General features: G+C 46.1%; 1 protein-coding gene across 3 annotated transcripts; it reads right to left on the bottom strand.

Annotated features, from left to right (window-relative positions):
* Positions 1–40,189: 40,189 nt before the first annotated feature.
* LOC115127443 (beta-enolase-like) lies at positions 40,190–55,811 on the bottom strand. Of its 3 annotated transcripts, none has more exons than XM_065022042.1 (11): positions 55,705–55,811; positions 47,923–48,012; positions 47,625–47,720; positions 46,837–46,965; positions 46,271–46,404; positions 45,681–45,903; positions 45,338–45,535; positions 45,144–45,271; positions 42,803–42,927; positions 42,035–42,202; positions 40,190–40,491 (listed from the first exon to the last, which is right to left on the bottom strand). In XM_065022042.1, the coding sequence occupies exons 2-11, from the start codon at positions 48,005–48,007 to the stop codon at positions 40,422–40,424; spliced, it is 1,356 nt and encodes a 451-aa protein (XP_064878114.1). In that variant the 5' UTR covers positions 48,008–48,012; positions 55,705–55,811; the 3' UTR covers positions 40,190–40,421. The 3 variants fall into 3 exon arrangements, with proteins under 3 accessions (XP_064878114.1, XP_064878116.1, XP_064878115.1); XM_065022044.1 differs by having other exon boundaries at positions 45,144–45,220; XM_065022043.1 differs by having other exon boundaries at positions 47,923–48,008; positions 55,705–55,786.
* Between the last annotated feature and the right edge of the window lie 16,278 nt (positions 55,812–72,089).

The raw sequence follows: 72,089 nt of genomic DNA, 5'->3' as shown, positions 1-72,089 counted from the left end.
CTCTCTACAGTAACAGGAGATAGACTAGTGTCCTGGTACATCAAGCTGTTTCTCTACAGTAACAGGAGATAGGCTCCTGCCCTATGGGCCATTCTGGCCGGTACAACACTCCCTTATTTACTCTTCTGACCAGAGTGGCAGCATGTTTTAGACAGAGCACCAGAGGTCAGTTCGTAGTCTGTCTCCGCCCTCTCCTTTCTCTTCTGTCCATCCTGGGTTCTGACCCTAATAAAGACAGAGCTCACTACAAAACCTCTCAGTAGGAAAACCATCTATAAACACCCCCAAGCCCTAGTGACCCCTGACCTTCTTGGTTCCGCCCCTTGTAAAGTGTTCCCTGGGAAACTCTGTCGTCTGCGGAATTATTTCCTCCTGAGGGGGAGTGGCCACAGGGTTACACACACACTGTTGTCACCATGGTGATAGGATAGGTGAGACCCCTAACGTAGAGAGAGAGAGAGAGAGAACAGGGAGATGGATAGAGCGAGACTGTGTTTTGGTTTGTAGGGGTTAAGGAGCGTGTATCTCTGCAGTAAACAGTTTAAAACAGTCCTTTCTACCTCCTGCCTTGTTTCAATACGCTCTACTAGACTATAACCCACGAGCTCAGAGGCTGTGTGCTTGTTTCAATACGCTCTACTAGACTATAACCCACGAGCTCAGAGGCTGTGTGCTTGTTTCAATACGCTCTACTAGACTATAACCCACGAGCTCAGAGGCTGTGTGCTTGGACAACGTGTGTGTCTGTGTGTGTGTGTTGCTTGCGTCGGTGTTGACGTCAGAGGACCTTACTGAATGGGGGAGACTGTGGGGATGGAGAGGAGGGTGTGTGTGTGTGTGTGTGTAGTTTTGTCTAAGAGACACAAAGACGATCTGGGGGGTAATAAACATTTCACCCCTCGTTAGCCCCACCTGGTGATGGATGAGCCGTCTCACTGTCTGGATCATTACCCTGCTACTCTGACGCACACTGCATAATGCACCCCCTGGGAGAACACACCCCCTGGGAGAACACACACACCCCCTGGGAGAACACACCCTGTCCCTGGGAGAACACACCCTGGGAGAACACACACTGCATACTGCACCCCCTGGGAGAACACACACTGCATACTGCACCCCCTGGGAGAACACACACCCTGGGAGAACACACACCCTGGGAGAACACACCCTGTCCCTGGGAGAACACACCCTGTCCCTGGGAGAACACACACCCTGTCCCTGGGAGAACACACCCCCTGGGAGAACACACACCCTGGGAGAACACACCCCATGGGAGAACACACACCCTGGGAGAACACACACCCTGCCCCTGGGAGAACACACCCTGTCCCTGGGAGAACACACCCTGTCCCTGGGAGAACACACACCCTGGGAGAACACACCCCCTGGGAGAACACACCCCCTGGGAGAACACACCCCCTGGGAGAACACACACACTGGGAGAACACACACCCTGGGAGAACACACACCCTGGGAGAACACACACCCTGGGAGAACACACACCCTGGGAAAACACACCCTGTCCCTGGGAGAACACACCCTCCCCCTGGGAGAACACACCCCCTGGGAGAACACACCTGTCCCTGGGAGAACACACCCTGTCCCTGGGAGAACACACCCTGTCCCTGGGAGAACACACCCTGTCCCTGGGAGAACACACACCCTGGGAGAACACACCCCCTGGGAGAACACACACCCTGGGAGAACAAACACCCTGCCCCTGGGAGAACACACCCTGTCCCTGGGAGAACACACACCCTGGGAGAACACACCCCCTGGGAGAACACACCCCCTGGGAGAACACACACCCTGCCCCTGGGAGAACACACACCCTGTCCCTGGGAGAACACACACTCTGGGAGAACACACCCTGCCCCTGGGAGAACACACCCCCTGGGAGAACACACACCCTGGGAGAACACACACCCTGTCCCTGGGAGAACACACACCCTGTCCCTGGGAGAACACACACCCTGTCCCTGGGAGAACACACACCCTGTCCCTGGGAGAACACACACCCTATCCCTGGGAGAACACACACCCTGTCCCTGGGAGAACACACACCCTGTCCCTGGGAGACACACTGGGAGAACACCCTGTCCCTGGGAGACACACTGTCCCTGGGACCCTGTCCCTGGGAGAACACACACCCTGTCCCTGGGAGAACACACACCCTGTCCCTGGGAGAACACACACCCTGTCCCTGGGAGAACACACACCCTGTCCCTGGGAGAACACACACCCTGGGGGAACACACCCTGTCCCTGGGAGAACACACACCCTGTCCCTGGGAGAACACACCCCCTGTCCCTGGGAGAACACACACCCTGGGAGAACACACCCTGTCCCTGGGAGAACACACCCTGTCCCTGGGAGAACACACACCCTGTCCCTGGGAGAACACACACCCTGTCCCTGGGAGAACACACCCCTGTCCCTGGGAGAACACACCCCTGTCCCTGGGAGAACACACCCTGTCCCTGGGAGAACACACCCTGTCCCTGGGAGAACACACCCTGTCCCTGGGAGAACACACCCTGTCCCTGGGAGAACACACACCCTGGGAGAACACACACCCTGGGAGAACACACACCCTGGGAGAACACACACCCTGCCCCTGGGAGAACACACCCTGTCCCTGGGAGAACACACCCCCTGGGAGAACACACACCCTGGGAGAACACACACCCTGGGAGAACACACACCCTGCCCCTGGGAGAACACACACCCTGTCCCTGGGAGAACACACACCCTGGGAGAACACACACCCTGGGAGAACACACACCCTGTCCCTGGGAGAGCACACCCCCTGGGAGAACACACACCCTGACCCTGGGAGAACACACACCCTGGGAGAACACACCCCCTGGGAGAACACACACCCTGGGAGAACACACACCCTGGGAGAACACACACCCTGGGAGAACACACCCCCTGGGAGAACACACACCCTGGGAGAACACACCCCCTGGGAGAACACACACCCTGGGAGAACACACTGTCCCTGGGAGAACACACCCTGTCCCTGGGAAAACGCACCCTGTCCCTGGGAAAACGCACCCTGTCCCTGGGAAAACGCACCCTGTCCCTGGGAGAACACACCCTGGGAGTCCCTGGGAAAACACACTCCCTGGGAGAACACACCCTGGGAGAACACACCCTGTCCCCTGCACCCTGTCCCTGGGAGAACACACCCTGTCCCTGGGAGCACCCTGTCCCTGGGAGAACACACCCCTGGGAGAACACACTGGGAGAACACCCTGGGAGAACACACACCCTGGAAGAACACACACCCTGGGAGAACACACTCCCTGGGAGAACACACACCCTGGGAGAACACACCCCCTGGGAGAACACACACCCTGTCCCTGGGAAAACACACACCCTGGGAGAACACACCCCCTGGGAGAACACACACCCTGGGAGAACACACACTCTGGGAGAACACACACTCTGGGAGAACACACACTCTGGGAGAACACACACCCTGGGAGAACACACACCCTGGGAGAACACACACCCTGTCCCTGGGAGAACACACCCTGTCCCTGGGAAAACGCACCCTGTCCCTGGGAAAACGCACCCTGTCCCTGGGAAAACGCACCCTGTCCCTGGGAAAACGCACCCTGTCCCTGGGAGAACACACCCCCTGGGAGAACACACCCCCTGGGAGAACACACACCCTGGAAGAACACACACCCTGGGAGAACACACCCCCTGGGAGAACACACACCCTGGGAGAACACACCCCCTGGGAGAACACACACCCTGTCCCTGGGAAAACACACACCCTGGGAGAACACACCCCCTGGGAGAACACACACCCTGGGAGAACACACACTCTGGGAGAACACACACCCTGGGAGAACACACACCCTGGGAGAACACACACCCTGTCCCTGGGAGAACACACCCTGTCCCTGGGAAAACACACCCTGTCCCTGGGAAAACACACCCTGTCCCTGGGAAAACGCACCCTGTCCCTGGGAAAACGCACCCTGTCCCTGGGAAAACGCACCCTGTCCCTGGGAAAACACACCCCCTGGGAGAACACACCCCCTGGGAGAACACACCCCCTGGGAGAACACACACCCTGGGAGAACACACACCCTGGGAGAACACACCCCCTGGGAGAACACACCCCCTGGGAGAACACACACCCTGTCAACTACTGACTGACATACACACACACATAGATTGGAGTCATGTTGACTCCAGGGATGCTGGTCCATGTTGACTCCAGGGATGCTGGTCCATGTTGACTCCAGGGATGCTGGTCCATGTTGACTCCAGGGATGCTGGTCCATGTTGACTCCAGGGATGCTGGTCCATGTTGACTCCAGGGATGCTGGTCCATGTTGACTCCAAGGATGCTGGTCCATGTTGACTCCAGGGATGCTGGCCCATGTTGACTCCAGGGATGCTGGCCCATGTTGACTCCAGGGATGCTGGCCCATGTTGACTCCAGGGATGCTGGCCCATGTTGACTCCAGGGATGCTGGCCCATGTTGACTCCAGGGATGCTGGCCCATGTTGACTCCAGGGATGCTGGCCCATGTTGACTCCAGGGATGCTGGCCCATGTTGACTCCAGGGATGCTGGCCCATGTTGACTCCAATGCTTCCCACAGTTGTGTCAAGTTGTCTGGATGTCCTTTGGGTGGTGGACCATTCTTGATTCACACGGGAAACTGTTTAACATGAACAACCCAGCAGCGTTGCAATTCTTGACACATACCGGTGTGCCTGGCACCTAAACCATACCCCGTTCAAAGGCACGTAAATATTTTGTCTTGCCCATTCACCCTCTGAATGGCACACACACACACAATCCATGTCTCAAATTTCTCAAAGCTTAAAAATCCTTCTTTAACCTGACTCCCCCCCTTCTACTTGCACTGTCAGATTGAATTCATCCATCTTCTTACGACCCCCCCCTACAGCCGCCCAATACACACCCTCCCTCCGTGGCTTCATGGAGAAAGAGGATGTTTCTGGTTTTCAGGGGACACAGCGTTATCAATCTAACTTCCGTTTCCCCATGTTACGCCTGATATGTTAAGCGGGTGTAAAGATGTCTCGGAACGTTGAGCATCGCTAGGCAACAGGTGTAGTCAAACCCAAACGCTCTGTTTCATTGTCACTGATTGACGTCAGAGGGTGTGATCCTGTGTGTGTAGGGATGGACTCTGACTGATTGACTTATTAGGTCCAGGGCGTGGTTTAACAGTATGGGGGAGTGTTCAACAGTGAAAGATGATCTATCATTGGTGGGTTTGGGATGACCATACAAAATCTATCCCCCTATACTAGACACCACTAGTTCTATCCCCCTATACACCACTAGTTCAGTCCCCCTATACCAGACACCACTAGTTCTATCCCCCTATACTAGACACCACTAGTTCAGTCCCCCTATACTAGACACCACTAGTTCTATCCCCCTATACTAGACACCACTAGTTCTATCCCCATATACTAGACACCACTAGTTCAGTCCCCCTATACCAGACACCACTAGTTCAGTCCCCCTATACCAGACACCACTAGTTCAGTCCCCCTATACCAGACACCACTAGTTCTATCCCCCTATACACCACTAGTTCTATCCCCCTATACACCACTAGTTCTATCCCCCTATACACCACTAGTTCTATCCCCCTATACACCACTAGTTATATCCCCCTATACACCACTAGTTATATCCCCCTATACCAGACACCACTAGTTCTGTCCCCCTATACCAGACACCACTAGTTCTATCCCCCTATACCAGACACCACTAGTTCTATCCCCCTATACCAGACACCACTAGTTCTATCCCCCTATACCAGACACCACTAGTTCTATCCCCCTATACACCACTAGTTCTATCCCCCTATACCAGACACCACTAGTTCAGTCCCCCTATACCAGACACCACTAGTTCAGTCCCCCTATACCAGACACCACTAGTTCAGTCCCCCTATACCAGACACCACTAGTTCAGTCCCCCTATACCAGACACCACTAGTTCAGTCCCCCTATACCAGACACCACTAGTTCAGTCCCCCTATACCAGACACCACTAGTTCTATCCCCCTATACACCACTAGTTCAGTCCCCCTATACCAGACACCACTAGTTCTATCCCCTATACTATACACCACTAGTTCTATCCCCCTATACCAGACACCACTAGTTCTATCCCCCTATACACCACTAGTTCTATCCCCCTATACCAGACACCACTAGTTCTATCCCCCTATACTATACACCACTAGTTCTATCCCCCTATACCAGACACCACTAGTTATATCCCCTATACCAGACACCACTAGTTCTATCCCCTATACCAGACACCACTAGTTCTATCCCCTATACCAGACACCACTAGTTCAATCCCCTATACTATACACCACTAGTTCAGTCCCCCTATACCCCTATACCAGACACCACTAGTTCTATCCCCCTATACCAGACACCACTAGTTCTATCCCCTATACCAGACACCACTAGTTCAGTCCCCTATACCAGACACCACTAGTTCTATCCCCTATACACCACTAGTTCAGTCCCCTATACCAGACACCACTAGTTCAGTCCCCCTATACCAGACACCACTAGTTTAGTCCCCTATACCAGACACCACTAGTTCAGTCCCCCTATACCAGACACCACTAGTTCTATCCCCTATACCAGACACCACTAGTTCAGTCCCCCTATACCAGACACCACTAGTTCTATCCCCCTATACCAGACACCACTAGTTCTATCCCCTATACCAGACACCACTAGTTCTATCCCCTATACCAGACACCACTAGTTCTAGTCCCCTATACCAGACACCACTAGTTCTATCCCCTATACTATACACCACTAGTTCTATCCCCTATACCAGACACCACTAGTTCTATCCCCCTATACCAGACACCACTAGTTCTAGTTCTATCCCCCTATACCAGACACCACTAGTTCTATCCCCCTATACCAGACACCACTAGTTCTATCCCCTATACCAGACACCACTAGTTCAGTCCCCCCAGACACCACTAGTTCTATCCCCCTATACAGACACCACTAGTTCAGTCCCCTATACCAGACACCACTAGTTCTAGTCCCCCTATACCAGACACCACTAGTTCTATCCCCTATACCAGACACCACTAGTTCAGTCCCCTATACCAGACACCACTAGTTATCCCCCCATACACCACTAGTTCTATCCCCCTATACACCACTAGTTCTATCCCCCTATACACCACTAGTTCTGTCCCCCTATACACCACTAGTTCAGTCCCCCTATACCAGACACCACTAGTTCAGTCCCCTATACCAGACACCACTAGTTCAGTCCCTATACCAGACACCACTAGTTCAGTCCCCTATACCAGACACCACTAGTTCAGTCCCCCTATACCAGACACCACTAGTATACCAGACACCACTAGTTCATCCCCTATACCAGACACCACTAGTTCTATCCCCTATACACCACTAGTTCTAGTCCCCTACCAGACACCACTAGTTCAGTCCCCTATACCAGACACCACTAGTTCAGTCCCCCTATACTAGACACCACTAGTTCTATCCCCTATACCAGACACCACTAGTTCAGTCCCCCTATACCAGACACCACTAGTTCAGTCCCCTATACCAGACACCACTAGTTCAGTCCCCTATACCAGACACCACTAGTTCTGTCCCCCTATACCAGACACCACTAGTTCAGTCCCCCTATACACCACTAGTTATATCCCCCCCTATACACCACTAGTTCATACACCACTAGTTCAGTCCCCTATACCAGACACCACTAGTTCAGTCCCCTATACCAGACACCACTAGTTCAGTCCCCCTATACACCACTAGTTCAGTCCCCCCCCTATACCAGACACCACTAGTTCAGTCCCCTATACCAGACACCACTAGTTCTATACACCACTAGTTCTGTCCCCCTATACCAGACACCACTAGTTCAGTCCCCCTATACCAGACACCACTAGTTCTATCCCCTATACACACCACTAGTTCTATCCCCCTATACCAGACACCACTAGTTCTATCCCCTATACCAGACACCACTAGTATACACCACTAGTTCTATCCCCTATACACCACTAGTTATATCCCCTATACACCACTAGTACCAGACACCACTAGTTCAGTCCCCCTATACCAGACACCACTAGTTCTATCCCCTATACCAGACACCACTAGTTCTATCCCCTAGTTATACCAGACACCACTAGTTCTATCCCCCTATACACCACTAGTTCTATCCCCCTATACCAGACACCACTAGTTCTATCCCCTATACTATACACCACTAGTTCTATCCCCCTATACCAGACACCACTAGTTCTATCCCCTATACCAGACACCACTAGTTCTATCCCCCTATACCAGACACCACTAGTTCTATCCCCTATACCAGACACCACTAGTTCTATCCCCTATACCAGACACCACTAGTTCTATCCCCTATACCAGACACCACTAGTTCTATCCCCTATACCAGACACCACTAGTTCTATCCCCCTATATAGACACCACTAGTTCTATCCCCTATACCAGACACCACTAGTTCTATCCCCCCCATACACCACTAGTTCAGTCCCCCTATACCAGACACCACTAGTTCAGTCCCCCCTATACCAGACACCACTAGTTCAGTCCCCTATACCAGACACCACTAGTTCAGTCCCCCTATACCAGACACCACTAGTTCTATCCCCCTATACACCACTAGTTCTAGTCCCCCTATACCAGACACCACTAGTTCTATCCCCTATACCAGACACCACTAGTTCTATCCCCTATACCAGACACCACTAGTTCTATCCCCCTATACACCACTAGTTCTATCCCCCTATACCAGACACCACTAGTTCTATCCCCTATACACCACTAGTTCTACATACCAGACACCACTAGTTCTATCCCCCTATACCAGACACCACTAGTTCTATCCCCTATACCAGACACCACTAGTTCTATCAGACCCACTAGTTATCCCCCCAGACACCACTAGTTCTAGTCCCCCTATACCAGACACCACTAGTTCTATCCCCCTATACCAGACACCACTAGTTCTATCCCCCTATACCAGACACCACTAGTTCAGTCCCCTATACCAGACACCACTAGTTCTATCCCCTATACACCACTAGTTCAGTCCCCTATACCAGACACCACTAGTTCATCCCCTATACCAGACACCACTAGTTCTATCCCCCTATACACCACTAGTTCTACACCACTAGTTCTATCCCCCTATACACCACTAGTTCTATCCCCTATACACCACTAGTTCAGTCCCCTATACCAGACACCACTAGTTCAGTCCCCTATACCAGACACCACTAGTTCAGTCCCCCTATACCAGACACCACTAGTTCAGTCCCCTATACCAGACACCACTAGTTCAGTCCCCCTATACCAGACACCACTAGTTCTATCCCCTATACCAGACACCACTAGTTCAGTCCCCCCTATACCAGACACCACTAGTTCTATCCCCCTATACACCACTCTATACACCACTAGTTCAGTCCCCCTATACCAGACACCACTAGTTCAGTCCCCTATACCAGACACCACTAGTTCTATCCCCCTATACCAGACACCACTAGTTCTAGTCCCCCTATACCAGACACCACTAGTTTCAGTACCAGACCCACTATATCCCCCAGACACCACTAGTTAGTCCCCTATACACCACTAGTTCTATCCCCTATACCAGACACCACTAGTTCAGTACACCACTAGTTATATCCCCTATACACCACTAGTTCTATCCCCCTATACACCACTAGTTCAGTCCCCCTATACCAGACACCACTAGTTCAGTCCCCCTATTCCAGACACCACTAGTTCAGTCCCCCTATACACCACTAGTTCAGTCCCCCTATACCAGACACCACTAGTTCAGTCCCACTATACCAGACACCACTAGTTCTATCCCCCTATACACCACTAGTTCTGTCCCCCTATACCAGACACCACTAGTTCAGTCCCCCTATACCAGACACCACTAGTTCTATCCCCCTATACACCACTAGTTCTATCCCCCTATACACCACTAGTTATATCCCCCTATACCAGACACCACTAGTTCTATCCCCCTATACACCACTAGTTCTATCCCCCTATACACCACTAGTTATATCCCCCTATACACCACTAGTTATATCCCCCTATACACCACTAGTTCAGTCCCCTATACCAGACACCACTAGTTCTATCCCCCTATACCAGACACCACTAGTTCAGTCCCCTATACCAGACACCACTAGTTCTATCCCCTATACCAGACACCACTAGTTCAGTCCCCCTATACCAGACACCACTAGTTCAGACACCACTAGTTCTATCCCCCTATACCAGACACCACAGTCCCCTATACCAGACACCACTAGTTCAGTCCCCCTATACCAGACACCACTAGTTCATCCCCCTATACCAGACACCACTAGTTCTATCCCCCTATACCAGACACCACTAGTTCTATCCCCCTATACACCACTAGTTCTATCCCCCTATACCAGACACCACTAGTTCTATCCCCCTATACCAGACACCACTAGTTATATCCCCCTATACACCACTAGTTCTATCCCCCTATACACCACTAGTTCTATCCCCCTATACCAGACACCACTAGTTTATCCCCCTACCAGACACCACTAGTTCTATCCCCCTATACACCACACCACTAGTTCTATCCCCTATACACCACTAGTTCAGTCCCCTATACCAGACACCACTAGTTCTATCCCCTATACACCACTAGTTCAGTCCCCCTATACCAGACACCACTAGTTCAGTCCCCCTATACCAGACACCACTAGTTCTATCCCCCCCCCAGACACCACTAGTTCTATCCCCTATACCAGACACCACTAGTTTCCCCCTATAGACACCACTAGTTCTATCCCCAGACACCACTAGTTCTATCCCCCTATACCAGACACCACTAGTTCTATCCCCCTACCATACACCACTAGTTCTATCCCCCTACCAGACACCACTAGTTCTATCCCCCCCATACCAGACACCACTAGTTCTATCCCCTATACCAGACACCACTAGTTCAGTCCCCTATACCAGACACCACTAGTTCTATCCCCCTATACCAGACACCACTAGTTCATCCCCTATACCAGACACCACTAGTTCAGTCCCCTATACCAGACACCACATATCCCCTATACCAGACACCACTAGTTCAGTCCCCTATACCAGACACCACTAGTTCAGTCCCCCTATACCAGACACCACTAGTTCTATCCCCTAGTTCTATCCCCTATACACCACTAGACACCACTAGTTCTATCCCCCTATACCCAGACACCACTAGTTCTATCCCCCTATACACCACTAGTTATATCCCCCTATACACCACTAGTTCAGTCCCCCTATACACCACTAGTTCTATCCCCCTATACCAGACACCACTAGTTCTATCCCCCTATACCAGACACCACTAGTTCAGTCCCCCTATACCAGACACCACTAGTTCAGTCCCCCTATACCAGACACCACTAGTTCAGTCCCCCCCTTACACCACTAGTTCAGTCCCCCTATACCAGACACCACTAGTTCAGTCCCCCTATACCAGACACCACTAGTTCTATCCCCCTATACTAGACACCACTAGTTCTGTCCCCCTATACCAGACACCACTAGTTCAGTCCCCCTATACCAGACACCACTAGTTCTATCCCCTATACACCACTAGTTCTATCCCCTATACCAGACACCACTAGTTATATCCCCTATACCAGACACACTAGTTCTATCCCCTATACACCACTAGACACCACTAGTTCTATCCCCCTATACACCACTAGACACCACTAGTTCTATCCCCTATACCAGACACCACTAGTTAGTCCCCCTATACCAGACACCACTAGTTCAGTCTATACCAGACACCACTAGTTCAGTCCCCTATACACAGACACCACTAGTTCAGTCCCCTATACCAGACACCACTAGTTCAGTCCCCTATACCAGACACCACTAGTTCTATCCCCTATACCAGACACCACTAGTTCTATCCCCCTATACACCACATCCCCTATACCACTAGTTCAGTCCCCCTATACCAGACACCACTAGTTCTATCCCCTATACAGACCACTAGTTTCTATCCCCTATACACCACTAGTTCTATCCCCTATACCAGACACCACTAGTTCTATCCCCTATACTAGACACCACTAGTTCTATCCCCCTATACACCACTAGTTATATCCCCCTATACACCACTAGTTATATCCCCCTATACACCACTAGTTCAGTCCACCTATACACCACTAGTTCTATCCCCCTATACCAGACACCACTAGTTCTATCCCCCTATACCAGACACCACTAGTTCTATCCCCCTATACCAGACACCACTAGTTCAGTCCCCTATACCAGACACCACTAGTTCAGTCCCCTATACCAGACACCACTAGTTCTATAGTCCCCTATACCAGACACCACTAGTTCTATCCCCTATACCAGACACCACTAGTTCTATCCCCCTATACCAGACACCACTAGTTCTAGTCCCCACTATATCCCCATACACCACTAGTTCTATCCCCTATACACCACTAGTTCTATCCCCTATACCAGACACCACTAGTTCTATCCCCTATACACCACTAGTTATATCCCCTATACACCACTAGTTCTATCCCCTATACACCACTAGTTCAGTCCCCTATACCAGACACCACTAGTTCTCCCCTATACCCAGACACCACTACCAGACACCACTAGTTCATCCCCCTATACCAGACACCACTAGTTCAGTCCCCCTATACCAGACACCACTAGTTCAGTCCCCCTATACCAGACACCACTAGTTCAGTCCCCCTATACCAGACACCACTAGTTCTATCCCCCTATACCAGACACCACTAGTTCTATCCCCTATACCAGACACCACTAGTTCTATCCCCTATACCAGACACCACTAGTTATCCCCCTATACACCACTAGTTCTATCCCCTATACCAGACACCACTAGTTTTCTATACACCCCTATACCATACACCACTAGTTATATCCCCCTAGACACCACTAGTTATATCCCCCTATACCAGACACCACTAGTTCTGTCCCCCTATACCAGACACCACTAGTTATATCCCCCTATACCAGACACCACTAGTTCAGTCCCCTATACCAGACACCACTAGTTCAGTCCCCCTATACCAGACACCACTAGTTATATCCCCCTATACCAGACACCACTAGTTCAGTCCCCCTATACCAGACACCACTAGTTCAGTCCCCCCTAGACACCACTAGACACCACTAGTTCTATCCCCCTATACCAGACACCACTAGTTCTATCCCCCCTATACCCACTATATCCCCCAGACACCACTAGTTCTATCCCCCTATACACCACTAGTTCTATCCCCCTATACCAGACACCACTAGTTCTATCCCCCTATACCAGACACCACTAGTTCTAGTCCCCCCCAGACACCACTAGTTATATCCCCTATACCAGACACCACTAGTTCAGTCCCCTATACCAGACACCACTAGTTCAGTCCCCCTATACCAGACACCACTAGTTCTATCCCCCAGACACCACTAGTTCTATCCCCCTATACCAGACACCACTAGTTCTATCCCCCTATACACCACTAGTTCTATCCCCCTATACACCACTAGTTATATCCCCTATACCAGACCCACTAGTTACACCACTAGTTCTATCCCCCTATACACCACTAGTTCTATCCCCTATACACCACTAGTTCTATCCCCCTATACCAGACACCACTAGTTCTAGTCCCCTATACCAGACACCACTAGTTCTATCCCCTATACCAGACACCACTAGTTCTATCCCCTATACCAGACACCACTAGTTCTATCCCCTATACCAGACACCACTAGTTCTATCCCCTATACCAGACACCACTAGTTCTATCCCCTATACCAGACACCACTAGTTCTATCCCCCTATACACCACTAGTTCTATCCCCCTATACACCACTAGTTCTATCCCCCTATACCAGACACCACTAGTTCAGTCCCCCTATACCAGACACCACTAGTTCAGTCCCCCTATACCAGACACCACTAGTTACCAGACACCACTAGTTCCCCCTATACCAGACACCACTAGTTCTATCCCCCTATACACCACTAGTTCTATCCCCTATACCAGACACCACTAGTTCAGTCCCCCTATACCAGACACCACTAGTTCTGTCCCCCTATACACCACTAGTTCTATCCCCCTATACCAGACACCACTAGTTCAGTCCCCCTATACCAGACACCACTAGTTCTATCCCCCTATACCAGACACCACTAGTTCTATCCCCCTATACCAGACACCACTAGTTCTGTCCCCCTATACCAGACACCACTAGTTCTATCCCCCTATACCAGACACCACTAGTTCAGTCCCCCTATACCAGACACCACTAGTTCAGTCCCCCTATACCAGACACCACTAGTTCAGTCCCCTATACCAGACACACTAGTTCACTATACCAGACACCACTAGTTCTATCCCCCTATACCAGACACCACTAGTTCTATCCCCCTATACCACAGACACCACTAGTTCAGTCCCCTATACCAGACACCACTAGTTCACATACCAGACACCACTAGTTCTGTCCCCCTATACACCACTAGTTCTATCCCCTATACCAGACACCACTAGTTCTATCCCCCTATACACCACTAGTTCATCCCCTATACCAGACACCACTAGTTCTATCCCCCTATACCAGACACCACTAGTTCTATCCCCTTATACCAGACACCACTAGTTCAGTCCCCCTATACACCACTAGTTCTATCCCCTATACCAGACACCACTAGTTCTAGTCCCCTATACCAGACACCACTAGTTCTATCCCCTATACCAGACACTAGTTCAGTCCCCTATACCAGACACCACTAGTTCTATCCCCTATACCAGACACCACTAGTTCTATCCCCTATACCAGACACCACTAGTTCTATCCCCTATACACCACTAGTTCTATCCCCCAGACACCACTAGTTCTATCCCCTATCAGTCCCCTATACCAGACACCACTAGTTCTATCCCCTATACCAGACACCACTAGTTCAGTCCCCCTATACCAGACACCACTAGTTCTATCCCCCTATACCAGACACCACTAGTTCTATCCCCCTATACCAGACACCACTAGTTCAGTCCCCTATACCAGACACCACTAGTTCTATCCCCTATACCAGACACCACTAGTTCTATCCCCTAGACACCACTAGTTCTATCCCCTATACCCAGACACCACTAGTTATATCCCCCTATACCAGACACCACTAGTTCTATCCCCTATACCAGACACCACTAGTTCTATCCCCCTATACACCACTAGTTCTACACACCACTAGTTCTATCCCCTATACACCACTAGTTCAGTCCCCTATACACCACTAGTTCTATCCCCTATACCACTAGTTCAGTCCCCCTATACCAGACACCACTAGTTCAGTCCCCCCTATACCAGACACCACTAGTTCTATCCCCATACCACTAGACACCACTAGTTCAGTCCCCTATACCAGACACCCCCTATACCAGACACCACTAGTTCAGTCCCCTATACCAGACACCACTAGTTCTATCCCCCCCTATACACCACTAGTTCAGTCCCCCTATACCAGACACCACTAGTTCTAGTCCCCCTATACCAGACACCACTAGTTCTATCCCCCTATACACCACTAGTTCTATCCCCCTATACACCACTAGTTCTATCCCCCTATACCAGACACCACTAGTTCTATCCCCTATACACCACTAGACACCACTAGTATCTATACACCACTAGTTATATCCCCCTATACACCACTAGTTAGTTCTATACCAGACACCACTAGTTCTATCCCCTATACCAGACACCACTAGTTCTAGTCCCCTATACCAGACACCACTAGTTCAGTCCCCTATACCAGACACCACTAGTTCTATCCCCTATACCAGACACCACTAGTTCAGTCCCCTATACCAGACACCACTAGTTCTATCCCCTATACCAGACACCACTAGTTCTATCCCCTATACCAGACACCACTAGTTCTATCCCCTATACCAGACACCACTAGTTCATCCCCCTATACCAGACACCACTAGTTCTATCCCCCTATACACCACTAGTTATATCCCCTATACCAGACACCACTAGTTCAGTCCCCCTATACACCACTAGTTCTATCCCCTATACACCACTAGTTCATACACCACTAGTTCTATCCCCTATACCAGACACCACTAGTTCTATCCCCTATACCAGACACCACTAGTTCTATCCCCTATACCAGACACCACTAGTTCAGTCCCCTATACCAGACACCACTAGTTCTATCCCCCTATACCAGACACCACTAGTTCTATCCCCTATACCAGACACCACTAGTTCTATCCCCCTATACCAGACACCACTAGTTCTAGTCCCCTATACCAGACACCACTAGTTCTATCCCCCTAGACACCACTAGTTCTATCCCCTATACACCACTAGTTCTATCCCCCCAGACACCACTAGTTCTAGTCCCCCCAGACACCACTAGTTCAGTCCCCCTATACCAGACACCACTAGTTCAGTCCCCTATACCAGACACCACTAGTTCTATCCCCTATACCAGACACCACTAGTTCTATCCCCTATACCAGACACCACTAGTTAGTCCCCCTATACCAGACACCACTAGTTCTATCCCCCCTATCCCCATACACCACTAGTTCTATCCCCTACCAGACACCACTAGTTCTATCCCCTATACACCACTAGTTCTATCCCCCTATACCAGACACCACTAGTTCTATCCCCCTATACCAGACACCACTAGTTCTATCCCCTATACCAGACACCACTAGTTCTATCCCCTATACCAGACACCACTAGTTCTTCCCCCTATACCAGACACCACTAGTTCTATCCCCTATACCAGACACCACTAGTTCAGTCCCCCTATACCAGACACCACTAGTTATATCCCCCTATACCAGACACCACTAGTTCAGTCCCCCTATACCAGACACCACTAGTTCAGTCCCCCTATACCAGACACCACTAGTTCTATCCCCCTATACCAGTTCTATCCCCTATACCAGACACCACTAGTTCAGTCCCCTATACCAGACACCACTAGTTCTATCCCCTATACCAGACACCACTAGTTCTATCCCCTATACACCCCTATACACCACTAGTTCTATCCCCCTATACCACCACCACTAGTTCTATACCCCTATACACCACTAGTTCTATCCCCTATACCAGACACCACTAGTTCTATCCCCCTATACCAGACACCACTAGTTCTATCCCCCTATACCATACACCACTAGTTCTATCCCCTATACCAGACACCACTAGTTCAGTCCCCTATACCAGACACCACTAGTTCAGTCCCCTATACCAGACACCACTAGTTCTATCCCCCTATACACCACTAGTTATATCCCCCTATACCAGACACCACTAGTTCTATCCCCCTATACACCACTAGTTCTATCCCCCTATACCAGACACCACTAGTTCTATCCCCCTATACCAGACACCACTAGTTCTATCCCCTATACCAGACACCACTAGTTCTATCCCCCTATACCAGACACCACTAGTTCTATCCCCCTATACCAGACACCACTAGTTCTATCCCCCTATACCAGACACCACTAGTTCTGTCCCCCTATACACCACTAGTTCTATCCCCCTATACACCACTAGACACCACTAGTTCTATCCCCCCCTATACCAGACACCACTAGTTCAGTCCCCCTATACCAGACACCACTAGTTCAGTCCCCTATACCAGACACCACTAGTTCAGTCCCCCTATACCAGACACCACTAGTTCTATCCCCTATACACCACTAGTTCTATCCCCCTATACCAGACACCACTAGTTCAGTCCCCTATACCAGACACCACTAGTTCTGTCCCCTATACACCACTAGTTCTATCCCCCTATACCAGACACCACTAGTTCAGTCCCCTATACCAGACACCACTAGTTCTAGTCCCCCTATACCAGACACCACTAGTTCTAGTCCCCTATACCAGACACCACTAGTTCTATCCCCCTATACCAGACACCACTAGTTCTATCCCCTATACCAGACACCACTAGTTCTATCCCTATACCAGACACCACTAGTTCATCCCCTATACCAGACACCACTAGTTCAGTCCCCCTATACCAGACACCACTAGTTCTGTCCCCCTATACCAGACACCACTAGTTCAGTCCCCCTATACCAGACACCACTAGTTCTATCCCCCTATACCAGACACCACTAGTTCTATCCCCCTATACACCACTAGTTCTATCCCCCTATACACCACTAGTTCTATCCCCTATACCCCTAGTTCTATCCCCTATACACCACTACACCACTAGTATACCAGACACCACTAGTTCAGTCCCCTATACCAGACACCACTAGTTAGTCCCCTATACCAGACACCACTAGTTCTATCCCCTATACACCACTAGTTCTATCCCCTATACCAGACACCACTAGTTCTATCCCCTATACACCACTAGTTCTATCCCCTATACCAGACACCACTAGTTCAGTCCCCTATACCAGACACCACTAGTTCTATCCCCTATACCAGACACCACTAGTTCTAGTCCCCCTATACCAGACACCACTAGTTCTATCCCCTATACCAGACACCACTAGTTCTATCCCCTATACCAGACACCACTAGTTCTATCCCCTATACCAGACACCACTAGTTCTAGTCCCCTATACCAGACACCACTAGTTCAGTCCCCCTAGACACCACTAGTTCTATCCCCTATACCAGACACCACTAGTTCTAGTCCCCTATACCAGACACCACTAGTTCATCCCCCCCAGACACCACTAGTTCAGTCCCCTATACCAGACACCACTAGTTCTATCCCCTATACCAGACACCACTAGTTCTATCCCCCTATACACCACTAGTTCTATCCCCTATACCAGACACCACTAGTTCTATCCCCCTATACCAGACACCACTAGTTCTATCCCCTATACCAGACACCACTAGTTCTATCCCCTATACCAGACACCACTAGTTCAGTCCCCTATACACCCTACTAGTCATCCCCCTATACACCACTAGTTCTGTCCCCTATACCATACACCACTAGTTCTATCCCCACAGACACCACTAGTTCATCCCCCTATACCAGACACCACTAGTTCACCACTAGTTCAGTCCCCTATACCAGACACCACTAGTTCTATCCCCAGACACCACTAGTTCTATCCCCTATACCAGACACCACTAGTTCTAGTCCCCTATACCAGACACCACTAGTTCAGTCCCCCTATACCAGACACCACTAGTTCTATCCCCTATACCAGACACCACTAGTTCAGTCCCCTATACCAGACACCACTAGTTCTATCCCCTATACCAGACACCACTAGTTCTATCCCCTATACCAGACACCACTAGTTCTATCCCCTATACCAGACACCACTAGTTCTATCCCCTATACCAGACACCACTAGTTCAGTCCCCTATACACCACTAGTTCTATCCCCTATACCAGACACCACTAGTTCAGTCCCCTATACCAGACACCACTAGTTCTGTCCCCTATACCAGACACCACTAGTTCAGTCCCCTATACCAGACACCACTAGTTCTATCCCCTATACCAGACACCACTAGTTCTATCCCCTATACACCCTAGTTCTATCCCCATACACCACTAGTTCTATCCCCCTATACACCACTAGTTCTATCCCCTATACCAGACACCACTAGTTCAGTCCCCTATACCAGACACCACTAGTTCTAGTCCCCCTATACCAGACACCACTAGTTCAGTCCCCCCTATACACCACTAGTTCTATCCCCTATACACCACTAGTTCTATCCCCCAGACACCACTAGTTCTATCCCCTATACCAGACACCACTAGTTCAGTCCCCTATACCAGACACCACTAGTTCTATCCCCCTATACCAGACACCACTAGTTCTATCCCCTATACCAGACACCACTAGTTCTGTCCCCTATACCAGACACCACTAGTTCTGTCCCCTATACACCACTAGTCCCCTATCTAGTTCTATCCCCTATACAGACACCACTAGTTCAGTCCCCTATACCAGACACCACTAGTTCTATCCCCTATACCAGACACCACTAGTTCAGTCCCCTATACCAGACACCACTAGTTCTATCCCCTATACCAGACACCACTAGTTCCACACCACTAGTTCTATCCCCTATACCAGACACCACTAGTTCTAGTCCCCTATACCAGACACCACTAGTTCTGTCCCCTATACCAGACACCACTAGTTCTATCCCCTATACCAGACACCACTAGTTCAGTCCCCTATACCAGACACCACTAGTTCAGTCCCCTATACCAGACACCACTAGTTCTATCCCCTATACCAGACACCACTAGTTCTATCCCCTATACCAGACACCACTAGTTCTATCCCCTATACCAGACACCACTAGTTCTATCCCCTATACCAGACACCACTAGTTCAGTCCCCTATACACCACTAGTTCTATCCCCTATACCAGACACCACTAGTTCAGTCCCCTATACCAGACACCACTAGTTCTATCCCCTATACCAGACACCACTAGTTCTATCCCCCTATACCAGACACCACTAGTTCTATCCCCTATACCAGACACCACTAGTTCTATCCCCTATACCAGACACCACTAGTTCTGTCCCCTATACCAGACACCACTAGTTCTATCCCCTATACCAGACACCACTAGTTCAGTCCCCTATACCAGACACCACTAGTTCTATCCCCTATACCAGACACCACTAGTTCTATCCCCTATACCACCAGACACCACTAGTTCTAGTCCCCTATACCAGACACCACTAGTTTATCCCCCTATACCAGACACCACTAGTTCTAGTCCCCTATACCAGACACCACTAGTTCTATCCCCCTATACACCACTAGTTCTATCCCCTATACACCACTAGTTCAGTCCCCTATACCAGACACCACTAGTTCTAGTCCCCTATACCAGACACCACTAGTTCTGTCCCCTATACACCACTAGTTCTATCCCCTATACCAGACACCACTAGTTCTATCCCCCTATACACCACTAGTTCATACCAGACACCACTAGTTCTAGTCCCCCTATACCAGACACCACTAGTTCTATCCCCCTATACCAGACACCACTAGTTCTATCCCCTACACCACTAGTTCTATCCCCTATACCAGACACCACTAGTTCTGTCCCCCTATACACCACTAGTTCTATCCCCTATACCAGACACCACTAGTTCAGTCCCCCTATACCAGACACCACTAGTTCTATCCCCCTATACCAGACACCACTAGTTCAGTCCCCTATACCAGACACCACTAGTTCTATCCCCTATACCAGACACCACTAGTTCTATCCCCTATACCAGACACCACTAGTTCTATCCCCTATACCAGACACCACTAGTTCAGTCCCCCTATACCAGACACCACTAGTTCTATCCCCCCAGACACCACTAGTTCTATCCCCTATACCAGACACCACTAGTTCAGTCCCCTATACCAGACACCACTAGTTCTGTCCCCTATACCAGACACCACTAGTTCAGTCCCCTATACCAGACACCACTAGTTCTATCCCCTATACCAGACACCACTAGTTCTATCCCCTATACACCACTAGTTCTATCCCCTATACCAGACACCCTATACACCACTAGTTCTATCCCCTATACCAGACACCACTAGTTCTATCCCCTATACCAGACACCACTAGTTCTATCCCCTATACCACTAGACACCACTAGTTCTATACACCACTAGTTCTATCCCCCAGACACCACTAGTTCTATCCCCCTATACACCACTAGTTCTATCCCCCTATACCAGACACCACTAGTTCTATCCCCTATACCAGACACCACTAGTTCTATCCCCCTATACACAGACACCACTAGTTCAGTCCCCTATACCAGACACCACTAGTTCTATCCCCTATACCAGACACCACTAGTTCTATCCCCTATACCAGACACCACTAGTTCTATCCCCTATACCAGACACCACTAGTTCTATCCCCCTATACCAGACACCACTAGTTCTGTCCCCCTATACACCACTAGTTCATCCCCTATACCAGACACCACTAGTTCAGTCCCCCTATACCAGACACCACTAGTTCAGTCCCCTATACCAGACACCACTAGTTCAGTCCCCCTATACCAGACACCACTAGTACCAGACACCACTAGTTCTATCCCCTATACCAGACACCACTAGTTCTATCCCCTATACACCACTAGTTCTAGTCCCCTATACCAGACACCACTAGTTCAGTCCCCTATACCAGACACCACTAGTTCTAGTCCCCTATACCAGACACCACTAGTTCAGTCCCCTATACCAGACACCACTAGTTCTATCCCCCTATACTAGTTCAGACACCACTAGTTCAGTCCCCCTATACCAGACACCACTAGTTCAGTCCCCTATACCAGACACACTACTAGTCCCCTATCCAGACACCACTAGTTCTATCCCCCTATACACCACTAGTTCTATCCCCTATACACCACTAGTTCTATCCCCTATACCAGACACCACTAGTTCAGTCCCCCTATACCAGACACCACTAGTTCTGTCCCCTATACCAGACACCACTAGTTCTATCCCCCTATACCAGACACCACTAGTTCTATCCCCTATACCAGACACCACTAGTTCTATCCCCCTATACCAGACACCACTAGTTCTATCCCCCTATACCAGACACCACTAGTTCTATCCCCTATACCAGACACCACTAGTTCTATCCCCCTATACCAGACACCACTAGTTCTATCCCCTATACACCACTAGTTCTATCCCCCTATACCAGACACCACTAGTTCTATCCCCTATACCAGACCCCTAGTTCTACCAGACACCACTAGTTCTATCCCCTATACCAGACACCACTAGTTCAGTCCCCCTATACCAGACACCACTAGTTCAGTCCCCTATACCAGACACCACTAGTTCAGTCCCCCTATACCAGACACCACTAGTTCTATCCCCTATACCAGACACCACTAGTTCTGTTACCAGACACCACTAGTTCATCCCCTATACCAGACACCACTAGTTCTATCCCCTATACACCACTAGTTCTATCCCCCTATACCAGACACCACTAGTTCAGTCCCCCTATACCAGACACCACTAGTTCTATCCCCCTATACCAGACACCACTAGTTCTATCCCCTATACCAGACACCACTAGTTCTATCCCTATACCAGACACCACTAGTTCTAGTCCCCTATACCAGACACCACTAGTTCTATCCCCTATACACCACTAGTTCAGTCCCCTATACCAGACACCACTAGTTCTAGTCCCCTATACCAGACACCACTAGTTCTAGTCCCCTATACCAGACACCACTAGTTCTAGTCCCCTATACCAGACACCACTAGTTCTATCCCCTATACAGACACCACTAGTTCATCCCCCTATACCAGACACCACTAGTTCTAGTCCCCCTATACCAGACACCACTAGTTCTATCCCCCTAGACACCACTAGTTCAGTCCCCTATACCAGACACCACTAGTTCTATCCCCCTATACCAGACACCACTAGTTCTATCCCCCTATACCAGACACCACTAGTTCTAGTCCCCTATACCAGACACCACTAGTTCAGTCCCCTATACCAGACACCACTAGTTCTAGTCCCCTATACCAGACACCACTAGTTCTATCCCCTATACCAGACACCACTAGTTCAGTCCCCTATACCAGACACCACTAGTTCTATCCCCCTATACCAGACACCACTAGTTCTAGTCCCCTATACCAGACACCACTAGTTCTATCCCCCTATACCAGACACCACTAGTTCTATCCCCCTATACACCACTAGTTCTAGTCCCCTATACCAGACACCACTAGTTACACCACTAGTTCTGTCCCCTATACACCACTAGTTCTATCCCCTATACCAGACACCACTAGTTCTAGTCCCCTATACCAGACACCACTAGTTCTATCCCCTATACACCACTAGTTCTATCCCCCTATACACCACTAGTTCTATCCCCTATACCAGACACCACTAGTTCCCCTATCCCCCAGACACCACTAGTTCTATCCCCCTATACACCAGACACCACTAGTTCTATCCCCCTATACCAGACACCACTAGTTCTATCCCCTATAGTTCTATCCCCACACCACTAGTTCTATCCCCCTATACCAGACACCACTAGTTCTATCCCCCTATACACCACTAGTTCTATCCCCTATACCAGACACCACTAGTTCTATCCCCTATACCAGACACCACTAGTTCAGTCCCCTATACCAGACACCACTAGTTCTATCCCCCCTAGACACCACTAGTTCAGTCCCCCTATACCAGACACCACTAGTTCTAGTCCCCTATACCAGACACCACTAGTTCTATCCCCCTATACCAGACACCACTAGTTCAGTCCCCCTATACCAGACACCACTAGTTCTATCCCCTATACCAGACACCACTAGTTCAGTCCCTATACCAGACCCACTACCAGACACCACTAGTTCTATCCCCCAGTCCCCTATACCAGACACCACTAGTTCAGTCCCCTATACCAGACACCACTAGTTATATCCCCCAGACACCACTAGTTCTATCCCCTATACACCACTAGTTCTATCCCCTATACCAGACACCACTAGTTCTATCCCCTATACCAGACACCACTAGTTCTATCCCCCTATACACCACTAGTTCTATCCCCCTATACAGACCACTAGTTCTATCACCCTATACCAGACACCACTAGTTCTATCCCCCTATACACCACTAGTTCTAGTCCCCTATACCAGACACCACTAGTTCTATCCCCTATACCAGACACCACTAGTTCTAGTCCCCCTATACCAGACACCACTAGTTCTATCCCCTATACCAGACACCACTAGTTCAGTCCCCTATACCAGACACCACTAGTTCTATCCCCTATATCCCCCAGACACCACTAGTTCAGTCCCCCTATACACCACTAGTTCTATCCAGACACCACTAGTTCAGTCCCCTATACCAGACACCACTAGTTCTATCCCCTATACCAGACACCACTAGTTCTATCCCCTATACACCACTAGTTCAGTCCCCCTATACCAGACACCACTAGTTCTATCCCCCTATACCAGACACCACTAGTTCTAGTCCCCTATACCAGACACCACTAGTTCTACACCACTAGTTCTAGTTCTATCCCCTATACCAGACACCACTAGTTCTATCCCCTACCAGACACCACTAGTTCTATCCCCTATACCAGACACCACTAGTTCATCCCCCTATACCAGACACCACTAGTTCTATCCCCCTACACACAGACACCACTAGTTATAGTCCCCCTATACCAGACACCACTAGTTCTATCCCCTATACCAGACACCACTAGTTCTATCCCCTATACCAGACACCACTAGTTCTATCCCCTATACCAGACACCACTAGTTCTATCCCCCTATACTAGACACCACTAGTTCTATCCCCCTATACACCACTAGTTCAGTCCCCCTATACCAGACACCACTAGTTCTATCCCCTATACCAGACACCACTAGTTCAGTCCCCCTATACCAGACACCACTAGTTCAGTCCCCTATACCAGACACCACTAGTTCTATCCCCTATACCAGACACCACTAGTTCTATCCCCTATACCAGACACCACTAGTTCTATCCCCCAGACACCACTAGTTCTATCCCCTATACCAGACACCACTAGTTCAGTCCCCCTATACCAGACACCACTAGTTCTAGTCCCCCTATACCAGACACCACTAGTTCTAGTCCCCTATACCAGACACCACTAGTTCTATCCCCCTATACACCACTAGTTATATCCCCTAGACACCACTAGTTCAGTCCCCTACCAGACACCACTAGTTCTATCCCCTATACCAGACACCACTAGTTCTATCCCCCTATACACCACTAGTTCTATCCCCTATACCAGACACCACTAGTTCTAGTCCCCTATACCAGACACCACTAGTTCTATCCCCCTATACACCACTAGTTCTATCCCCTATACCAGACACCACTAGTTCTATCCCCCTATACCAGACACCACTAGTTCTAGTCCCCCAGACCACTAGTTCAGTCCCCTATACCAGACACCACTAGTTCTAGTCCCCTATACCAGACACCACTAGTTCTAGTCCCCTATACCAGACACCACTAGTTCAGTCCCCTATACCAGACACCACTAGTTCTATCCCCTATACCAGACACCACTAGTTCTATCCTCCCCCTATACCAGACACCACTAGTTCTATCACCACTAGTTCTATCCCCTAGACACCACTAGTTCTATCCCCTATACAGACACCACTAGTTCTATCCCCTATACACCACTAGTTCTATCCCCTATACCAGACACCACTAGTTCTATCCCCCTATACACCACTAGTTCTATCCCCTATACACCACTAGTTCTATCCCCCTATACACCACTAGTTCTATCCCCTACCAGACACCACTAGTTCTATCCCCTTAGTTACACCACTAGTTCAGTCCCCCTACCACACCACTAGTTCAGTCCCCCTATACCAGACACCACTAGTTCTGTCCCCTATACAGACACCACTAGTTCATCCCCTATACCAGACACCACTAGTTCAGTCCCCTATACCAGACACCACTAGTTCAGTCCCCTATACCAGACACCACTAGTTATATCCCCTATACCAGACACCACTAGTTATCCCCCTATACACCACTAGTTATATCCCCTATACCAGACACCACTAGTTCAGTCCCCTATACCAGACACCACTAGTTCTATCCCCTATACCAGACACCACTAGTTCAGTCCCCTATACACCACTAGTTCTAGTCCCCTATACCAGACACCACTAGTTCTATCCCCTATACCAGACACCACTAGTTCAGTCCCCCTATACCAGACACCACTAGTTCTATCCCCTATACCAGACACCACTAGTTCTATCCCCTATACCAGACACCACTAGTTCTATCCCCTATACACCACTAGTTCAGTCCCCCTATACCAGACACCACTAGTTCTATCCCCTATACCAGACACCACTAGTTCTAGTCCCCCTATACCAGACACCACTAGTTCAGTCCCCTATACCAGACACCACTAGTTCTATCCCCTATACCAGACACCACTAGTTCTATCCCCTATACCAGACACCACTAGTTCAGACACCACTAGTTCTATCCCCTATACCAGACACCACTAGTTCTATCCCCCTATACCAGACACCACTAGTTCAGTCCCCTATACCAGACACCACTAGTTCTATCCCCTATACCAGACACCACTAGTTATATCCCCTATACCAGACACCACTAGTTATCCCCTATACCAGACACCACTAGTTCTATCCCCCTATACCAGACACCACTAGTTCTATCTAGTTCTATCCCCTATACCAGACACCACTAGTTTATCCCCCTATACACCACTAGTTCTATCCCCTATACCAGACACCACTAGTTCTATCCCCCTATACACCACTAGTTCATCCCCTATACCAGACACCACTAGTTCTATCCCCTATACCAGACACCACTAGTTAGTTCTAGTTTATATCCCCTATACCAGACACCACTAGTTCAGTCCCCTATACCAGACACCACTAGTATCCCCTATACCAGACACCACTAGTTCAGTCCCCTATACACCACTAGTTCAGACCCCTATACCAGACACCACTAGTTCTAGTCCCCTATACCAGACACCACTAGTTCTATCCCCTATACCAGACACCACTAGTTCAGTCCCCCTATACCAGACACCACTAGTTCTATCCCCTATACCAGACACCACTAGTTCTATCCCCCTATACACCACTAGTTCAGACACCACTAGTTCAGTCCCCCTATACCAGACACCACTAGTTCTATCCCCTATACCAGACACCACTAGTTCAGTCCCCCTATACCAGACACCACTAGTTCTATCCCCTATACCAGACACCACTAGTTCTATCCCCTATACCAGACACCACTAGTTCTATCCCCCTATACCAGACACCACTAGTTCTGTCCCCCTATACCAGACACCACTAGTTCTAGTCCCCTATACCAGACACCACTAGTTCTATCCCCTATACCAGACACCACTAGTTCTATCCCCTATCCCCCTATACACCACTAGTTCTATCCCCCTATACCAGACACCACTAGTTCTATCCCCTATAGACACCACTAGTTCTATCCCCTATACACCACTAGTCCCCTATACACCACTAGTTCTATCCCCCTATACCAGACACCACTAGTTACACCACTAGTTCTATCCCCTATACCAGACACCACTAGTTCTATCCCCCTATACCAGACACCACTAGTTCTATCCCCTATACCAGACACCACTAGTTATACACCCCTATCCCCTACCAGACACCACTAGTTCAGTCCCCTATACCAGACACCACTAGTTATATCCCCTATACCAGACACCACTAGTTCAGCCCCCCCTAGACACCACTAGTTCTAGTCCCCCTATCCCCAGACACCACTAGTTCAGTCCCCTATACCAGACACCACTAGTTCTATCCCCTATACCAGACACCACTAGTTCAGTCCCCTATACCAGACACCACTAGTTCTATCCCCTATACCAGACACCACTAGTTCTATCCCCTATACCAGACACCACTAGTTCTATCCCCCATACACCACTAGTTCAGTCCCCTATACCAGACACCACTAGTTCTATCCCCTATACCAGACACCACTAGTTCAGTCCCCCTATACCAGACACCACTAGTTCAGTCCCCTATACCAGACACCACTAGTTCTATCCCCTATACCAGACACCACTAGTTCTATCCCCTATACAGACACCACTAGTTCTAGTCCCCTATACCAGACACCACTAGTTCTAGTCCCCCTATACCAGACACCACTAGTTCAGTCCCCTATACCAGACACCACTAGTTCTCAGTCCCCTATACCAGACACCACTAGTTCTAGTCCCCTATACCACACACCACTAGTTCTAGTCCCCCTATACCAGACACCACTAGTTCAGTCCCCTATACCAGACACCACTAGTTCATCCCCTATACCAGACACCACTAGTTCTATCCCCTATACCAGACACCACTAGTTCTATCCCCTATACCAGACACCACTAGTTCTATCCCCTATACCAGACACCACTAGTTCAGTCCCCTATACCAGACACCACTAGTTCTATCCCCTATACCAGACACCACTAGTTCTGTCCCCTATACCAGACACCACTAGTTCTATCCCTATACACCACTAGTTCTATCCCCAGACACCACTAGTTCAGTCCCCTATACCAGACACCACTAGTTCTATCCCCTATAGTCCCCAGACACCACTAGTTCAGTCCCCTATACCAGACACCACTAGTTCTATCCCCTATACCAGACACCACTAGTTCTATTAGACACCACTAGTTCTATCCCCTAGACACCACTAGTTCAGTCCCCTATACCAGACACCACTAGTTCTATCCCCTATACAGACACCACTAGTTCTAGTCCCCTATACCAGACACCACTAGTTCAGTCCCCTATACCAGACACCACTAGTTCTATCCCCTATACCAGACACCACTAGTTCTATCCCCTATACTAGACACCACTAGTTCTATCCCCTATACCAGACACCACTAGTTCTATCCCCCTATACCAGACACCACTAGTTCTATCCCCTATACCAGACACCACTAGTTCAGTCCCCTATACCAGACACCACTAGTTCTATCCCCTATACCAGACACCACTAGTTATATCCCCTATACCAGACCCCTAGTTATACCAGACACCACTAGTTCTATCCCCTATACCAGACACCACTAGTTCTATCCCCCCTAGTTATATCCCCCCCCTAGACACCACTAGTTCTGTCCCCCAGACACCACTAGTTCTATCCCCCTATACCAGACACCACTAGTTCTATCCCCCTATACACCACTAGTTCAGTCCCCCTATACCAGACACCACTAGTTATATCCCCCTATACCAGACACCACTAGTTCAGTCCCCCTATACACCACTAGTTATATCCCCCTATACCAGACACCACTAGTTCAGTCCCCCTATACCAGACACCACTAGTTATATCCCCCTATACCAGACACCACTAGTTCAGTCCCCCTATACTAGTTCAGACACCACTAGTTCAGTCCCCTATACCAGACACCACTAGTTCTATCCCCTATACCAGACACCACTAGTTCAGTCCCCTATACCAGACACCACTAGTTCTATCCCCTATACCAGACACCACTAGTTCTATCCCCTATACTAGACACCACTAGTTCTATCCCCTATACCAGACACCACTAGTTCTAGTCCCCCTATACACCACTAGTTCAGTCCCCTATACACCACTAGTTCTATCCCCTATACCAGACACCACTAGTTCTAGTTCCCCTATACCAGACACCACTAGTTCAGTCCCCTATACTAGACACCACTAGTTCTATCCCCTATACCAGACACCACTAGTTCTATCCCCTATACCAGACACCACTAGTTCTAGACACCCCCCTATACCAGACACCACTAGTTCTATCCCCTATACCAGACACCACTAGTTCAGTCCCCCTATACCAGACACCACTAGTTCTATCCCCCTATACCAGACACCACTAGTTCTATCCCCTATCTATACACCACTATATCCCCCAGACACCACTAGTTCAGTCCCCTATACCAGACACCACTAGTTCAGTCCCCTATACCAGACACCACTAGTTCAGTCCCCTATACCAGACACCACTAGTTCTATCCCCCTATACCAGACACCACTAGTTCAGTCCCCCTATACCAGACACCACTAGTTCAGTCCCCTATACCAGACACCACTAGTTCTAGTCCCCTATACCAGACACCACTAGTTCAGTCCCCCTATACCAGACACCACTAGTTCTATCCCCTATACCAGACACCACTAGTTCAGTCCCCCTATACCAGACACCACTAGTTCTAGTCCCCCTATACCAGACACCACTAGTTCTATCCCCTATACCAGACACCACTAGTTCAGTCCCCTATACCAGACACCACTAGTTCTAGTCCCCTATACCAGACACCACTAGTTCTATCCCCTACCACTAGACACCACTAGTTCAGTATCCCCTATACACCACTAGTTCAGTCCCCCTATACCAGACACCACTAGTTCAGTCCCCTATACCAGACACCACTAGTTCAGTCCCCTATACCAGACACCACTAGTTCTAGTCCCCTATACCAGACACCACTAGTTCTATCCCCTATACCAGACACCACTAGTTCTATCCCCTATACACCACTAGTTCTATCCCCTATACCAGACACCACTAGTTCAGTCCCCTATACCAGACACCACTAGTTCAGTCCCCTATACCAGACACCACTAGTTCAGACACCACTATCCCTATACCAGACACCACTAGTTCTATCCCCTATACCAGACACCACTAGTTCTATCCCCTATACTAGACACCACTAGTTCTATCCCCTATACCAGACACCACTAGTTCTATCCCCCTATACCAGACACCACTAGTTCTATCCCCCTATACCAGACACCACTAGTTCAGTCCCCTATACCAGACACCACTAGTTCTATCCCCTATACCAGACACCACTAGTTATACCAGACACCACTAGTTCTATCCCCTATACACCACTAGTTCTATCCCCTATACCAGACACCACTAGTTCTATCCCCTATACCAGACACCACTAGTTCTATCCCCCCTATACACCACTAGTTCATCCCCCTATACCAGACACCACTAGTTCTATCCCCTATACCAGACACCACTAGTTCTATCCCCTATACCAGACACCACTAGTTCTAGTCCCCTATACCAGACACCACTAGTTCTATCCCCCTAGACACCAGACACCACTAGTTCTATCCCCCTATACCTAGACACCACTAGTTCTATCCCCTATACACCACTAGTTCTATCCCCTATACCAGACACCACTAGTTCAGTCCCCCTATACCAGACACCACTAGTTCAGTCCCCTATACCAGACACCACTAGTTCTATCCCCTATACCAGACACCACTAGTTCTATCCCCCTATACACCACTATATCCCCCTATACACCACTAGTTCTATCCCCTATACCAGACACCACTAGTTCTATCCCCTACCAGACACCACTAGTTCTATCCCCTAGACACCACTAGTTCTATCCCCTATACCAGACACCACTAGTTCTATCCCCCTATACCAGACACCACTAGTTCTAGTCCCCTATACCAGACACCACTAGTTCAGTCCCCTATACCAGACACCACTAGTTCTATCCCCTATACCAGACACCACTAGTTCTATCCCTATACCCACTAGTTTATATCCCAGACACCACTAGTTCAGTCCCCTATACCAGACACCACTAGTTCTATCCCCCAGACACCACTAGTTCAGTCCCCCCTAGACACCACTAGTTCTATCCCCTATACCAGACACCACTAGTTCAGTCCCCTATACACCACTAGTTCTATCCCCTATACCAGACACCACTAGTTCTATCCCCTATACCAGACACCACTAGTTCTATCCCCTACCAGACACCACTAGTTCTATCCCCTATATACACCACTAGTTCTATCCCCTATACCAGACACCACTAGTTCTAGTCCCCCTATACCAGACACCACTAGTTCTAGTCCCCCTATACCAGACACCACTAGTTCTAGTCCCCTATACCAGACACCACTAGTTCTATCCCCTATACCAGACACCACTAGTTCTATCCCCTATATCCCAGACACCACTAGTTATATCCCCTATACCAGACACCACTAGTTCTATCCCCCTATACACCACTAGTTATATCCCCACACCACTAGTCCCCTATACACCACTAGTTCTATCCCCTATACCAGACACCACTAGTTCTGTCCCCTATACCAGACACCACTAGTTCTATCCCCTATACCAGACACCACTAGTTCTATCCCCTATACCAGACACCACTAGTTCTATCCCCTATACCAGACACCACTAGTTCTATCCTATCCCAGACACCACTAGTTCTATCCCCTATACACCACTGAGTTCTAGTCCCCTTACCAGACACCACTAGTCCCCTATACCAGACACCACTAGTTCTAGTCCCCTATACCAGACACCACTAGTTCAGTCCCCTATACCAGACACCACTAGTTCAGTCCCCTATACCAGACACCACTAGTTCAGTCCCCCTATACCAGACACCACTAGTTCTATCCCCCTATACCAGACACCACTAGTTCTATCCCCCTATACCAGACACCACTAGTTCTATCCCCCTATACCAGACACCACTAGTTCACTATCCCCCTATACCAGACACCACTAGTTCTATCCCCCTAGACACCACCAGACACCACTAGTTCTAGTCCCCTATACCAGACACCACTAGTTCAGTCCCCTATACCAGACACCACTAGTTCATCCCCTATACCAGACACCACTAGTTCTATCCCCTATACCAGACACCACTAGTTCTATCCCCTATACACCACTAGTTATATCCCCTATACCAGACACCACTAGTTCTATCCCCTATACACCACTAGTTCTATCCCCCTATACACCACTAGTTCTAGTCCCCTATACCAGACACCACTAGTTCTATCCCCTATACCAGACACCACTAGTATCCCCTATACACCACTAGTTCTATCCCCTATACCAGACACCACTAGTTCTATACACCACTAGTTATCCCCCTACACCACTAGTTATATCCCCTATACCAGACACCACTAGTTCTATCCCCTATACACCACTAGTTCTATCCCCCTATACACCACTAGTTCTAGTCCCCCTATACCAGACACCACTAGTTCTAGTCCCCCTATACCAGACACCACTAGTTCTATCCCCTATACCAGACACCACTAGTTCTATCCCCTATACCAGACACCACTAGTTCTATCCCCTATACCAGACACCACTAGTTCTATCCCCCTATACCAGACACCACTAGTTCAGTCCCCTATACCAGACACCACTAGTTCTAGTCCCCTATACCAGACACCACTAGTTCTATCCCCTATACACCACTAGTTCTATCCCCTATACCAGACACCACTAGTTCTATCCCCTATACACACCACTAGTTCAGTCCCCTATACCAGACACCACTAGTTCTATCCCCTATACCAGACACCACTAGTTCAGTCCCCTATACCAGACACCACTAGTTCAGTCCCCTATACCAGACACCACTAGTTCAGTCCCCCTATACCAGACACCCTAGTTATACCAGACACCACTAGTTCTATCCCCCTATACCAGACACCACTAGTTCTATCCCCTATACCAGACACCACTAGTTCTAGTCCCCTACCAGACACCACTAGTTCTATCCCCTAGACACCACTAGTTCTATCCCCCTATACCAGACACCACTAGTTTCTATCCCCTATACCAGACACCACTAGTTCAGTCCCCTATACCAGACACCACTAGTTCTATCCCCTATACCAGACACCACTAGTTCTATCCCCTATACCAGACACCACTAGTTCTATCCCCCTATACCAGACACCACTAGTTCCCCTATACACCACTAGTTATATCCCCTATACACCACTAGTTCAGTCCCCTATACCAGACACCACTAGTTCAGTCCCCCTAGACACCACTAGTTCTATCCCCCTACCATACACCACTAGTTCTATCCCCTATACCAGACACCACTAGTTCTATCCCCTATACCAGACACCACTAGTTCTATCCCCTATACACCACTAGTTATATCCCCCTACCAGACACCACTAGTTCTAGTTCAGTCCCCCTATACACACTAGACACCACTAGTTCAGTCCCCTATACCAGACACCACTAGTTCTATCCCCTATACACCACTAGTTCTATCCCCTATACCAGACACCACTAGTTCTATCCCCCTATACACCACTAGTTCTATCCCCTATACCAGACACCACTAGTTCTATCCCCCTATACACCACTAGTTCTATCCCCCTATACCAGACACCACTAGTTCAGTCCCCTATACCAGACACCACTAGTTCTATCCCCTATACCAGACACCACCACTAGTTCTATCCACCCTATACACCACTAGTTCTATCCCCTACACCACTAGTTATATCCCCCTATACACCACTAGTTCAGTCCCCCTATACCAGACACCACTAGTTCTAGTCCCCCTATACCAGACACCACTAGTTCAGTCCCCCCAGACACCACTAGTTCAGTCCCCCTAGTTCTATCCCCATACACCACTAGTTCTATCCCCTATACCAGACACCACTAGTTCTATCCCCTATACCAGACACCACTAGTTCTATCCCCTATACCAGACACCACTAGTTCTATCCCCTATACACCACTAGTTCTATCCCCTATACCAGACACCACTAGTTCAGTCCCCCTATACCAGACACCACTAGTTCTAGTCCCCTATACCAGACACCACTAGTTCAGTTATACCAGACACCACTAGTTCTATCCCCTATACACCACTAGTTATATCCCCTACCAGACACCACTAGTTCAGTCCCCCTACCAGACACCACTAGTTCTATCCCCCTATACCAGACACCACTAGTTCAGTCCCCTATACACCACTAGTTCTATCCCCTATACCAGACACCACTAGTTCTATCCCCTAGTTATCCCCATACACCACTAGTTCAGTCCCCCTATACCAGACACCACTAGTTCTATCCCCTATACAGACCACTAGTTCTATCCCCTATACCAGACACCACTAGTTCAGTCCCCCTATACCAGACACCACTAGTTCTATCCCCTATACCAGACACCACTAGTTCTATCCCCCTATACACCACTAGTTCTATCCCCTATACACCACTAGTTCTATCCCCTATACACCACTACACCACTAGACACCACTAGTTCTATCCCCTATACCACTAGTTCTATCCCCTATACACCACTAGTTCTATCCCCTATACACCACTAGTTCTATCCCCTATACACCACTAGTACCAGACACCACTAGTTCTATCCCCTATACACCACTAGTTCTATCCCCTATACACCACTAGTTCAGTCCCCTATACACCACTAGTTCTATCCCCTATACCAGACACCACTAGTTCTATCCCCCCTATACACCACTAGTTCTATCCCCCTAGACACCACTAGTTCTATCCCCTATACACCACTAGTTCTATCCCCTATACCAGACACCACTAGTTCTGTCCCCTATACACCACCCCCTATACACCACTAGTTCTATCCCCTATACCAGACACCACTAGTTCTATCCCCTATACCAGACACCACTAGTTCTATCCCCCTACCAGACACCACTAGTTCTATCCCCTATACCAGACACCACTAGTTCAGTCCCCTATACCAGACACCACTAGTTCTAGTCCCCTATACCAGACACCACTAGTTCAGTCCCCTATACCAGACACCACTAGTTCAGTCCCCTATACCAGACACCACTAGTTCTAGTCCCCTATACCAGACACCACTAGTTCTATCCCCCTATACCAGACACCACTAGTTCTATCCCCCTATACACCACTAGTTCAGTCCCCCTATACCAGACACCACTAGTTCTAGTCCCTACCAGACCCTATACCAGACACCACTAGTTCATCCCCTATACCAGACACCACTAGTTCTATCCCCTATACACCACTAGTTATCCCCCTATACACCACTAGACACCACTAGTTCAGTCCCCCTATACCAGACACCACTAGTTCAGTCCCCTATACCAGACACCACTAGTTATATCCCCTATACCATACACCACTAGTTATCCCCTATACCAGACACCACTAGTTCAGTCCCCCTATACCAGACACCACTAGTTCAGTCCCCTATACCAGACACCACTAGTTCTATCCCCTATACCAGACACCACTAGTTCTATCCCCCTATACCAGACACCACTAGTTCTATCCCCCTACCAGACACCACTAGTTCTATCCCCCTATACACCACTATATCCCCCTATACACCACTAGTTCAGTCCCCCTATACCAGACACCACTAGTTCTATCCCCTATACCAGACACCACTAGTTCTAGTCCCCTATACCAGACACCACTAGTTCTATCCCCTATACCAGACACCACTAGTTCTATCCCCTATACCCCACTATACCAGACACCACTAGTTTATCCCCTATACCAGACCCTAGTTCAGTCCCCCTATACCAGACACCACTAGTTCAGTCCCCCTATACCAGACACCACTAGTTCAGTCCCCTATACCAGACACCACTAGTTCTATCCCCCTATACACCACTAGTTCTATCCCCTATACACCACTAGTTCTATCCCCCTATACAGACACCACTAGTTCTATCCCCTATACCAGACACCACTAGTTCTATCCCCTATACCAGACACCACTAGTTCTATCCCCTATACACCACTAGTTCTATCCCCTATACCAGACACCACTAGTTCTATCCCCCTATACCAGACACCACTAGTTCTATCCCCTATACACCACTAGTTCTATCCCCCTATACACCACTAGTTCTATCCCCTATACCAGACACCACTAGTTCTATCCCCTATACCAGACACCACTAGTTCTATCCCCTATACCAGACACCACTAGTTCTATCCCCTATACCAGACACCACTAGTTCAGTCCCCCTATACCAGACACCACTAGTTCTATCCCCTATACAGACCACTAGTTCTATCCCCTATACCAGACACCACTAGTTCAGTCCCCTATACCAGACACCACTAGTTCTGTCCCCTATACCAGACACCACTAGTTCAGTCCCCTATACCAGACACCACTAGTTCTGTCCCCTATACCAGACACCACTAGTTCAGTCCCCTATACCAGACACCACTAGTTCAGTCCCCTATACCAGACACCACTAGTTCTATCCCCTATACACCACTAGTTCTATCCCCTATACACCACTAGTTCTATCCCCCTAGTTACTACACCACTAGTTCAGTCCCCCTATACACCACTAGTTACCAGACACCACTAGTTCTATCCCCTATACCAGACACCACTAGTTATATCCCTATACCATACACCACTAGTTCAGTCCCCTATACCAGACACCACTAGTTCTATCCCCTATACTATACACCACTAGTTCAGTCCCCTATACCAGACACCACTAGTTCTATCCCCTATACACCACTAGTTAGTCCCCCTATACTAGTTCTATATACCACTAGTTATATCCCCTATACCAGACACCACTAGTTCTATCCCCTATACTATACACCACTAGTTCTAGTCCCCTATACCAGACACCACTAGTTCTATCCCCTATACACCACTAGTTATCCCCTATACCAGACACCACTAGTTCTATCCCCCTATACCAGACACCACTAGTTCTATCCCCTATACCAGACACCACTAGTTCTGTCCCCTATACCAGACACCACTAGTTCAGTCCCCTATACCAGACACCACTAGTTCTGTCCCCTATACCAGACACCACTAGTTCTATCCCCTATACACCACTAGTTATATCCCCTATACACCACTAGTTATATCCCCTATACACCACTAGTTCTATCCCCCTATACCAGACACCACTAGTTCTGTCCCCCTATACCAGACACCACTAGTTCTATCCCCTATACACCACTAGTTCTGTCCCCTATACACCACTAGTTCTATCCCCCTATACCAGACACCACTAGTTCTATCCCCTATACCAGACACCACTAGTTCTATCCCCTTACCAGACACCACTAGTTCTATCCCCTATACTAGACACCACTAGTTCTATCCCCCTATACTAGACACCACTAGTTCTATCCCCTATACACCACTAGTTATATCCCCTAGACACCACTAGTTCTATCCCCCTAGACACCACTAGTTCTATCCCCCTATACACCACTAGTTATATCCCCTATACACCACTAGTTCTATCCCCCTATACTAGACACCACTAGTTCTATCCCCTATACACCACTAGTTATATCCCCTATACACCACTAGTTCTATCCCCTATACCAGACACCACTAGTTCTATCCCCTATACACCACTAGTTCAGTCCCCTATACCAGACACCACTAGTTCTATCCCCTATACCAGACACCACTAGTTCAGTCCCCTATACCAGACACCACTAGTTCAGTCCCCTATACCAGACACCACTAGTTCTGTCCCCTATACACCACTAGTTCAGTCCACCACTATACTAGACACCACTAGTTCAGTCCCCTATACACCACTAGTTATATCCCCACCAGACACCACTAGTTATATCCCCCTATACTATACACCACTAGTTCAGTCCCCTATACCAGACACCACTAGTTCTATCCCCTATACACCACTAGTTCTGTCCCCTATAGACACCACTAGTTCCCCTATACCAGACACCACTAGTTATATCCCCTATACCAGACACCACTAGTTCTATCCCCTATACCAGACACCACTAGTTCTATCCCCCTATACAGACACCACTAGTTCTATCCCCTATACCACTAGACACCACTAGTTCAGTCCCCTATACCAGACACCACTAGTTCAGTCCCCTATACCAGACACCACTAGTTCAGTCCCCTATACCAGACACCACTAGTTCTGTCCCCCTATACACCACTAGTTCAGTCCCCCTATACCAGACACCACTAGTTCAGTCCCCCTATACCAGACACCACTAGTTCTATCCCCTATACCAGACACCACTAGTTCAGTCCCCTATACCAGACACCACTAGTTCAGTCCCCCTATACCAGACACCACTAGTTCAGTCCCCCTATACTATACACCACTAGTTCAGTCCCCCTATACTATACACCACTAGTTCTGTCCCCCTATACCAGACACCACTAGGTCTGTCCCCTATACCAGACACCACTAGTCTGTCCCCTATACCAGACACCACTAGTCCCCCTATACCAGACACCACTAGTTCTGTCCCCCTATACCAGACACCACTAGTTCTGTCCCCCTATACCAGACACCACTAGTTCTGTCCCCCTATACCAGACACCACTAGTTCTGTCCCTCTGGTCTAAATAGATCACTACATTTGTTTTATTAAAAAAAATATATATTTAACCCGGTAATTTGACTGAGAAAACATTCTCATTTACCGCAACGACCTGGGGAATTGTTACGGGGAGAGGAGGGGGGGTGGGAGATATAAGATCCAATTGGAACCATTTACACACAGTAGTCAGTGATGTGGATCAGAGCAGCAGTACACATTCAATAAAGACAGGTGAGCACCACTTTAAATTTGGTTTTGTTTTATTTCTCACGTTACGTCAAAACAGTCACTCGTAACAGGGGGGGGGGGGGGGGTGGAAGGGCCGAAGATAAAAAAACATAAAAAGTGGAATTTTTTTCTTCTTCTGACCCCTGACCCCAAGAGGAGGGTAGACAGTCAGTGGTGGTAGAGGGATTAAAGGAGGAGGGTTTAGTTGATTTTGGGGTGACGGTAGAGGGATTAAAGGAGGAGGGTTTAGTTGATTTTGGGGTGACGGTAGTCCTTGCCGGCGAACTTGGCCTTGTTTCCAAGCTCCTCTTCAATCCTGAAGGACATAAGTCAGGGGTTAGAGGTCAGGATCCTTCATCTTTGCAACAGAAAATCTTGTCCAGCAGTTTGAATTGAACACATCTGGTATGTATATACACACACACACACACACACACACACACACAGTGGGGCAAAAAAGTATTTAGTCAGTCCACAAATTGTGCAAGTTCTCCCACTTAAAAAGATGAGGCCTGTAATTTTCATCATAGGTACACTTCAACAATGACAGACAAAATGAGAAAAAAAAATCCAGAAAATCACATTGTAGGATTTTTAATGAATTTATTTGCAAATTATGGTGGAAAATAAGTATTTGGTCAATAACAAAAGTTTATCTCAATACTTTGTTATATACCCTTTGTTGGCAATGACAGAGGTCAAAGGTTTTCTGTAAGTCTTCACAAGGTTTTCACACACTGTCGCTGGTATTTTGGCCCATTCCTCCATGCAGATCTCCTCTAGAGCAGTGATGTTTTGGGGCTGTTGCTGGGCAACACGGACTTTCAACTCCCTCCAAAGATTTTCTATGGGGTTGAGATCTGGAGACTAGCTAGGCCACTCCAGGACCTTGAAATGCTTCTTACGAAGCCACTCCTTCGTTGCCCGGGCAGTGTGTTTGGGATCATTGTCATGCTGAAAGACCCAGTCACGTTTCATCTTCAATGCCCTTGCTGATGGTAGGCTTTGTCACTTTGGTCCCAGCTCTCTGCAGGTCATTCACTAGGTCCCCCTGTGTGGTTCTGTGATTTTTGCTCACCGTTCTTGTGATCATTTTGACCCCACGGGGTGAGATCTTGCGTGGAGCCCCAGATTGAGGGAGATTATCAGTGGTCTTGTATGTCTTCCATTTCCTAATAATTGCTCCCACAGTTGATTTCTTCAAACCAAGCTGCTTACCTATTGCAGATTCAGTCTTCCCAGCCTGGTGCAGGTCTACAATTTTGTTTCTGGTATCCTTTGACAGCTCTTTGGTCTTGGCCATAGTGGAGTTTGGAGTGTGACTGTTTGAGGTTGTGGACAGGTGTCTTTTATACTGATAACAAGTTCAAACAGGTGCCATTAATACAGGTAACAAGTGGAGGACAGAGGAGCCTCTTAAAGTTACAGGTCTGTGAGAGCCAGAAATCTTGCTTGTTTGTAGGTGACCACATACTTATTTTCCACCATAATTTGCAAATAAATTCATTAAAAATCCTACAATGTGATTTTCTGGATTTTTGTTTCTCATTTTGTCTGTCATAGTTGAAGTGTACCTATGATGAAAATTACAGGCCTCATCTTTTTAAGTGGGATAACTTGCACGATAGGTGGCTGACTAAATACTTTTTTGCCCCACTGTATATATCTATATATGGTATACACTACAGTAGTAACTTAGTATAAAGTCAGTCAGGGTGCAGTAGCTGGTGTTTTCCTGTAGGGGTCAGTCTACCATAACATTACATATATTAACTGAGTCGGTGTGCAGTAGCTGGTGTTTTCCTGTAGGGCGTCAGTGTATTAAGGCTATAGTATTACCTAGGGTTAGTGTAACTAACCTCATCAGCTGGTTGTATTTGGCCAGACGTTCTGATCTACAGGGGGCCCCAGTCTTGATCTGTCCAGTGCAGAGTCCGACCACCAGGTCAGCGATGAATGTATCCTCTGTCTCTCCGGAGCGATGAGACACCATCACACCCCATCCGTTAGACTGGGCCAGCTTACACCTGTAAGAGTAATACAAAATCATTATTTAAACTTCTAAAGTACTTTTCATAACGGAAAGAAATCTCAAAGCAAAAAATGAACTAATACTATATAATGAGAAGCCTAGTCACTACTACACCCATTTCACATAAGAGATGGTCAATTTGTCCCTGTAATATAGTGCCTGTGGTGCAGCTCCAGCAGGGGGCCCTGTAATATAGTGCCTGTGGTGCAGCTCCAGCAGGGGGCCCTGTAATATAGTGCCTGTGGTGCAGCTCCAGCAGGGGGCCCTGTAATATAGTGCCTGTGGTGCAGCTCCAGCAGGGGGCCCTGTAATATAGTGCCTGTGGTGCAGCTCCAGCAGGGGGCCCTGTAATATAGTGCCCGTAACACAGCTCCAGCAGGGGAACCTGTAATATAGTGCCTGTAGCGCAGCTCCAGCAGAGGGCCCTGTAATATAGTGCCTGTAGCGCAGCTCCAGCAGAGGGCCCTGTAATATAGTGCCCGTAACACAGCTCCAGCAGGGGAACCTGTAATATAGTGCCTGTTGCGCAGCTCCAGCAGGGGGCCCTGTAATATAGTCCCTGTAGGGCAGCTCTGCGAGGGGGCCCTATACTTACGCCTTGATGGACTCTGTGACGGAGCCGATCTGGTTGACCTTGAGGAGCAGGCAGTTACAGGCCTTCTTCTCCACAGCCTGCTGGATACGCTTGGGGTTGGTCACGGTCAGATCATCTCCCACCACCTGGAGAATAACATACAGATTTTTTTACACCTTTATTTAACCAGGTGGCCAGTTGAGAACACCTTTATTTAACCAGGTAGGCCAGTTGAGAACACCTTTATTTAACCAGGTAGGCCAGTTGAGAACACCTTTATTTAACCAGGTAGGCCAGTTGAGAACACCTTTATTTAACCAGGTAGGCTAGTTGAGAACACCTTTATTTAACCAGGTAGGAGTTGAGAACACCTTTATTTAACCAGGCTAGAGAACACCTTTATTTAACCAGGTAGGCTAGTTGAGAACACCTTTATTTAACCAGGTAGGCTAGTTGAGAACACCTTTATTTAACCAGGTAGGCCAGTTGAGAACACCTTTATTTAACCAGGTAGGCTAGTTGAGAACACCTTTATTTAACCAGGTAGGCTAGTTGAGAACACCTTTATTTAACCAGGTGGCCAGTTGAGAACACCTTTATTTAACCAGGTAGGCTAGTTGAGAACACCTTTATTTAACCATGTAGGCTAGTTGAGAACACCTTTATTTAACCAGGTAGGCCAGTTGAGAACACCTTTATTTAACCAGGTAGGCCAGTTGAGAACAAGTTCTCATTTACAACTGCGACCTGGTCAAGATAAAGCAAAGCAGTGAGACACAAACAACACAGAGTTACACATAAACAAACATACAGTCAATAATACAATAGGAAAGTCTATATACAGTGTCTACATATGAGGTAAAATAGGGAGGTAAGGCAATAAATAGGCCATAGTGGTGAAGTAATTACAATGTAGCAATTAAACACTGGAGTGACAGATGTGCAAGTAGAGCTACTGGGGTGCAAAAGAGCAAAAAAACAATATGGGGATGAGGTAGTTGGGTGGGCTATTTACAGATGGGCTATATACAGGTATGTACTTGCTTAAACTAATATAATTTCTACTGACTCCTTGTGGATGTGTAACTCGCTAAAAAAACGCATTATTCTAAATAATAACGAATGCCGAAGTTATTTTTGAACCGAACATTATCTAGCATCCCTCCTCCAGACCCAACAACATTATCTAGCATCCCTCCTCCAGACCCAACAACATTATCTAGCATCCCTCCTCCAGACCCAACAACATTATCTAGCATCCCTCCTCCAGACCCAACAACATTATCTAGCATCCCTCCTCCAGACCCAACATTATCTAGCATCCCTCCTCCAGACCCAACAACATTATCTAGCATCCCTCCTCCAGACCCAACAACATTATCTAGCATCCCTCCTCCAGACCCAACAACATTATCTAGCATCCCTCCTCCAGACCCAACAACATTATCTAGCATCCCTCCTCCAGACCCAACAACATTATCTAGCATCCCTCCTCCAGACCCAACAACATTATCTAGCATCCCTCCTCCAGACCCAACAACATTATCTAGCATCCCTCCTCCAGACCCAACAACATTATCTAGCATCCCTCCTCCAGACCCAACAACATTATCTAGCATCCCTCCTCCAGACCCAACAACATTACTTAGCATCCCTCCTCAGGGTAGCCTAGTGGTTAGAGTGTTGGACTAGTAACCGGAAGGTTGCAAGTTCAAATCCCCGAGCTGACAAGGTACAAATCTGTCGTTCTGCCCCTGAACAGGCAGTTAACCCACTGATCCTAGGCTGTCATTGAAAATAAGAATTTGTTCTTAACTGACTTGCCTCGTTAAATAAAGGTAAAATAAAAAGTGAGCCATGTCAGGCAGTAAATGAGGCTGAATGAACTGTTTTGCTGCCAGACAAGGCTCCGCTGATATCCCTGTGTAGCAGTGGTAAGGTGTTGGGACAGCTTTACGTAGGCCCTAACAGTTTGTGGGCACCGTCTCACCGCTATAGTGGAATTATTGTGTTGTGTAGTGGCTTTGCTGCCATGCATCAAAAATAAATAAAATAAGCTTTACTCACCAAGATTTTCATGCGAAAATTGCCACTTCGGCCAGCTATCTAATCTTGTAGTAAGCATGGTTGAATTACCGACCGGGGTGGGGCCCATTGATCAGTTAATATATTAGAAACTGCAAACATTTGCCTGAACCCTAAGCCAAAATGTGTAGAACTGAAGGAAATGATGATGATGTAAAAGATAATTTTTTTCTCTCCGCCCCATTGCAATTTTGTATTGGCTGTCACCAGGGGTTACGTTAAAATGTTAGACCCCTATAGATATAGGAGGAGCTGAAGACAAACAAACTGGACCCACCTGGATGTCAACGGCGGCGGTGAACTTTGACCATGCAGCCCAATCATCCTGATCGAAGGGATCCTCAATGGACTGGACTGGAGGAAGAGGAGAGAAGTTAGAGGGGAAGGGATCCTCAATGGACTGGACTGGAGAGGAGGATGAGGAGTTAGATGGGAAGGGTGTATATACAGTGTGTGCGTTTCTCTACGTACCGGGATATCCCTTGATGAAGCTCTTGTACAGATCTCCCAGCTGATCCCCGGTGATGTACCTGGAAGGGTCGTCAGGTGACTTGAAGTCTAGGTCATACTTTCCTGCCTTGTAGAACTCAGAGGCGGCCACGTCCATGCCGATGATGATCTTGTCTGGGTAGCCGGCCTTCTCAATGGCTGACTTCAGGAGCTCCAGAGCTGGAGGGAGAAGAAAGAGTTAAAGTATCACACACCTCCGCCAGGGGGACCTTTAGAATAGTCCCTGTGGTGCAGCTCCACAAGGGGGTCCTATAGTAATAGTCCCTGTGGCGCAGCTCCTACAGGGTGCCCTATAAACTCTTACCCTCGTTGTTCTCCAGGATGTTGGGTGCGAAGCCGCCCTCATCTCCCACGTTGGTGGCATCCTTTCCGTACTTGGCCTTGATCACGTTCTTCAGGTTGTGGTAAACCTCAGCTCCGATCCTCATGGCCTCGTGGAAGTTGGCCGCTCCGATGGGCAGGATCATGAACTCCTGCATGGCCAGCTTGTTACCAGCATGGCTACCACCGTTGATTACGTTGAAGGCCTGGAGTTAGGGCAGGCAAGAACACATAATTTCTTTAGGAAATGTCATTTCTAATTTGATGTTAGGCATTTTATTTATTTTTCATTTCAAAGCTGACAATATACTGTACATCAAGTATAAAGGTAGTTGTAAATATGAAGGTATATGTACTCATGGGGCAGGGTGATGTCCTGGTTATATTATATAGGTAGGTATATGATGGGTCAGGGTTAAAGGTTAAACCTGTACTCACGGGGCAGGGGGCAGGGTTAAAGGTTAAACCTGTACTCACGGGGCAGGGTTAAAGGTTAAACCTGTACTCACGGGGCAGGGTTAAAGGTTAAACCTGTACTCACGGGGCAGGGTTAAAGGTTAAACCTGTACTCACGGGGCAGGGCAGGATGACGTCCTTGTGTCCAGCCAGGTCAGCGATGTGTCTGTACAGGGGCACTCCCTTCTCTGCTGCTCCTGCCTTGCAGACCGCCAGAGACACGCCCAGGATGGCATTGGCTCCAAACTTAGCTACAGGAGGGGGAGGCAGGAAGTGGGGGAGGCAGGAAGTGGGGGAGGCAAGAGGGAGGGGAGGCAGGAGGTGGGGGAGGCAGGAGGGGGGGAGGCAGGAGGTGGGGGAGGCAGGAGGTGGGGGAGGCAGGAGGTGGGGGGGGCATGAGGAGGCAGGAGAGGGAGGCAAGAGGGAGGGGGAGGCAGGAAGAGCAGGGGGCAGGAGGGAGGGGGGGCATGAGGAGGCAGGAGGGAGGGGGAGGCAGGAAGAGCAGGGGGCAGGAGGTGGGGGGGGGGGCATGAGGAGGCAGGAGGGTAAGGGGGCAGGTGGAAGGGGGACTGTGTGAATATGCATATTGCTGTGTTAATGGGAGTGGACGTTCGATAGAAGCAGAAGGTGTACATTGGGCTCAAACTTTGAATGTCAAGAAAGACAAAGGAGGAGAGACATACACTTGTTCTCAGTTCCATCCAACTCCAGCATGAATTTGTCAATCTTCTCCTGGTCAACAACACTGAACTTCTTCTCAATCAGTTTGGCAGCGATGTCCTTGTTTACATGATCCACAGCCTTAATGGTACCTTTAGATATAGTAAAGATGATTAGATATTAAAGAGAGAGAACACTGTTAGATCACAGAGAAACCAATCAGTCTACTCCAGGGATATTCAAAACTGACTCTAGACCTGTACCTCTACTCCATAGACCTGTACCTCTACTCCATAGACCTGTACCTCTACTCCATAGACCTGTACCTCACCAGGTGACTGCAATTAACTAGCAGTTAGAAATTAAAATCAAAAGTGGAACTGGACTTATGGTCTAGATTTGAGTATCTCTCATCCAGATCAACAGATCCCAGAGAGGTAGATCAGCCCAGGTCAACAGATCCCAGAGAGGTAGATCAGCCCAGATCAACAGATCCCAGAGAGGTAGATCAGCCCAGGTCAACAGATCCCAGAGAGGTAGATCAGCCCAGGTCAACAGATCCCAGAGAGGTAGATCAGCCCAGATCAACAGATCCCAGAGAGGTAGATCAGCCCAGGTCAACAGATCCCAGAGAGGTAGATCAGCCCAGATCAACAGATCCCAGAGAGGTAGATCAGCCCAGGTCAACAGATCCCAGAGAGGTAGATCAGCCCAGGTCAACAGATCCCAGAGAGGTAGATCAGCCCAGGTCAACAGATCCCAGAGGGGTAGATCAGCCCAGATCAACAGATCCCAGAGAGACATAACTCACCTTTTCCCAGGTAGCGTGACTTGTCTCCATCTCTCAGCTCCAGAGCCTCATGGACACCGGTAGAGGCACCGCTGGGCACGGCTGCCCTGAAACGGCCTGAACACACAGAGAGAGAGAGAGAGAGAGAGGTTAGACTGCTGGGTCTCTCGGAACACACAGAGAGAGAGAGACAGAGAGAGACAGAGGTTAGACTGCCGGGTCTCTCTGAACACACAGAGACAGAGAGAGACAGAGGTTAGACTGCTGGGTCGGTGAACAACATTGTGGTACAGTATGTGTGTATGTAAACACTGTGCACCTTTAGCGGTGTAGAGGTCCACCTCCACAGTGGGGTTTCCTCTGGAGTCGAGGATCTCTCGGGCATGGATCTTAGTGATAGACATCCTGACTAGAGAGGAGCGATAGAAAGAGATGAGAGTGAGAGAAAGATGGGAGGGGACAGGGGGAAGGGGAGAGAAAAAAGGAATAATCAAGTATTATATTGACCTTCAGATTTCCACTGTTGCTCTCAGTCAATCAGAATTCAGGTCAGAGTCTCTCCTAGCAATCTGTACTGTAGTCGGTATGTACACCTCTGTGTGTGACCTGACTTAGCCACTGTGTAGGTATCATGTCTGCATCACAGTGGAATCTGTCCCACTCTCCTCGCTGTGCTTCCTCCTAAGAGCATCACACAGCTAGTATGGTTACCTGGTTACGTAGGTTAGGGTAGTGTGGTTACCTGGTTACGTAGGTTAGGGTAGTATGGTTACGTAGGTTAGGGTAGTATGGTTACGCAGGTTAGGGTAGTATGGTTACGCAGGTTAGGGTAGTGTGGTTACCTGGTTACGTAGGTTAGGGTAGTGTGGTTACGTAGGTTAGGGTAGTATGGTTACGTGGTTACGTAGGTTAGTGTAGTATGGTTACGTAGGTTAGGGTAGTATGGTTACGTAGGTTAGGGTAGTATGGTTACCTGGTTACGTAGGTTAGGGTAGTATGGTTACGTAGGTTAGGGTAGTATGGTTACCTGGTTACGTAGGTTAGGGTAGTATGGTTACCTGGTTACGTAGGTTAGGGTTGTATGGTTACCTGGTTACGTAGGTTAGGGTAGTATGGTTACGTAGGTTAGGGTAGTGTGGTTACGTAGGTTAGGGTAGTATGGTTACCTGGTTACGTAGGTTAGGGTAGTATGGTTACCTGGTTACGTAGGTTAGGTGTAGTATGGTTACGTAGGTTAGGGTAGTATGGTTACCTGGTTACGCAGGTTAGGGTAGTATGGTTACGTAGGTTAGGGTATTATGGTTACCTGGTTACGTAGGTTGGGGTAGTATGGTTACCTGGTTACGTAGGTTAGGGTAGTATGGTTACCTGGTTACGTAGGTTAGGGTAGTATGGTTACGTAGGTTAGGGTAGTATGGTTACGTAGGTTAGGGTATTATGGTTACCTGGTTACGTAGGTTGGGGTAGTATGGTTACCTGGTTACGTAGGTTAGGGTAGTATGGTTACGTAGGTTAGGGTATTGTGGTTACCTGGTTACGTAGGTTGGGGTAGTATGGTTACCTGGTTATGCAGGTTGGGGTAGTATGGTTACCTGGTTACGTAGGTTGGGGTAGTATGGTTACCTGGTTACGTAGGTTGGGGTAGTATGGTTACCTGGTTACGTAGGTTAGGGTAGTATGGTTACGTAGGTTAGGGTATTATGGTTACCTGGTTACGTAGGTTGGGGTAGTATGGTTACCTGGTTATGCAGGTTAGGGTAGTATGGTTACCTGGTTACGCAGGTTAGGGTAGTATGGTTACTTGGTTACGCAGGTTAGGGTAGTATGGTTACCTGGTTACGCAGGTTAGGGTAGTATGGTTACTTGGTTACGCAGGTTAGGGTAGTATGGTTACCTGGTTACGCAGGTTAGGGTAGTATGGTTTCGTAGGTTAGGGTATTATGGTTACCTGGTTACGTAGGTTGGGGTAGTATGGTTACCTGGTTACGTAGGTTGGGGTAGTATGGTTACCTGGTTACGCAGGTTAGGGTAGTATGGTTACCTGGTTATTTGTAATGTGTGAGTGTGTGTGTGTATACGTGTTGAGACAAGTGTGTTGTTAGCAGTGTGTGTGTGTATACGTTCTGAGCTAAGTGTGTTGTTAGCAGTGTGTGTGTGTGTGTGTGTGTGTGTATACACGTGCTGAGACAAGTGTGTTGTTAGCAGTGTGTGTGTGTATACGTTCTGAGCTAAGTGTGTTGTTAGCAGTGTGTGTGTGTATACGTTCTGAGCTAAGTGTGTTGTTAGCAGTGTGTGTGTGTCTGTGTGTGTATACGTTCTGAGCTAAGTGTGTTGTTAGCAGTGTGTGTGTGTGTGTGTATACGTTCTGAGCGAAGTGTGTTGTTAGCAGTGTGTGTGTGTGTGTGTATACGTTCTGAGCTAAGTGTGTTGTTAGCAGTGTGTGTGTGTGTGTGTGTGTATACACGTGCTGAGACAAGTGTGTTGTTAGCAGTGTGTGTGTGTATATGTTCTGAGCTAAGTGTGTTGTTAGCAGTGTGTGTGTGTATACACGTGCTGAGACAAGTGTGTTGTTAGCAGTGTGTGTGTGTATACGTTCTGAGCTAAGTGTGTTGTTAGCAGTGTGTGTGTGTATACGTTCTGAGCTAAGTGTGTTGTTAGCAGTGTGTGTGTGTGTGTGTGTGTGTGTATACGTTCTGAGCTAAGTGTGTTGTTAGCAGTGTGTGTGTGTGTGTATACGTTCTGAGCGAAGTGTGTTGTTAGCAGTGTGTGTGTGTGTGTATACGTTCTGAGCGAAGTGTGTTGTTAGCAGTGTGTGTGTGTGTATACGTTCTGAGCTAAGTGTGTTGTTAGCAGTGTGTGTGTGTGTATACGTTCTGAGCTGAGTGTGTTGTTAGCAGTGTGTGTGTATACGTTCTGAGCTAAGTGTGTTGTTAGCAGTGTGTGTGTATACGTTCTGAGCGAAGTGTGTTGTTAGCAGTGTGTGTGTGTGTGTGTATACGTTCTGAGCTGTGTGTTGTTAGCAGTGTGTGTGTGTGTATACGTTCTGAGCTGAGTGTGTTGTTAGCAGTGTGTGTGTGTGTATACGTTCTGAGCTGAGTGTGTTAGCAGTGTGTGTGTGTGTATACGTTCTGAGCTGAGTGTGTTGTTAGCAGTGTGTGTGTGTATACGTTCTGAGCTAAGTGTGTTAGCAGTGTGTGTGTGTATACACGTGCTGAGACAAGTGTGTTGTTAGCAGTGTGTGTGTGTATACGTTCTGAGCTAAGTGTGTTGTTAGCAGTGTGTGTGTGTATACGTTCTGAGCTAAGTGTGTTGTTAGCAGTGTGTGTGTGTGTGTGTGTATACGTTCTGAGCTAAGTGTGTTGTTAGCAGTGTGTGTGTGTGTGTATACGTTCTGAGCGAAGTGTGTTGTTAGCAGTGTGTGTGTGTGTATACGTTCTGAGCTAAGTGTGTTGTTAGCAGTGTGTGTGTGTGTATACGTTCTGAGCAAAGTGTGTTAGCAGTGTGTGTGTGTATACGTTCTGAGCTAAGTGTGTTGTTAGCAGTGTGTGTGTGTATACGTTCTGAGCTAAGTGTGTTGTTAGCAGTGTGTGTATACGTTCTGAGCGAAGTGTGTTAGCAGTGTGTGTGTATACGTTCTGAGCTGAGTGTGTTGTTAGCAGTGTGTGTGTGTGTATACGTTCTGAGCTGAGTGTGTTGTTAGCAGTGTGTGTGTGTGTATACGTTCTGAGCTGAGTGTGTTGTTAGCAGTGTGTGTGTGTGTATACGTTCTGAGCTGAGTGTGTTGTTAGCAGTGTGTGTGTATACGTTCTGAACTAAGTGTGTTGTTAGCAGTGTGTGTATACGTTCTGAGCTGAGTGTGTGAGCAGTGTGTGTGTGTGTGTGTATACGTTCTGAGCTGAGTGTGTTGTTAGCAGTGTGTGTGAAGGGGTCTAGAGCCTGTTTAATCTTTAACCTTTTAGTTTGACCTTTCTGTAGATTCACTAGAGGCTTCAGTGTGCCCTTTCACTCCATGTTATTGTTGGCCATGGCATTACTGTATTACAGTACGCAATACAGTGTGTGTATTAATAAACACACTGGCCCTCACCCACACACTCAACATTCAGAACATTTGAGATGACATTTCCTATCTGGTTCTTGAGTTGTCTTTCATGTCATTCTGCCTGAGACTCTGCCTGAGACTCTGCCTGAGACTCTGCCTGAGACTCTGCCTGAGACTCTGCCTGAGACTCTGCCTGAGACTCTGCCTGAGACTCTGCCTGAGACTCTGCCTGAGACTCTGCCTGAGACTCTGCCTGAGACTCCCCTTATATGACTGGGAGACAACCTTCTCATTCTGTATGTCCTCATCAACATTTTAAAGCAATATCTTAGAGCAACATTAAGATGTTCTAGATTTAAAAATAAACTCTGGTCTAGGCTGTTGGTTTAGCTAAACTAGGCTAACATGCTGCATGTCCTCATTAACATTAAAACCCACACCCCACATCTCCTCTAAATGTACCCAATCTTCATTCATTCATTCTACACAAAAACATGTTGCACAGCACACCATTCACCCTGTTGGACTGGATCGCTAGCAGATGCACTGTACCACACTCTGCAACCTGGAACCAAAAGAGGTTCTTCGGCTGTTCCCACAGGAGACACTAGGGCTGTGTTCTTCTACTGTTCCCACAGGAGAAACTAGGGCTGTGTTCTTCTACTGTTCCCACAGGAGAAACTAGGGCCGTGTTCTTCTACTGTTCCCACAGGAGACACTAGGGCTGTGTTCTTCTACTGTTCCCACAGGAGAAACTAGGGCCGTGTTCTTCTACTGTTCCCACAGGAGAAACTAGGGCTGTGTTCTTCGGCTGTTCCCACAGGAGAAACTAGGGCTGTGTTCTTCGGCTGTTCCCACAGGAGAAACTAGGGCCGTGTTCTTCTACTGTTCCCACAGGAGAAACTAGGGCCGTGTTCTTCTACTGTTCCCACAGGAGAAACTAGGGCCGTGTTCTTCTACTGTTCCCACAGGAGAAACTAGGGCTGTGTTCTTCTACTGTTCCCACAGGAGAAACTAGGGCCGTGTTCTTCTACTGTTCCCACAGGAGACACTAGGGCTGTGTTCTTCGGCTGTTCCCACAGGAGAAACTAGGGCTGTGTTCTTCTACTGTTCCCACAGGAGAAACTAGGGCTGTGTTCTTCTACTGTTCCCACAGGAGAAACTAGGGCTGTGTTCTTCTGTTCCCACAGGAGAAACTAGGGCTGTGTTCTTCTACTGTTCCCACAGGAGAAACTAGGGCCGTGTTCTTCTACTGTTCCCACAGGAGAAACTAGGGCCGTGTTCTTCTACTGTTCCCACAGGAGAAACTAGGGCCGTGTTCTTCTACTGTTCCCACAGGAGAAACTAGGGCCGTGTTCTTCTACTGTTCCCACAGGAGAAACTAGGGCCGTGTTCTTCTACTGTTCCCACAGGAGAAACTAGGGCCGTGTTCTTCTACTGTTCCCACAGGAGAAACTAGGGCCGTGTTCTTCTACTGTTCCCACAGGAGAAACTAGGGCTGTGTTCTTCTACTGTTCCCACAGGAGAAACTAGGGCTGTGTTCTTCTACTGTTCCCACAGGAGAAACTAGGGCTGTGTTCTTCTACTGTTCCCACAGGAGAAACTAGGGCTGTGTTCTTCTACTGTTCCCACAGGAGAAACTAGGGCCGTGTTCTTCTACTGTTCCCACAGGAGAAACAAGGGCTGTCGAAATTGTAAAAAGTGTATTTTTCCATATATCGATACATCCTATGCGTTTTAATCAAATCAACTATATGCACCGAGGTTGTCTGACACTATTAGATTAAATAATTAAGACACACAACTGACAAGAGGGAGTCCAACTGCAATTGATTTGATTGTGCAGGGCCTTGCTCAGACTGCGCTATGTTAAAAAGAAAGGCAGCTAGTGACTGTGACTAGCACCCGTTCTCCCTGTCCTGACGGATTGTGCCATCCCCACAGCCTCCACAATGGATCAGTCCACTCAGACAGGCGTCATGTTAGACTGACAGACTGTGCCATCCCCACAGCCTCCACAATGGATCAGTCCACTCAGACAGGCGTCATGTTAGACTGACAGACTGTGCCATCCCCACAGCCTCCACAATGGATCAGTCCGCTCAGACAGGCGTCATGTTAGACTGACAGACTGTGCCATCCCCACAGCCTCCACAATGGATCAGTCCACTCAGACAGGCGTCATGTTAGACTGACAGGTGCCATCCCCACAGCCTCCACAATGGATCAGTCCACTCAGACAGGCGTCATGTTAGACTGACAGACTGTGCCATCCCTACAGCCTCCACAATGGATCAGTCCACTCAGACAGGCGTCATGTTAGACTGACAGACTGTGCCATCCCCACAGCCTCCACAATGGATCAGTCCACTCAGACAGGCGTCATGTTAGACTGACAGACTGTGCCATCCCCACAGCCTCCACAATGGATCAGTCCACTCAGACAGGCGTCATGTTAGACTGACAGACTGTGCCATCCCCACAGCCTCCACAATGGATCAGTCCACTCAGACAGGCGTCATGATTATTATTATTATTTATTTTTTGCTACTCAACTAAAGAAATATTGGCAGCCTATTGACCAGTAGACTAAATGGGGCCAGCCCTAGGAGACACTAAATGGGGCCAGCCCTAGGAGACACTAAATGGGGCCAGCCCTAGGAGACACTAATGGGGCCAGCCCTAGGAGACACTAATGGGGCCAGCCCTAGGAGACACTAATGGGGCCAGCCCTAGGAGACACTAATGGGGCCAGCCCTAGGAGACACTAAATCCCTTTTGGGTCTACATGAAACTCTAAAGAGTTCTATCTGGAACCATAAAGGGTTCTCTTATGGGGATAGCTGCAGAACACTAAAGAGTTCTATCTGGAACCATAAAGGGTTCTCTTATGGGGATAGCTGCAGAACACTAAAGAGTTCTATCTGGAACCATAAAGGGTTCTCTTATGGGGATAGCTGCAGAACACTAAAGAGTTCTATCTGGAACCATAAAGGGTTCTCTTATGGGGATAGCTGCAGAACACTTTGGAACACTTTTTTTCTAAGAGTTGCAATGCAAGAGAGGCTGAAACAACAACCTTCATGTCCTTCACACAAAGACAGCTCACTGGTCTCTCTCACTCTCCCTGTTAGATGACAGCAGACAACGGTCGTTACAGGTTCAGCTGCCCAATAACTCCACCCAACACCAACTGTGTCCGGTGCTTGGTAACTGCCTGGATACTTATAGAATGTTTGAATAGATTAGATGGTCGAGAGGAAGTATAACGTCACACAGAAATATCAAAAGAGCATCACAGTGACGCAACTGAAACGGCGCAGTGCCCGAAAGTGATTGTGAGGCGGCACATTATCGGGAGATTATGTAACAGTGTCCCGCTCCCCCTCCGATGCTATAGTCTACATCCTGCAAACTATCTCTGTTAGATGTAGTGTAGGCCTGGACTATAATCACATGCGCTGCAAATGTGGAAGTGAATTAGAGTCATCCCGCTACAATATTTAATTGCATGCTATTCATAAATATATATGCCTAAATCAATATTGGGGCTTTACTATACAGGCTGTAGTATAGCTCAGATCCATCTGCAGAGAGTAACAGTCAAGTTAATTATTAGAGTTTATTCTAGGCCTTCAACTTTGTAGCTTACAACACATGAACTATTAGTGTCCTCAACTGAAGGTCATCACGTTGTTATTCGGCTACAAACACACAGGAGGAGGTTTGTGTACAAAAACTGAAAAGATGAAAAACGAATTGAATCGCAGACGCATGAGAACTAGGCTACACTGTATGTTTTCAACAGTTGCAATGTCTAAGAACATATCCCATTGCTTCGATCCCAAAGGCTAAAATTAAAGTATTCATTGTTTCTAAAGTTTATCAGTCATAGAACATAAGCAAACACAGTTACAAGGTTAGAGTTGAGAGTGCCAAAGCAAGAGGAACATTCAATTGACAACTACACAAGTTGGTCTTTCCTAGGCCTGTAAATGTTTCTGAAGTTTCTATGAATGTGTACGCAGAGCGAATTGAATAACCCAGAAAGCATGGTACCTGAGAGGGGTTGATGCGGCTGGCTGGCTGTCCGACTGTCCTTCTGGAAAGTGACACCCCTGTCCCTCCTCCGGTGCTTTATAGACTGCCACTAGTGGCCTGCCGCCCCCATATAAGGACAAGGGTTTAGGGGCGGAAGGGAAATTATCAGACACACTAAAAAATGCAGAAAATGAAATGACGGTGAGATATGTCTGCGTTTGTGTTAATGTGTCGAATACATATGTTTCCCTCCAAATGATTCATCAATATATAATATGTTTCTTAGTTTCTCTCCAAATGATTCATCAATATATAATATGTTTCTTAGTTTCCCTCCAAATGATTCATCAATATATAATATGTTTCTTAGTTTCCCTCCAAATGATTCATCAATATATATTATGTTTCTTAGTTTCTCTCCAAATGATTCATCAATATATAATATGTTTCTCTCCAAATGATTCATCAATATATAATATGTTTCTCTCCAAATGATTCATCAATATATAATATGTTTCTTAGTTTCTCTCCAAATGATTAATCAATATATAATATGTTTCCCTCCAAATGATTCATCAATATATAATATGTTTCCCTCCAAATGATTCATCAATATATATTATGTTTCTTAGTTTCTCTCCAAATGATTCATCAATATATAATATGTTTCTCTCCAAATGATTCATCAATATATAATATGTTTCTTAGTTTCTCTCCAAATGATTCATCAATATATAATATGTTTCTTAGTTTCTCTCCAAATGATTCATCAATATATAATGTTTTGAGTTTCTCTCTCCAAATGATTCATCAATATATAATGTTTTGAGTTTCTCTCTCCAAATGATTCAACAGTATATAATGTTTTGAGTTTCTCTCTCCAAATGATTCAACAGTATATAATGTTTTGAGTTTCTCTCTCCAAATGATTCATCAATATATAATGTTTTGAGTTTCTCTCTCCAAATGATTCATCAATATATAATGTTTTGAGTTTCTCTCTCCAAATGATTCAACAATATATAATGTTTTGAGTTTCTCTCTCCAAATGATTCAACAATATATAATGTTTTGAGTTTCTCTCTCCAAATGATTCATCAATATATAATGTTTTGAGTTTCTCTCTCCAAATGATTCAACAGTATATAATGTTTTGAGTTTCTCTCTCCAAATGATTCAACAATATATAATGTTTTGAGTTTCTCTCTCCAAATGATTCAACAGTATATAATGTTTTGAGTTTCTCTCTCCAAATGATTCAACAGTATATAATGTTTTGAGTTTCTCTCTCCAAATGATTCATCAATATATAATGTTTTGAGTTTCTCTCTCCAAATGATTCAACAGTATGTAATGTTTTGAGTTTCTCTCTCCAAATGATTCAACAGTATATAATGTTTTGAGTTTCTCTCTCCAAATGATTCATCAATATATAATGTTTTGAGTTTCTCTCTCCAAATGATTCAACAGTATATAATGTTTTGAGTTTCTCTCCAAATGATTCAACAGTATGTAATGTTTTGAGTTTCTCTCCAAATGATTCAACAGTATATAATGTTTTGAGTTTCTCTCTCCAAATGATTCAACAGTATGTAATGTTTTGAGTTTCTCTCCAAATGATTCAACAGTATATAATGTTTTGAGTTTCTCTCCAAATGATTCAACAGTATGTAATGTTTTGAGTTTCTCTCCAAATGATTCAACAGTATGTAATGTTTTGAGTTTCTCTCCAAATGATTCAACAGTATATAATGTTTTGAGTTTCTCTCCAAATGATTCAACAGTATATAATGTTTTGAGTTTCTCTCCAAATGATTCAACAATATATAATGTTTTGAGTTTCTCTCTCCAAATGATTCAACAATATATAATGTTTTGAGTTTCTCTCCAAATGATTCAACAATATATAATGTTTTGAGTTTCTCTCTCCAAATGATTCAACAATATATAATGTTTTGAGTTTCTCTCCAAATGATTCAACAGTATATAATGTTTTGAGTTTCTCTCTCCAAATGATTCAACAGTATATAATGTTTTGAGTTTCTCTCTCCAAATGATTCAACAGTATATAATGTTTTGAGTTTCTCTCTCCAAATGATTCAACAATATATAATGTTTTGAGTTTCCCTCCAAATGATTCATCAATATATATTATGTTTCTTAGTTTCTCTCCAAATGATTCATCAATATATAATATGTTTCTCTCCAAATGATTCATCAATATATAATATGTTTCTTAGTTTCTCTCCAAATGATTCATCAATATATAATATGTTTCTTAGTTTCTCTCCAAATGATTCATCAATATATAATGTTTTGAGTTTCTCTCTCCAAATGATTCATGAATATATAATGTTTTGAGTTTCTCTCTCCAAATGATTCAACAGTATATAATGTTTTGAGTTTCTCTCTCCAAATGATTCAACAGTATATAATGTTTTGAGTTTCTCTCTCCAAATGATTCATCAATATATAATGTTTTGAGTTTCTCTCTCCAAATGATTCATCAATATATAATGTTTTGAGTTTCTCTCTCCAAATGATTCAACAATATATAATGTTTTGAGTTTCTCTCTCCAAATGATTCAACAATATATAATGTTTTGAGTTTCTCTCTCCAAATGATTCATCAATATATAATGTTTTGAGTTTCTCTCTCCAAATGATTCAACAGTATATAATGTTTTGAGTTTCTCTCTCCAAATGATTCAACAATATATAATGTTTTGAGTTTCTCTCTCCAAATGATTCAACAGTATATAATGTTTTGAGTTTCTCTCTCCAAATGATTCAACAGTATATAATGTTTTGAGTTTCTCTCTCCAAATGATTCATCAATATATAATGTTTTGAGTTTCTCTCTCCAAATGATTCAACAGTATGTAATGTTTTGAGTTTCTCTCTCCAAATGATTCAACAGTATATAATGTTTTGAGTTTCTCTCTCCAAATGATTCATCAATATATAATGTTTTGAGTTTCTCTCTCCAAATGATTCAACAGTATATAATGTTTTGAGTTTCTCTCCAAATGATTCAACAGTATGTAATGTTTTGAGTTTCTCTCCAAATGATTCAACAGTATATAATGTTTTGAGTTTCTCTCTCCAAATGATTCAACAGTATGTAATGTTTTGAGTTTCTCTCCAAATGATTCAACAGTATATAATGTTTTGAGTTTCTCTCCAAATGATTCAACAGTATGTAATGTTTTGAGTTTCTCTCCAAATGATTCAACAGTATGTAATGTTTTGAGTTTCTCTCCAAATGATTCAACAGTATATAATGTTTTGAGTTTCTCTCCAAATGATTCAACAGTATATAATGTTTTGAGTTTCTCTCCAAATGATTCAACAATATATAATGTTTTGAGTTTCTCTCTCCAAATGATTCAACAATATATAATGTTTTGAGTTTCTCTCCAAATGATTCAACAATATATAATGTTTTGAGTTTCTCTCTCCAAATGATTCAACAATATATAATGTTTTGAGTTTCTCTCCAAATGATTCAACAGTATATAATGTTTTGAGTTTCTCTCTCCAAATGATTCAACAGTATATAATGTTTTGAGTTTCTCTCTCCAAATGATTCAACAGTATATAATGTTTTGAGTTTCTCTCTCCAAATGATTCAACAATATATAATGTTTTGAGTTTCTCTCCAAATGATTCATCAATATATAATGTTTTGAGTTTCTCTCTCCAAATGATTCAACAGTATATAATGTTTTGAGTTTCTCTCCAAATGATTCAACAGTATGTAATGTTTTGAGTTTCTCTCTCCAAATGATTCAACAATATATAATGTTTTGAGTTTCTCTCCAAATGATTCAACAGTATGTAAGAGAATTTGAAGAGCATCACATAATAATTCAGATTACTTTTGAGTTTTTATCTTCAAATTAAAACATGTAAAACCCTACTGTTGATTTACAGGGGGTTCATATGAACACATGAACATGACTGATACATGGATACAGCTCTACTTTATGACTGATACAGCTCTACTACAGGACTGATACATGGATACAGCTCTACTACAGGACTACATGGATACAGCTCTACTACAGGACTGATACATGGATACAGCTCTACTACAGGACTGATACATGGATACAGCTCTACTACAGGACTGATACATGGATACAGCTCTACTACAGGACTGATACATGGATACAGCTCTACTACAGGACTGATACATGGATACAGCTCTACTACAGGACTGATACACATACAGGACTGATACAGCTCTACTACAGGACTGATACAGCTCTACTACAGGACTGATACATGGATACAGCTCTACTACAGGACTGATACATGGATACAGCTCTACTACAGGACTGATACAGCTCTACTACAGGACTGATACATGGATACAGCTCTCTTAGGACTGATACAGGACTGACTGATACATGGATACAGCTCTACTACAGGACTGATACAGCTCTACTACAGGACTGACATGGATACAGCTCTACTACAGGACTGATACAGCTCTACTACAGGACTGATACATGGATACAGCTCTACTACAGGACTGATACATGGATACAGCTCTACTACAGGACTGATACATGGATACAGCTCTACTACAGGACTGAGACATGGATACAGCTCTACTACAGGACTGATACAGCTCTACTACAGGACTGAGACATGGATACAGCTCTACTACAGGACTGATACATGGATACAGCTCTACTACAGGACTGATACATGGATACAGCTCTACTACAGGACTGATACAGCTCTACTACAGGACTGATACATGGATACAGCTCTACTACAGGACTGATACATGGATACAGCTCTACTACAGGACTGATACATGGATACAGCTCTACTACAGGACTGATACAGCTCTACTACAGGACTGATACATGGATACAGCTCTACTACAGGACTGATACATGGATACAGCTCTACTACAGGACTGATACATGGCTCTATACAGCTCTACTACAGGACTGGACATGGATACAGCAGCTACTACAGGACTGATACATGGATACAGCTCTACTACAGGACTGAGACATGATACAGCTCTACTACAGGACTGATACAGCTCTACTACAGGACTGATACATGGATACAGCTCTACTACAGGACTGATACATGGATACAGCTCTACTACAGGACTGATACATGGATACAGCTCTACTACAGGACTGATACATGGATACAGCTCTACTACAGGACTGAGACATGGATACAGCTCTACTACAGGACTGATACATGGATACAGCTCAGGACTGAGACATGGATACACAGGACTGACATGGATACAGCTCTACTACAGGACTGATACATGGATACACAGGACTGATACATGGATACAGCTCTACTACAGGACTGATACATGGATACAGCTCTACTACAGGACTGATACATGGATACAGCTCTACTACAGGACTGATACATGGATACAGCTCTACACAGGACTGACATGGATACAGCTCATACAGGACTGACATGGCTCTACTACAGGACTGATACATGGATACAGCTCTACTACAGGACTGATACATGGATACAGCTCTACTACAGGACTGATACATGGATACAGCTCTACTACAGGACTGATACAGCTCTACTACAGGACTGATACATGGATACAGCTCTACTACAGGACTGATACATGGATACAGCTCTACTACAGGACTGATACATGGATACAGCTCTACTACAGGACTGATACATGGATACAGCTCTACTACAGGACTGATACAGCTCTACTACAGGACTGATACATGGATACAGCTCTCTACAGGACTGATACATGGGCTCTACTACTGACTGATACATGGATACAGCTCTACTACAGGACTGATACATGGATACAGCTCTACTACAGGACTGATACATGGATACAGCTCTACTACAGGACTGATACAGCTCTACTACAGGACTGATACATGGATACAGCTCTACTACAGGACTGATACATGGATACAGCTCTACTACAGGACTGAGACATGGATACAGCTCTACTACAGGACTGATACATGGATACAGCTCTACTACAGGACTGAGACATGGATACAGCTCTACTACAGGACTGATACATGGATACAGCTCTACTACAGGACTGAGACATGGATACAGCTCTACTACAGGACTGATACATGGATACAGCTCTACTACAGGACTGAGACATGGATACAGCTCTACTACAGGACTGATACATGGATACAGCTCTACTACAGGACTGATACAGCTCTACTACAGGACTGATACATGGATACAGCTCTACTACAGGACTGAGACATGGATACAGCTCTACTACAGGACTGATACAGCTCTACTACAGGACTGAGACATGGATACAGCTCTACTACAGGACTGATACATGGATACAGCTCTACTACAGGACTGATACATGGATACAGCTCTACTACAGGACTGATACAGCTCTACTACAGGACTGATACATGGATACAGCTCTACTACAGGACTGGACTACAGGACTGATACATGGATACAGCTCTACTACAGGACTGATACATGGATACAGCTCTACTACAGGACTGATACATGGATACAGCTCTACTACAGGACTGATACATGGATACAGCTCTACTACAGGACTGATACAGCTCTACTACAGGACTGAGACATGGATACAGCTCTACTACAGGACTGATACATGGATACAGCTCTACTACAGGACTGAGACATGGATACAGCTCTACTACAGGACTGACACATGGATACAGCTCTACTACAGGACTGATACATGGATACAGCTCTACCACAGGACTGATACATGGATACAGCTCTACTACAGGACTGATACAGCTCTACTACAGGACTGATACAGCTCTATTACAGGACTGATACATGGATACAGCTCTACCACAGGACTGAGACATGGATACAGCTCTACCACAGGACTGATACAGCTCTACTACAGGACTGATACATGGATACAGCTCTACTACAGGACTGAGACATGGATACAGCTCTACTACAGGACTGATACAGCTCTACTACAGGACTGATACATGGATACAGCTCTACTACAGGACTGATACATGGATACAGCTCTACCACAGGACTGATACATGGATACAGCTCTACTACAGGACTGATACATGGATACAGCTCTACCACAGGACTGATACATGGATACAGCTCTACTACAGGACTGAGACATGGATACAGCTCTACTACAGGACTGATACATGGATACAGCTCTACCACAGGACTGATACATGGATACAGCTCTACCACAGGACTGATACATGGATACAGCTCTACCACAGGACTGATACATGGATACAGCTCTACCACAGGACTGATACATGGATACAGCTCTACACCAGGACTGAGACATGGATACAGCTCTACTAAGGGACTGAGACATGGATACAGCTCTACTACAGGACTGATACATGGATACAGCTCTACTTTAGGACTGATACAGCTCTACTACAGGACTGATACATGGATACAGCTCTACTACAGGACTGATACATGGATACAGCTCTACTACAGGACTGATACATGGATACAGCTCTACTACAGGACTGATACATGGATACAGCTCTACTACAGGACTGATACATGGATACAGCTCTACTACAGGACTGATACAGCTCTACTACAGGACTGATACATGGATACAGCTCTACTACAGGACTGATACATGGATACAGCTCTACTACAGGACTGATACAGCTCTACTACAGGACTGATACATGGATACAGCCCTACTACAGGACTGATACATGGATACAGCTCTACCACAGGACTGATACATGGATACAGCTCTACCACAGGACTGATACATGGATACAGCTCTACTACAGGACTGAGACATGGATACAGCTCTACTACAGGACTGATACATGGATACAGCTCTACTACAGGACTGATACATGGATACAGCTCTACTACATGACTGATACATGGATACAGCTCTACTACATGACTGATACATGGATACAGCTCTACTACAGGACTGATACAGCTCTACTACAGGACTGATACATGGATACAGCTATACTACAGGACTGAGACAGCTCTACCACAGGACTGATACATGGATACAGCTCTACTACAGGACTGATACAGCTCTACCACAGGACTGATACATGGATACAGCTCTACTACAGGACTGATACATGGATACAGCTCTACTACATGACTGATACATGGATACAGCTCTACTACAGGACTGATACATGGATACAGCTCTACTACAGGACTGATACATGGATACAGCTCTACTAAAGGACTGAGACATGGATACAGCTCTACTACAGGACTGATACATGGATACAGCTCTACTACAGGACTGATACATGGATACAGCTCTACTAAAGGACTGAGACATGGATACAGCTCTACTTTAGGACTGAGACATGGATACAGCTCTACTTTAGGACTGATACAGCTCTACTACAGGACTGAGACATGGATACAGCTCTACTACAGGACTGAGACATGGATACAGCTCTACTACAGGACTGAGACATGGATACAGCTCTACTTTAGGACTGATACATGGATACAGCTCTACTACAGGACTGATACATGGATACAGCTCTACTACAGGACTGAGACATGGATACAGCTCTACTACAGGACTGATACATGGATACAGCTCTACCACAGGACTGATACATGGATACAGCCCTACTACAGGCCTGATACATGGATACAGCTCTACCACAGGACTGATACATGGATACAGCTCTACTTTAGGACTGATACATGGATACAGCTCTACTACAGGACTGATACATGGATACAGCTCTACTACAGGACTGATACATGGATACAGCTCTACTACAGGACTGATACATGGATACAGCTCTACTACAGGACTGATACATGGATACAGCTCTACTTTAGGACAGGATGTGTTTAAACTTAAATGATTAAACACAAATAGAAGTATGTAGAAAAGCTAATGGACTGATATATTTTTTAGTAATAGCCTATAATCTTGGAGAATTTACAATAACTTAAATAAAGCGAGACAATCAGGCCCCCGTTGATGTTTTTATAATGTTACAGCATTAGAACGCTGCATTAGAAAACTGCATTAGAACACTGCATTAGAACACGGCATTAGAACACGGCATTAGAACGCTGAATTAGAAAACTGCATTAGAACGCTGCATTAGAAAACTGCATTAGAACACTGCATTAGAAAACTGCATTAGAACACGGCATTAGAACACGGCATTAGAACGCTGCATTAGAAAACTGCATTAGAACGCTGCATTAGAAAACTGCATTAGAACACGGCATTAGAACACGGCATTAGAACACGGCATTAGAACACGGCATTAGAACGCTGCATTAGAAAACTGCATTAGAACGCTGCATTAGAAAACTGCATTAGAACACTGCATTAGAAAACTGCATAAGAACACGACATTAGAACACGGCATTAGAACGCTGCATTAGAAAACTGCATTAGAACGCTGCATTAGAAAACTGCATTAGAACACGGCATTAGAACACGGCATTAGAACACGGCATTAGAAAACTGCATTAGAACACAGCATTAGAACACGGCATTAGAACACGGCATTAGAACGCTGCATTAGAAAACTGCATTAGAACGCTGCATTAGAAAACTGCATTAGAACGCTGCATTAGAAAACTGCATTAGAACACGGCATTAGAACACGGCATTAGAACACGGCATTAGAACACTGCATTAGAACACGGCATTAGAACACGGCATTAGAACACGGCATTAGAACGCTGCATTAGAAAACTGCATTAGAAAACTGCATTAGAACACGGCATTAGAACACGGCACTACAACATGGATTTAGAACACGGCATTAGAACACTGCATTAGAACACGGCATTAGAACACGGCATTAGACCACTGCATTAGAACACAGCATTAGAACACTGTATTACAACACTGCATTACAACACTGTATTAGAACACGGCATTGGAACACGGCATTAGAACACTGTATTAGAACACTGCATTACAACATTAGAACATGGCATTAGAGCACGGCATTAGAACACATTAGAACACTGCATTAGAACACTGCATTAGAGCACGGCATTAGAACACGCCATTAGAACACAGCATTAGAACACTGCATTAGAGCACGGCATTAGAACACTGCATTAGAACACAGCATTAGAACACTGCATTAGAGCACGGCATTAGAACACTGTATTAGAACACAGCATTAGAACACTGCATTAGAGCACGGCATTAGAACACTGTATTAGAACACGGCATTAGAACACGGCATTAGAACATGGCATTAGAACACTGTATTAGAACACGGCATTAGAACACGGCATTAGAACACTGTATTAGAACACGGCATTAGAACATGGCATTGGAGCACGGCATTAGAACACGGCATTAGAACACTGTATTAGAACACGGCATTAGAACACGGCATTAGAACACGGCATTAGAACAATGTATTAGAACACGGCATTAGAACACGGCATTAGAGCACGGCATTAGAACACTGTATTAGAACACGGCATTAGAACACGGCATTAGAGCACGGCATTAGAACACGGCATTAGAACACGGCATTAGAACACGGCATTAGAACACTGCATTACAACACCTCATTACAACAAGCCAATAGAACACTGCATCACAACACGCCAATAGAACACTGCATTACAACAAGCCAATAGAACACTGCATCACAACACGCCAATAGAACACTGCATTACAACACGCCAATAGAACACTGCATTACAACACACCATTAGAACACTGCATTACAACACACAATTAGAACACTGCATTACAACACGCCATTAGAACACTGCATTAGAACACTGCATTACAACACGCCATTAGAACACTGCATTAGAACACTGCATTACAACACGCCATTAGAACACTGCATTAGAACACTGCATTACAACACGCCATTAGAACACTGCATTACAACACGCCATTAGAACACTGCATTACAACACGCCATTAGAACACTGCATTACAACACGCCATTAGAACACTGCATTACAACACACAATTAGAACACTGCATTACAACACGCCATTAGAACACTGCATTACAACACGCCATTAGAACACTGCATTACAACACGCCATTAGAACACTGCATTACAACACGCCATTAGAACACTGCATTACAACACACCAATAGAACACTGCATTACAACACTGCATTACAACACGCCATTAGAACACTGCATTACAACACGCCATTAGAACACTGCATTACAACACGCCAATAGAACACTACATTACAACACGCCATCAGAACACTGCATTACAACACGCCAATAGAACACTGCATTACAACACGCCAATAGAACACTGCATTACAACACGCCATTAGAACACTGCATTACAACACGCCATTAGAACACTGCATTACAACACGCCATTAGAACACTGCATTACAACACGCCATTAGAACACTGCATTACAACAAGCCATTAGAACACTGCATTACAACACGCCATTAGAACACTGCATTACAACAAGCCATTAGAACACTGCATTACAACACGCCATTAGAACACTGCATTACAACACACAATTAGAACACTGCATTACAACAAGCCAATAGAACACTGCATTACAACACGCCATTAGAACACTGCATTACAACACGCCATTAGAACACTGCATTACAACACTGCATTACAACACGCCATTAGAACACTGCATTAGAACACTGCATTACAACAAGCCAATAGAACACTGCATTACAACACGCCATTAGAACACTGCATTACAACACGCCATTAGAACACTGCATTACAACACGCCATTAGAACACTGCATTACAACACGCCATTAGAACACTGCATTACAACACTGCATTACAACACACCATTAGAACAATGCATTACAACAAGCCAATAGAACACTGCATTACAACACGCCATTAGAACACTGCATTACAACACGCCATTAGAACACTGCATTACAACACGCCATTAGAACACTGCATTACAACAAGCCAATAGAACACTGCATTACAACAAGCCAATAGAACACTGCATTACAACACACCATTAGAACACTGCATTACAACACGCCATTAGAACACTGCATTACAACACTGCATTACAACACGCCATTAGAACACAGCATTAGAACACTGCATTAGAGCACGGCATTAGAACACTGCATTAGAACACAGCATTAGAACACTGCATTAGAGCACGGCATTAGAACACTGTATTAGAACACAGCATTAGAACACTGCATTAGAGCACGGCATTAGAACACTGTATTAGAACACGGCATTAGAACACGGCATTAGAACATGGCATTAGAACACTGTATTAGAACACGGCATTAGAACACGGCATTAGAACACTGTAGTAGAACACTGCATTAGAGCACGGCATTAGAACACTGTATTAGAACACAGCATTAGAACACTGCATTAGAGCACGGCATTAGAACACTGTATTAGAACACGGCATTAGAACACGGCATTAGAACACTGTATTAGAACACGGCATTAGAACAATGTATTAGAACACGGCATTAGAACACGGCATTAGAGCACGGCATTAGAACACTGTATTAGAACACGGCATTAGAACACGGCATTAGAGCACGGCATTAGAACACGGCATTAGAACACGGCATTAGAACACGGCATTAGAACACTGCATTACAACACCTCATTACAACAAGCCAATAGAACACTGCATCACAACACGCCAATAGAACACTGCATTACAACACACCATTAGAACACTGCATTACAACACACAATTAGAACACTGCATTACAACACACAATTAGAACACTGCATTACAACACGCCATTAGAACACTGCATTAGAACACTGCATTACAACACGCCATTAGAACACTGCATTAGAACACTGCATTACAACACGCCATTAGAACACTGCATTAGAACACTGTATTACAACACGCCATTAGAACACTGCATTACAACACGCCATTAGAACACTGCATTACAACACGCCATTAGAACACTGCATTACAACACGCCATTAGAACACTGCATTACAACACTGCATTACAACACGCCATTAGAACACCGCATTACAACAAGCCATTAGAACACTGCATTACAACACGCCATTAGAACACTGCATTACAACACACAATTAGAACACTGCATTACCACAAGCCAATAGAACACTGCATTACAACACGCCATTAGAACACTGCATTACAACACGCCATTAGAACACTGCATTACAACACTGCATTACAACACGCCATTAGAACACTGTATTAGAACACTGCATTACAACAAGCCAATAGAACACTGCATTACAACACGCCATTAGAACACTGCATTACAACACGCCATTAGAACACTGCATTACAACACACCATTAGAACACTGCATTACAACACGCCATTAGAACACTGCATTACAACACGCCATTAGAACACTGCATTAGAACACTGCATTACAACACACCATTAGAACACTGCATTACAACACACCATTAGAACACTGCATTACAACAAGCCAATAGAACACTACATTACAACACGCCATTAGAACACTGCATTACAACAAGCCATTAGAACACTGCATTACAACACTGCATTACAACACGCCATTAGAACACTGCATTACAACACGCCATTAGAACACTGCATTACAACACGCCATTAGAACACTGCATTACAACACGCCATTAGAACACTGCATTACAACACTGCATTACAACAAGCCATTAGAACACTGCATTACAACACACCATTAGAACACTGCATTACAACACGCCATTAGAACACTGCATTACAACACGCCATTAGAACACTGCATTACAACACTGCATTACAACACGCCATTAGAACACTGCATTACAACACGCCATTAGAACACTGCATTACAACACACCATTAGAACACTGCATTACAACACGCCATTAGAACACTGCATTACAACACGCCATTAGAACACTGCATTACAACACGCCACTAGAACACTGCATTACAACATTGCATTACAACACGCCATTAGAACACTGCATTACAACACGCCATTAGAACACTGCATTACAACACGCCATTAGAACACTGCATCACAACACACCATTAGAACACTGCATTACAACACGCCATTAGAACACTGCATTACAACACGCCATTAGAACACTGCATTACAACACGCCATTAGAACACTGCATCACAACACACCATTAGAACACTGCATCACAACACGCCATTAGAACACTGCATTACAACACGCCATTAGAACACTGCATTACAACACTGCATCACAACAAGCCATTAGAACACTGCATTACAACACGCCATTAGAACACTGCATTACAACACTGCATTACAACACGCCATTAGAACACTGCATTACAACACACCATTAGAACACTGCATCACAACACACCATTAGAACACTGCATCACAACACACCATTAGAACACTGCATCACAACACACCATTAGAACACTGCATCACAACACACCATTAGAACACTGCATTACAACACACCATTAGAACACTGCATCACAACACACCATTAGAACACTGCATCACAACACACCATTAGAACACTGCATCACAACACACCATTAGAACACTGCATTAGAACACTGCATTACAACACACCATTAGAACACTGCATCACAACACACCATTAGAACACTGCATCACAACACACCATTACAACACACCATTAGAACACTGCATCACAACACACCATTAGAACACTGCCTTTGCCATGGCAATGTGTAGAATTAAACAAGATTAGCTTTAAAACTGCAACATTCTCTGTCTGCGGCCAAGATGATATATTTTTATTTATTCTGTGGTGTGTTTTTTCACCTCTCAACCCTTATGGTGGGTCGCAACTCAAAAGACACCTCAATTGGTGTCCAGGTTCACGAAGCAAAAATGTCTGCCTCTCAGGCCGCCTTTAAGAGGCACATGGTCAACAGTACAACAGGCCCACACTTTGAATCCATCCCTTAAAGTTATAGACTAAATCACTTTTCCAATAACTATTAGTTCATTCATTCTCTCCTCTCCTCATGTCAGACACTCCCTAGCTTTCCAGCTAAGGTGTAAAGGTCAAGGTTCAGCTAAAGGTGAAATGTGAGCTGCTCTGGGTTCACAGTAAAAGGCCAGCTACCCGACAAACACACAATCATGTACCCGTTTCACTGTACTGTACTTGGTGCGAGAAAGGCCAACACACACACACACACACACACACACACACACACACACACACACACACACACACACACACACACACACACACACACACACACACACACACACACACACACACACACACACACACACACTCTTACCCTTTGCCAGTCCCCTCAGCAGCACCCCTACCCTTTACTACTGGGTACAAAAATATATTTAACCCTCCTGTGACCAGATAGTTAGATACTTCACATAGAGATAGGTAGTTAGTTACAGACAGAGAGAGATTTAAATGGGTACATAGAGATAGGTAGTTAGACAGAGAGAGATTTAAATGGGTACATAGAGATACGTAGTTAGTTACAGAGAGAGTGTTAATGGGTACATAGAGATAGGTAGTTAGACAGAGAGAGTGTTAATGGGTACATAGAGATAGGTAGTTAGTTACAGACAGAGAGAGAGTGTTAATGGGTACATAGAGATAGGTAGTTAGACAGAGAGAGTGTTAATGGGTACATAGAGATAGGTAGTTAGTTACAGACAGAGAGAGATTTTAATGGGTACATAGAGATAGGTAGTTAGACAGAGAGAGTGTTAATGGGTACATAGAGATAGGTAGTTAGTTACAGAGAGAGTGTTAATGGGTACATAGAGATAGGTAGTTAGACAGAGAGAGTGTTAATGGGTACATAGAGATAGGTAGTTAGTTACAGACAGAGAGAGATTTTAATGGGTACATAGAGATAGGTAGTTAGACAGAGAGAGTGTTAATGGGTACATAGAGATAGGTAGTTAGTTACAGAGAGAGTGTTTAATGGGTACATAGAGATAGGTAGTTAGACAGAGAGAGTGTTAATGGGTACATAGAGATACGTAGTTAGTTACAGACAGAGAGAGAGTGTTAATGGGTACATAGAGATAGGTAGTTAGACAGAGAGAGTGTTAATGGGTACATAGAGATAGGTAGTTAGACAGAGAGAGTGTTAATGTGTACATAGAGATAGGTAGTTAGTTACAGACAGAGAGAGAGTGTTAATGGGTACATAGAGATAGGTAGTTAGACAGAGAGAGTGTTAATGGGTACATAGAGATAGGTAGTTAGTTACAGACAGAGAGAGATTTAAATGGGTACATATAGATAGGTAGTTAGACAGAGAGAGTGTTAATGGGTACATAGAGATAGGTAGTTAGACAGAGAGAGTGTTAATGGGTACATAGAGATACGTAGTTAGTTACAGAGAGAGTGTTAATGGGTACATAGAGATAGGTAGTTAGTTACAGAGA

The sequence above is a fragment of the Oncorhynchus nerka genome, linkage group LG8, assembly GCF_034236695.1.
Source record: "Oncorhynchus nerka isolate Pitt River linkage group LG8, Oner_Uvic_2.0, whole genome shotgun sequence".
Taxonomy (NCBI): domain Eukaryota; kingdom Metazoa; phylum Chordata; class Actinopteri; order Salmoniformes; family Salmonidae; genus Oncorhynchus; species Oncorhynchus nerka.
The sequence above is the reverse complement of the archived record's forward strand: the minus strand, read 5'-3'. Positions and strand labels throughout refer to the sequence as shown.

What these genes read in the sequence shown, in the direction of transcription:
- LOC115127443 (XM_065022042.1), bottom strand. Translation starts at nt 48,007, where the DNA reads ATGTCTATCACTAAGATCCATGCCCGAGAGATCCTCGACTCCAGAGGA. An exon ending in GGACCTCTACACCGCTAAAG is followed by an intron (nt 47,721 to 47,922) that starts GTGCACAGTGTT and finishes CTGTGTGTTCAG; the next exon opens with GCCGTTTCAGGGCAGCCGTG. An exon ending in GGATGGAACTGAGAACAAGT is followed by an intron (nt 46,405 to 46,836) that starts GTATGTCTCTCC and finishes CCCCTCCTGTAG; the next exon opens with CTAAGTTTGGAGCCAATGCC.